Here is a 72,089-nt window from a genome sequence, read left to right as displayed (position 1 = left end):
TATTTAGATTTCAAACGATATCATCTCAATGAAGCCTATTTATATTAATTAAGAACTTATTAGCGTCTTCTAACATGCATAAGTACATATGTATTCACGAAAAACAACGATCCGCAAAAGTACTCTCGTAGTATGTGTACTACATTTGGGTTAGGCAATAATTTTATTCAGATTTTTCTTATTTTGGTTCAATTACGAGTTCAGGGACTGTCTGTGTTGGCCAAGTGAATACACCCCCGCCTATAGATTTTAGTCCCTTTACACAAATTGATGTAAAATAGGCGAACAAAATTTCGGTACTCTCGTAATGTGTGTACAAGGTTAGGGTTAGGCCATAATTTATTTCCGAATATACCCGCTGTCCTTAGGTTTCAGTCTCTTTACACAACTTGATGTAAAGGAGGCGAGCAAAATTAGTTAGTCTAGTAGTCTTAAATATAGTACATATTTAGCTACAATGTGATATATCATATCACCCATTTCATATCATCCAATTGTGGTTCATACTACAATGGCTTGAAACTAGACTGCCCTGGGTCATAATTTTAGTTTATGTTATAATGTAGTTGTGTACATTATGTTCTTCTGATTTTCCCTTAGTTTGCCATATATGTATAACTAATAACCCAAAATTGCTCATCTTAATTGCAATTTAGATACAAAGGATAGGAGGGCCTTGATCTAATATATATTGTATTATACTGTGTATTGAATTTAATGTGATCAATATTCTTTTAATTAATGTGCAATAGTGATATAGACAAATTTGCTAATTGTTCAGAATCTCTAATAGTTTAAACCTCGTGTATGCAATAAATTACTCAAAGACGAAAAATATTTTGGGCTATCGTGATTTAATTTGACCCAGCCTTGTCAAAATTTATTTAATATCACATATCTATTTCAACTCATAGTCATATTTGTCTATTTCTAAATTATTTGTGAAAGGTTGCAATACCAATCTGATTGTTTCCCATCTTAATACCTGTTTTGCGTAGTAATGTGTAAATCTCGCAGAAGTTCCATATGCATCCTGCTTTTTTTCTTCACCCTAATGAAATGAAAATATAAAATTGTACTACTGTTATGCCTATATTTCATATCTCAATCTATGGTTTTCTTCACACAACACATTATTGTCACTCATAGAACCTTCAATTTCCTTGTGATCATACCCTCATATTTTATCATGTGTAAGCACAAAAGATTCAGAACAGATTGAAAGTGTAAATTAATATAATAAATAATAATAAATTTGGTATGGAATTCTTATTTTTTGCTCCTCTCTATTTAAAATTTATTTAATAACTTCCTAATCCCGATTAGAAATTTTTCTCATCTCTAATTAGATATCATTTTTTTTTACATAGTGTATATAGTTTTTTTTTCCATATGTATATCCTGAGAGTGTAATATTACAGAACCTGTGTTATTAATTTATTTAATCATGTGCTTGCTTTGGGTGGTAACCGACTCAGATGACTGTAAATGGTCGTATCGTTACCACCCTGTCATCTACCGAAATCAAATTTTTCTCATTTTGCTATCATATATATATTGTATGTGTTTTCTGGTTTGACGAAACAATAAAAATTCTCTCTCTCAAAAAAAAGTTACCTCCATTTTGGTATATATACATACTTTTGGAGCGCCCTAAATTTTAGATAAACTCAAATACGATTTCTGTCATTACGTAAGGTAGTAAAGTCTTATAACTAGCTAGTTGACTTTTTTTGTGAAAATCTGTTGCGGGACAGCCTTTTTCCAGAATAAGATGTATCTTGGCGATATAGCGAACTGAGCGAAAGAAATTGCACGTCTAACGCAAAACTAATGCCTGGATAAATATTTGTGGTGATACATCCACAATCTTATCTTTTTCTTCCCCACTCTACTTTTGACTTGGACTTCGTGATTTTATCCCCGTTAACCACCTAGACTTACATTTTACGCAGTTAAACTATAAAATAACATGAATTTTAACTTTGCTCATGATCTTCGCCTGAGGGACTTCAATGAAATTGACAGTGGTCCAAAAAATATTCCTACCAGTACGACCTATGCCTCGGCTTATTCCAAAAACGGAATCAACTTCAATTGTATGATATTCAATTTTATCTACAATAAAAGTATCAAAAGAACAGTCAATGAGTTGGCACTTTTGCATGAAAATAAGACATATAAATAATACGTCTGTTTACAAAAAATTGCCAAAAGCAAAATGTCAAAATGATACAGAACATACTATAACTACAGAAGTAAAAATGGAAAGTAAAAATGGCAACTATCATTCTTCATGCTTGACCAAAAACATTTCAACATCTGTAATAAATTATTATGAACTGAGAAGAAGAAAGTTTATAGTTCAATAAGCTTCCCAAAAACGAAACTAACAGAGAAATTTCTGGAATGAGAGAAATGATGGATTATTATAATGTATTGTCACTTGTCAGCAAGTGCTGTTATGTAAGTCAGTGCTTGGTAAAAAATTATCTAAATGCAGGAAGAGAGCGTCCAATCTCCCGTTATACTTGAACAAATTGCATTACAATAGACAAAAAAATAGTTATATCAATTCAGAACAAAAATGATGGACAGAAAAAGGATCAATAAGAATGGTAAAGATAATTTTTTGTACTAAAATGAGAATGCTACTGGACTGGTATAACAAGATATAAAACAAAATGTAGCTTAGCACATGAGAAGAATAAGATGCCAATGAATCTATGTTGTACATGCTAGAACTGAGGAACAAATCTGAAATGTTCAGAAACATAAAGCGGAAAGATAGATCTCAAGGGATAATAGAAAAATACATTGGATCTGTGAAATCTTTACAGGATTACAGAGACAGCCAAAAGTTTATATTAGTCTGTGAGATATAAAATATAAGTCAAGAGTCAAGACACATGTTTATGGGGTAAAGTTGCAATGTTATGATTATGGCCCAGTAAGAGAAGCCACTCTGAAAACGAATACATTTTGAATTAGATTTACAAAATATTTATACCACCTACTGGTATAGATATAGAAATTAGTATACCGCACACCATCAGCTGTTATGTAAAAGACACAAATTTGGCAAGGAAGGCTTTTGTTAATACAATAACCATCTACATCCTAGGGCAATAAGGTAATTAATTCACAATAAAAGAAGGTTTTAACACCTTCAACCAACCCCAATTGCTGTATAATCTAGTACATGCTAATTTGTACAAGAAATTGTCATTTAGAAATGAATTACCGCATAAAAATTCTGTTTCTACAAAGATCATGTTGTCTACTTACGTACTTAGTGAATATGTGTTTGACATATCGACATACAACTGAATACAGTTAATCCAAGCCTTCCCACACAGTAAGGGAATCTGAGACTATCTAAGGAAAATATCTGGGAATATTTTCTGTATCATTTTCGAACAAATGGATCAACAGTCTTTGATTATAAAGGGGCAATAGAATAGAAACAATATATGAACAATTTTTTCATATCACAACATAATAATGCAAATAACAAAATAAATAAAAGATGATAAGTCGTCTTTTTGTATAAACAACAAAGATATATATTTTTAATTTTAAAAAATTTCGAAGTGCAGTAAATACATAAGTTTGGAACTTACTGCAAGTACATTTGAAAGTAAAATAAGATCACCTGTTCAAAAAAGCAAATAACATAATAAATAAAGAGCAAATAGATTGTCGGAGACGATACTTCATTCACTCCTGTACTGTATAATTCATCCTCATACCACTTCTCATACTGGAGGGAACCTGTTTTACATCTTTTCACGTTGACCAGACACAAATATGCCTTTGACAAAAGTGATTTGATACAGTGCATATTTAGTTTTGTATTTAATATCACCACACTGTAGTATTTATGGATGATGTGTCTGTCTGTTATATTTCTTGAGTAAATCATCCAATTCTTTTGCTTTCACCTACAATGAAGAAAAGCTACTAAGTACAGTCATAGCTAAGGAAACATACTTGCCCATACCCTGACATGGGTATTGGGCCCGTTGGATAATTCAATCTGGCCCGCCTGATGTTGCCACAATCAAACTAAAACCAAATTTTGATGTTTTGACTAAAAAATAGCTCAAGGAATTTGTAAAATTTAGTTTGGGCACGAAGCTTATTGTTTTCTACTTTTGTAATACTGAGTCTGTAAATATTGATCGTAAAATGTAACTTTGTACGCCACACTAAACCTTGCCCACCCCTGCTATATTCTATACATCCCTATATTGAACAACTCAGATGAACCGACTTCATTTTGCATCAGAGATTACAATTTTCCATTATAGTTAACTGTGTTTCACACAGAGAATATTACAAAGGGTACTATGGTTTTTACCTAAACCAAACACAACAGAACGAACAATATCACATTTCAGCTACCAAGGTGGCAGGCACGCCAAATTAGTTGATATAAATATGGCTTTTCAATCTAATTATTTTTCATATACATGTATATATAATGTTTGAATACTATCCTAATCAGAAGTGAGAATTAAGGGATAATAAAGATGGCTAACTAATAATCAGATGTGAAAAGTATATCACGATTCATTATATCAAACTATTTGAGCATTTTTAATTCATAGGTCACAAAAAATATTAAGTTTACCTTTCTGTGCTGTGAACGAAGTGATCTGTTGGATTTAGCTGATTTGCTACTATGAGCAGACTTGTTACTATTACGTGATGATGCTCTCTTCAATAAATTCTGTGATATGGACCTGTGGTATGCAAGAATACTACTTATCAGTATGCTACTTAGTACTTGATAACATATTGTTAACAAAATAAAAAAAAACTTTGAAGTGCAATGACAGTTTCTGTTTCAGTGCACAGTCATACACACTCACAAGCACATCATAGAAGTGAAAAAGGTTGATTGTCAAGTGACTATATGAAACAAAAATAAAGTTGAAAATCAACCGCCAAGATTGCTGTAGGCCAGCAGAGAGAAATGAAGTCCCTTGTATGACTTATTTTTCTTTGACATTCTTGCTATGTTATATTACAATTATTTTAGAAAGATCCCAAATTGCAAGTATGGCCTCACTCGATGTTTCCAAACAAAGAAAAAGTTTGTTTAATGACAACAAGGATTCACACCTTCGTATGTGTATGACAAAGTGGAACATACAAAACAATTAAAAAGGTTTGAAACACGATACCACATGACCTCAATGTAATGAATAGCAGAAAAGGACAATGGTATGAATTTATTCAGTAAAAGCTCCTTCTTTTCTCAAAAAAATAAGGATTCAGCTGGGCCCAAGCATGGCAGCTTTACCTATCTAGGAATCTCACTAAAATATACATGAGCAAAAGCTTCAGATTTTATAAAAGGCTAAAAATTATATTCGTAGGTTAAAATGAAAATAATCAATTTTGCAACATTGCCATATTATGAAATTTATTTTACCTTTGCAAGTTTCTGTTCGAAAGACTGGTGAAGTTAGTTATCCAAGGGTGTTCAAGTGCAGCAGAACAAGACATTCTTTCTCTAGGGTTCACCGTCAAAAACGATCTGACGAAGCCTTTGGCAGTTTCAGACACGTGGGGCCAAGGCTGTAAATATGACCCATATGATCAAAAAAGCACTTTATACTTTACTGATTAATAATAGGACATGAAACAAGAGTTCTAGATACAATAAAAATACTTCACATTACCTATGTAAATTATTGGGTTAGTTATACCCTTCATATGTACATGTCTATAGATTTCTATTAAATTGACTGATATTTTACTCAATTAGCAAAATTCAATTTCATGAAAATGCTGATTATGTATCAAGATCAGTTATAGAGAATTTCCAAAAAACAAATGAAATATATTTCCGATGTTTTTACCTCGCCATTAAAATTATAATCTCCTTGTAAAATCATTGTGTAAAGTCGTGTTTTATTTTCATCATCGAATGGCATAGTTCCACTCAAAAGAATATAAGTAATAACGCCAACAGACCAACAATCAACCATATTTGTGTAACTTTCTCTTTGTAAAACTTCAGGTGCAATATATTCTGGAGTGCCGCAAGTTGTCTTCATAGTAACATCACCACCAGATTTTCGAGAGGATGCAAGACCAAAATCAGTAATTAACAGTTTGGAGTCATTTCCAGGATGATAATACAATAAATTCTCTGGTTTCAAGTCCCTATGTGTAATTCCCAGACTATGAAGATAACGAAGTCCTTCTAGCACCATTTGTAAGGCTTTTGTAGCGTCTTTTTCAGTAAAGCTACCATGTCTTATAATTCGATCGAATAATTCACCGCCTGTGGCAAGCTCCATGACCATATAAATTTTATCAGGTGCTTCAAAAACCTCTATTAGTTGCACAATGTAAGGATGTCTTACTCGACGTAATACACGCAATTCTGAATCAGCTGCAGCTCGGCCCTCACGAGCTTTCACCTCAATCATTTTAATTGCATATGGTTGTTTTGTGCCTTTATGTTCAACTCTCACAACCCGGCTGAAACTGCCTTTGCCAATTAATGCTCTGACATCATATTTTACAACGACTCGAGGATCAAATTTTGCACGATACTTGACAATTTTATTATTGTTGTTTGTTGCATTTTTATTGAATTTCTTTTCGTCAATATCACTTTTGTTTGTTCCCCCAACATTATTTCCATTTACGAATGCAAGTTTGGCTGAGTGAATGCTGTTTCTTTTTGCATCATTTGTACTATAGGCGTCTATGGTCTTCTTCGATTTGGCATCTTTGCTCCCTGTGAAAACAATTTGTCAGAAATTGAACAATTTATATTTTATAAATAAAAAATGAATTTGCCATTCTTGTTCATGAACTTTGATATTTTATTTTTTTTTAATATTTCAAATATATTTAAAATAATATTATATCAAAAACTCTGAATATAGTGGTTAAGACACAATGTACAATCAGCCTCGGGCAAACCAATTTTTCAATTTAGTCATTCCACTAATTATCAGCTTGTTATAGAGCTACTGACAAAGACCTACTCTTGCCTCATTGCTTAAGCCAACAATTAAAACCTAAGTGAATTACAGGTATTCTTCCGAAACATGAATACTGCAGACATGGAAATGTTGATGACAGGTATTTAGGCACAGAAAATAATCACTCAATGTTTTGCATATAATCAACACAATTTGGCATGTTAAAGTTTCTTTTCAGGTTAGAAACTAATACATTTTATTGCAATCTTTTCATTATTGTTTTGGCCTGAACTGCTTGAGTTTCTTGCCATTCTGCATTTAATTCAATATAAATGCAACAGCTATTGGCATTTCAGTGGGCTGTGAAACTTAGCTCAGAAATGAGTTGCCTTCACTTCTGAGTGAGCAGACTCTGCTTTTTCTGATGAAAATTTTGAATATACTGCACCGAAGAAAAGTAATTCATATTGGAACGTTCAAATCTAATTTTAATACAACGAGCAAGGATTCAGTCAAGTTTATCAATACCTAATATTATAATTCAAAATAAATTCTATCTTGCTTTCTGTCGTCCAATGGATTTCAGAAGATTTTTCAATCAATTTGTAAAAAGGTTGGATTATTATACATCAAAGTTTTATCACAAAACAATGATCAAAAGCATCTAGAACTCCATTAATTATAAGAGTATATATTACTATTTAATATAGTCTGAAATTCAATTAATAAACAAAGCCCAGTCATTGATCATGTAAGTATATGTAAGTACTTATATAGGATCCAGTTATTCAGCTAACCACTAATCTAGATAAACATATTCATTTGTTAAGTGCTTGCCTTTGTTTATGCAAACCATAAAAAATGGCCTTGGGCAAAGTGATGACAGCAAAATGGTTTTGTGTTCACTTTATATCTATTGTCTCTTCAAATACTGCACAGCATTTTAACATTAAAATAGAAAATAACAAATTAATTAAAGCCCGGTGTTTCTTGACCTCATCCAGCATAAAAATAACAATATTGCAATTTAAAATATAATATTTGTTTACACAAAATTTAAAGTGACCACTGGATTTATATAGAGACAATATATACATATATACAATGACAAAGCTATGAATAGGTAACTCATAGAAACTGAACATAATACCTTCATTAGAATCAGGAATAACTTTGCTATTACCGCATCCCATATTTATCTGTTGTTTCAGTTTTACTTCTTCTGATACACATTGTTCGAAAAATTAGTTTAAATGAAAACAAGTTTATGTTAAGACATCAATCTGGAATAATAAAAGATTGGAGATCAAACTTTAAAAAGCAACAATTTTAGTTAGAATTAGTTTACGAAGAATTTATCACAATCAATGATAATTGAAATTGTTTCACACATTATTAGGACAATGTACATAACTCGTATAAATGAAAGTGTCACCTGTGCGATAAAATCCATATACATTTCATTATAGCTGATTACCAGATTTTTCTCATTCAGGTCAATTATTACAGTGACTAACAAAGGAAATAAAACAAATGTATTAGTCCCTGTCCCAACCCAACCCAAGGAATATGAAATTGAACAATTTAAAAAAGCTATATTAAACTGAAGAGATTACAGTTTTTTCTGAATCGGGTAGCTACTGTTCTCTTAGTTCAAATAAACCAAAAAAAAATTTCAATGAAAAAGGGAAGCTTCAGGAAACCATAAGTTATTAGCGTTAATAAAGATTATAATCTCACAAAGAGCTGTAAACTTTAAAAATACAGTATGTAGTACAGTAGACAATGGAATGTTATTTTTTCTTCAATTTTTCCAAAAATAAAATGAATCATTCTGCCACCATACATCAGTGTTATAAAATTTTAGTATGATAAGATGTAAGAATTTGAACATAAAATTTCACGGTGGTACAGTTGTGCTCACAATATTTAAATTTTTAATACATATTTAGTTACACTTTCTAAGGGGAACCAGCACTATAAAAATAAATACAGAACCTATTTCAATCTCTTTTATAATTCGGGATCCAAAAAAACTAATTTATGAAAAAGTTCAAAAACAGTATTAGAGAAATATTTAGACCTCATTTAAATGCAACAATGTCCAGATGTCTCATTGTACATCCAATCTGACAAAAAATATTATAGCTATATCAATATTACAATATAAATCCATTGTGGCATATAACAATAACTTACTGGCAATAAAACTACATTCTGCGTGCCAATTAGATTGCGTGTCATGATAGCTGTTTCAAGAAAGTAGAAATAGGCACGTTGCATGCCCCGAGGCTAACACTGTTCTTAAGATAATATCAAAGACAAAGCTGTGGTACTCATTAAGACACAAGGAAATCATGAATCAATAGAAACTTCTTTCTTAAAAATATCTTCTCTTTGTTGATGGGAGAAAAACAAGACAATAGGTGGTTGACACTTGCGATAAATATCGCCGCCTCGCAATTTCTTAGTATTATTTCTTTTCATGCCCATACAATAAAATCTTTGATAAATAAAAAAAAAATTTTGACCTAGTTGATAGGAAGAAATCTTTCCTAATCGTTTTGAATGATTAATAATCCATGTTTAGCAGTTATTTTAAATAAAAACGTGTTATAAGTACATGGATATCGGTTTTCATATTTTGTATATTTGAACATCTCGTAATTCTCTACTTCGTAATTTTGTTTTTGATGAATGAAAATAAAAGACATCCACCCAAAAAAGGCCAGAGTGTTATTTTTCGAAAGAAAATTGAAAAAAAACACAGTCTTATCTTCGGGGAAACACGGTAGTACATTTGTTTTAATGTTCAAATTTCTATGAGAATATTCCACCAATAATCTTGCCATTTTATTTTAAATAAAAGGGAACACTTTTTATTTGGTATTACTATACTGTGCAACCTGGATGTCCACGTAATCGAGCATTGCTTTCTTGTATTAATACAATATTACTAGTTCATCACAGGGTTATTTTTAAAATTAAAAAACAACAACACATAGTCACAAAGTTACCCCAGTGGAAAATTTAAAGACAATGACTTTACGTAGAAGATAACAGAGATTTACAACAACAAATAAAATCGTGCCCTACAGCCCTAGTGGTAGAAAATCAGATCTAAATATAGCAGGTTGAAACTCTAGTTATTGTTTGCAACATGTGTAGACCATATGCTTTTTAGGATATTTACTGATACAATTCCTAATTTCAAATACTGTTTGCTATGCGGGATTTAATTTCCCTACTGGGACCAAGCATTTTCGACACACTAACGTTTTGAAATCCATACAAAATTCAACCATTGGAACGAAACAAATTATAACAGGACAAAAATAATATTTAGCCTCATACCATTGATCGTTCGTTACCAAAAATTGCGATTATTTACATCATTGGTTACATTAATCAACTATAAAAAAAATTGAAGAAAATTGCCTTTCTAACTAAATAATATATAAAATTATATTTTTATCTACATACAATCCAGACCTCCTAACTCAAAAATACATCTTAATCTATTATATTATAGTTATCTAAGTAATTGTTTGGTGCTTTAGTACTGTAGTATGAATTAGCCTATGGCATTTGTATCGGGAATGTTGATACTGAATCAAAGCCAAGTTGCTTTATTTTATCGTTCAATAATTTAGTTTCAATTACATTACACAGTTAAAGCATGCTTTGAATGCAAAAAAAAGTGACAAAGACAACATAAAATATTCTTTCGGTGTTGTCATGTTTCTAAGGTTTAATGGGTGACTTCGTAATCGAAACTATGATAAATTAAATTGTGCAAATTAAGTGCTTTGTATGACATGGCTAATTTTGAGACCAAGCATGAATTAACTACAGTTTCCACATATGCAGTAACTTTACTAAACAATAGTGCAAAATCTGCAATTGACTGTTTTTGGAACATGTTATTACACAACAGCTTTTAATTTGTGATGTCATAGCGAGCATTTGGAAGTGGAAACAGGATCTTGGAATTCAGATACTCCATTGTTTCCAAATGCCCTGCACTAATTAAAAATCAATATCTAGTGTTTTTTACAAACTAGAATGATATTCAGATATTTGCTTCAATTTGTGATTGAAATTGTCAAAAGCATTAACTCTAATATTTTATACATTTTCATTTTATAGTCTACATTCTGACATTACACATTTTATCTTATTATTTATGGCGCGGCGGAGTGGCTCAACGGGCTAAGCGTTAGGAATACGCTCGCCACCGCACCTCTAATTACTCTGCATGGGTTCGCAGGTTCGAATCCCATGCAGAGATGGTTATGTGCGAGAGGATTGCTGGACTCCTCGCCGTCGTTGGGTGGTTCACGTAACCGCTGGTCGGTTACGGCTTCCTCCACCACCAAGTCCATGCTTCCGAAAACAAACAATACAGTCTAACTAATCCCATACCCGACTTGGAAAGGTAACCGGACGAGAGGCCGTGGTTCGCCATATGGATAAGCCGTCTTATCGGCTTTCCTCTCCCCCGGGATAAATATGTAAAATCCTATCCTATCCTATCCTATTTCAGTATTTGCTGTAATAGAAAGCTATCATTGACAGATTGATGAAATTGGATAATTTTCATCACTCATTACTGCAGTACTGTATTATCCAAATCCTGGTACCGGTACTGAGATCTGAATGTTCTGATTTTAGTTCAAGTACCCGTACAGAAGTATAAGTTTATTTCGACTCCATAATTTACTATTGCCAGAATGCTGTAATGAATATGCCTGATACTGTGATATGCCCACCAGCCACCACCATGCCTAACAACACAATGTTCACACCAAACATGTAAAAAAAATTCATGACATAATTTGGAAATAACAGTGAAAAACCGTAGTCTACCGGCAGACCGGTTACAGGTACTGGGTTAGCGGATGCGTACCGGTACGGTATGCCCAATTCTCAAGATCTCTCTGTATTTTTGGTCAAATTTGTATAAAGACAGAAAGAGGTGACCAATTTTCAAATAGCCTATATGGTAATGAAGCCCTCTCAAAATACTGAAATAGTTGGCTGCTGCAATTCTTTACATTTTGCCCTGATCGAGATTTACGCGAAGATTCCAAACAAAAAATCAAAAACGGACTACGCAAAACTTACGACAGTAGTCACGTAGTCGTAGCCGTAACCTTAATCATTAGTTTGAGGTATTAGTTTCACTTCGTCATTGCAAACACATCTAGTCGCAGTTTTCCATAGCAATCGCTTTATCAGTTAGAGGACACGCTTTTTATGAAAAAAGGTCGACCCGCTGCCGCTGACGCATTATGCCAAATCGTAAATACGGTATACATCACGGTAAAGAGCTACCAAAAATCTTATCAAAGTTGGAGAATTTTCGTGGGGTTAGGGGTCGGAAAAATAACAGTAGGCCTACTTCCATAATATTAGCTAATCAGTAAGACGCTAATCGTGACAAAACAATGGAATTTTAGCAGCCGCTCGGACGAATATATATATTTCACCCAGACAGATTTTCGAATACTGTATGGAGGTGAACATTAGCACATCTTCGTGGTTTTGTATGCTATTTGTCAGTTTTCATTTGTATTGGCGAAATTTAGATATAAATCAAATATATCAATAAGCTTTTTGTTTTCTGAAGAGTCTTTGTGTAGTTACAGTAAACGACTAAGTTCGCAAATAAATACTAATACGCTAGGTTGCAGTAATCAAAAATTAGTCCCAATATAGGTGTGGTAGATCATAAATACTGATAGTAGTACTAGATGTCCAACTTCGTTCGTCGTACTACAGGGTGTCCAAAAAGTTCCGCCCGACTCCATAGCATTACCAAATTGTAAATTCGAATAAATATGGTTGTATGATAAATGGGGACTACAACATTCAACAGCTATAACATCCAATTAGAAACAGGTTGACTATAAATCAATTTTAAAATTAAAAAAAAAATAACATTTGATTATAGAGACTTTATAATCGGGCGCAACTTTTGGACACTCTGTATAATATAGGCCGCGGGCCCAAATCTGTAATGAGCTTAAAAAACGAGTTCGTAGTGACTCCTGAAGGGGAACCTACATTTAGGTGGGTCAGAAAACCAAGTCCAATTCACAAAATATACAAAGTTGACATCTCCAATGTGGAGCATTATGTCCCAATTGATGGTGACGTCACACTCATTCACTACCCATATCTATCCAATAAATTGCTACTTAAAATACCGAAACCTTCGATGAATTTTCAAAAGAGAATTTTTGGGGGTAAGCATTTATATCATCGACGTCATAAATAGTTCTGTAGATGAATGTGACGTCATATTTGCTTTTCGAAAAAAATATTTTCTGTTGTGCAGGGACTAAGTAATTAACAATGCCAAATGCCTATACATTACATACTGCTTCTTGTCGATACACACAGAAGAGAATAATTCAAAACAAGTTATGGCGTATTATTATTCCGTAAAACTAACAAAAATTATCATGTGGAAATGTTAAAGGTACGTGGCAAAATTAAACATTTAAACATAATTGTAAAATAAAAAGAAAACAAAATGAGTACAAAGCGAGGGTGTGCCTAATCAAAAATAATAAAACAACAAATGTTAGAATATTTCTTATGTCAGCGTCACCTGTTCTATGATTTACAATACCAAAGGACGTTTCCCGACCCTTGAAAGATTCTACCTATACTTTAACATTGCAAACTTTCAACATATATTTTGAGAGTGTTTTGGAGAGTTGGCGCTTACAAACTGGCTCACATGTTCAAAACTATCAATTTTCAAAACTTTTCATTCAAAACTATAAACTACGTGCCTCTGGTACTGATAGCTAATTTTAGGCTAGTTTATCGCATCGTTTGCAGTATAATTTTTGGATAAATATAACAAACTAAAGGTCCTCAGAAGACATAATACCAATTAAGTTATTCAATTTAAAACTATTTTTTGGAAACACAACTAAAAACTGACGAATAAATGGCAAAAATACCAAAAAGAGGCAATGTTCACAACCACGCTTGAATATGTGTCTGAGCGAAAGAAGTGTCTGAGCAGCGGTATAAATTCCAATTTTCACGGCATTGTTAACTTATTGCTGATTTGTGATTGTTACGGAAATAAACAAGGAAATCGATGCTCGCGGCAACATCCATTGTAATTGAAATAATAATATTTAGAATATCAAATATGAACAAACACATGGCTTCAATGGTGTATACTGTATAATTGTATATAATACATTATATATACAGTGGTGGGATTCAATTTATTTGTCAGCCGGCTCCATCACAAAAGTCATATTTTTCACCCGGTTCTATTACAAAAAGTCATTGCGAGTAACCAGTAATGCTAACCGGTTCGCTGATCTCATGAAATTCCGTGAGACGGTTTTATGGAACCGGTGCGAACCGGCTGAATCCCACCACTGATATATAGTAAATACTAATATACAGGGCGTCCAAAAGGTTCCGCCCGATGTCATAGCATTACCAATTGCGAATTTAAATAAATATGGTTGTATGATAAATGGGGACTACAACATTCAACATCTATAACATCCAATTAGAAACAGGTTGACTATAAATCTTTTTTGAAATTAAAAAAAATGCCATTTGATTATAAAGACTTTATAATCGAGCGAAACTTTTTAAACACTCTGTAAATCCATAATGAAAATTTTTAATATACAACATAAAAACGGTTTGAAGTTTTACTTGAAATAATTCCAGCCATCACCAATAAAGGCTATTGGTGATTCATGAATGTTAAGACCGTATCTCAATATTATTATCATCTTCTTCCTCAAGCGTAACATCCGCATTGCTACTATCGTAGCAACTGCACAAACTGGAGAAGAAAAAAAACATACAATTATATATCTCCCGAGTATTCGAGATTCGATTCGAAAAAAATATTCTATTCGATTCTGAAATCATCAGGTATTCGAAAATGCCCAGCCCTAATCGTGACCGAGCAAATTGATAGTGGATATAGCCATTTAAGCAGCGACATAACAAACATAGCCAATCAATTAGGGACATATCGGACATAGCCATTTTACTAGGGGCATAGCGAACATAGCAGTTTTAGTAGGGATATAGCGGAGATAGCTATTTTGGTAGGGACGTAGCCGACATTTTTGTAGGGGCATAGCGGACATGGCAATTTTGGCTGGGTCATACCGTACATAGCTAATTAGTAGACACGTAGCGCACAAATGGGATATAGTCAGTGGTGGGATTCAAATTTTTTGTTGTTACATCACTAAAGTCATCATTTTTGAGCCGGTTCTGTTACAAAAAGTCATTGACGATAACCGGTAATGCTAACCGGTTTGCTGATCTCAAAAAATTCTGTGAGACGGTTCTATCATTGATGCCTTAACAATGGATCAAAATGACCCCAATGATTTAGCTAATGAGGTTCTTGACAAAAAATCGATTGATTCTTAGAAGATGGATTCTCCTATAATTTCCGTGTATGAAGGCTTGCGAAATACATATCTTAAGCATGATTAACCTAAATTTTCCATATTATCCCGGCACAAAATGTCATAAAAATGGGTCGATTAGGCTCACGTTACAATACAAACTTTCAGTGGCACAGCCAAGATTTTCGAAGGGGTGGGGAGATCAGAATTCACTGTAATGGGTCCTGAAACATTCGCCGAATTACGCCACTCGTAAAAATAGTCGGATCTTTTCAGATTTTCAACATACGCAAGGCCGAAATCTTGAATACCGCGTGTAGTGTTTTTTGAGATTAATTTAATGCAGTTCTTAAATCACGGATGTCCAATTCAAATATCGCGACATTCGAGTATCGTTTTTTCGAGTTTATAAGCACACATCCTAGCTTAAAAACATTTTACGATTACTTCATTTTTATCGTAATCGAAGGCAGCCGTGTACGCACGGCAATAAATTACAGCCACATGAAAAGATTTCAATTAGCGCTGACTTAAATTTCTTATAACACGTTGAAGATGTTTTTGATTGAAAATATATTACGAATAATATACGAAATCATTATCGCATATTTAAATTTAGTTGAGATAGTTTGTGGGGCCGAGACAATAATTCTAAAAGCAAATTGTGTAGCAATTAATCGTTTTCATCCTCAGTTTCGATAGCGATCGGACATTACGGGAATGTTTTCATTTATTGTAATTTAGAGCGTATAAAATAGCTCTCAAATATTATTTAGTATCTATTGCGAATTTTATCGTTTTCCTGACGTCGTTGATGACAATCAAAAATGAAATCATAACTCCCGGCATGAAATATTTATAACAGCACTGAATCGAAAATTAAAACACGATTTCCGGTCTTAATTCATCAATCATCATTGACGAATGGAAATTTAGGAATCGGGTTCACTCATTTGATGGCGCCCCAGAAGTATGTGCACCAAGGTGGCGGACACCGGAACGTAGTATGTGTACCAGGTTAGAGTTAGGCCACAATTTTATTTCAATTTTCCTTATTTTTGTCCTTTTATGAGTTCCGGGACTAGCCAAGTGACTCCCGAAGTATTTGCAACCTGAAATTATGGCCCAACCCTAACCTGGTACACATACTACGTTCCGGTGTCCGCCATCTTGGTTCACATACTTCGGGAGTACCCATTTGATTATGTCAATGATCGCGTAATAATATTTGCATTTTTCTGAATCAACGGATGGTTTAGTGAGCAGAATGAACTAATAATAAAAACTCGACCGCCGCCATCTCACTCTCCGCGGTCTACCGTTCGTACTTTTTATTTATTGTTTCTCTGTTCTTTCTATGTGTACATTTTCTATTTATTATGTGGTAATTTATTTCTAACATGTAATTATTACGGGTTTACCCAGTATTCTAATTTATATAAATGTTATGTCCGAGTTTTGTGTAGGCTTAGAACTAATTAGGTCATTTATATGTATGCTGCGTCCTTACTTACAGATTTTTCTACTTACGAAGGGGCTTCCGAAACGAATTAATATCGTAGATAGAGTTTGTACTGTATTGACAGCCAGTTGTGATTATTTTTATAAGATATTGTGGTTAAAAAAATCCCAAGATCTACGATAAAATCCCAAAGTCTACCCAAATTTATATTGGTACAAATAATAAATTGCTTCAACGTACTTTATCTTAATCAGGCCATAGTCAGTATTTCCAAAAGAGGTTCAAAATAAATATTAATCGCCTCGGAATCCTCGCGGAACGGATCCTGTAATTGTAGCGCTGAAAAAACCCGACTATTTACTGGCTAATAATTTTTCAGTTGCGCCAAGTATTTACGACTAATACTACTACCTAAAATGTCTTGCTTTGTTAAATCAATTGCGGTGCGCCGACTTACGTCAAAATAAGGGCATCGCTATAAAATCTCAAGGCAATACCAAAGAATGGAAAACTGTCTAATTATACAGTATTTATCGCCAGTTGTGATTCGTATTTTTGCGATGTTGCGAATTCTACAAATTCGATATGTTCTCACAACACTGACTCCGCTCTGCCACTTCTATTATTTTTTAACACTAGAAAAATTCCTAGGTCTGGTATAAAATATCAAAAAACTATGATTTATTTTAGTACATTAAAAATTGACTGAATATGCATTACATTAATTATCTTATATTTCATAATAACCCGAGTCAAAGTTGCATGTGGCCCCGACGATAGTTTCAGAATGCCTTAAAACAGGAGTGTACAAACTCGGCTCGATAAGAAAAATTGTACGGCTCGCGGAGAAGCGCCAATTTTGAACGGTGTATGAGCAAAACGAGTTTTTAGATCATTTAATTTGGTGCGTGCGAGCAATTTTAATCTTTCTCTCTTTCACAAAGCCTATACTATTACCTGAGTGCCACGGTCATCATACTAAAACAAGCTAGCAAAATCCTGTTACGAAATGCACAATGTTATAAAAACGCGTTTCCCACTGAATTCGATTAAAATTCAGAGCATATGAGCACACATAGAGAAACAAACATGCCAGATAATATTTTGCCGTGTCGCACAGGGCTGCAATGTTTTAAAACAAAACGTTTACGGTGTCGCTAGGATATATGCGCCATATTCGGTATCCACTTCTTCAAGAAATGCATTAAATTAACCTGAATTAAACAAAGTTCACTGCACGCGTTTTGAAGGCTTTCGATCTTTTGTATGTAGAAAATATTATGTTAGCCGAAGCAATATTACGAGAAAAATTTCGTAAGTTGATTTTTTTGTATCTAGAGCCTTTCATATATATAGAGTTTATAGGTGCGGTCCGCGGCTTCATCCAGTAACTTGTATCTGGCCTTCTGTCAATGAGGGCTGCACACCCCTACCTTAAAAGGTATCACAGGCATAGTGAACGGAATTCGGTGACTTTTCCTATGGTATAGTTCTCGAGGGCAATTTACCAACTGAAAAAGAGCTTTTAATCTGTCACCATCCTAAAGAAACTAAAAGTATTTTTCGTTTCATTTTATGTATTTTACAATGCGGAACAAAACAACCTATTGAAACAAGATGCTTGCAATGATATTCTGAAATGGCGTAAGTTTGCAGCGGGAAATTAAGCGAGAATAAAAAAAACGACGTGAAGGTGCTCAAAGCCCAACGTTACGGATCACACTGAATTAGATCGGCTAATATAACAAAATGCAATCGCACCCCATTCAGACATTTCCACAATCCTCACAAATTGATCAGAAACCACCCTCTGGTCGCATATCCTACTTTGGATTTAATATACGATGTCACGCACATGTGGCCAATCATAAATTTGTCCGAATACATCATAGAATTTCTATTTTAACAGTGAATATGAATACGGCCATATACAGTAAACATACATATTTAGAATTGAATTCCCCTGTATAATATTGGATTTAACGAGATTTGAGGCTTTAATTCCACGCTGCTCCGCATAAGAAAAGCATTGTTTAACCGTAGATATATACTGTTTAACCGTAAATACGGTTTAACCATATATTTACGGTTTAACCGCCCCAGAATATAACTTACAGAAGATCATTCAAGCGTGGAACGTCTGGGGCAAAGTGACTATAAACATACCGGTAAGTGACTATTATAGTCACTTTGGTCTGGGGCGACAACAATGAGTTTTCTATCCATTGTTAGGTCATCAATGGTTCTATCAAACCAGCTGAATCGACCACTGGATATAGTCATTTTATAGCTTTATTTAACGTAATGGAGGGATGGGTCTGTGGGTCGCGACCCCGCGTGAGTGAAGATTCTCCGGGATCGCCTAATTACTTTTAAACACACACACAACTGCACAAGTGACTAGTATTTGAAAGTTGTAGAGTGGAATTTGTGCTCGTCGGCGGCTATTAGTAAATGTAATTGAGGGACAGTGTTTCTTGGGCCATAAAGAATACCATAGCTGATAGGCTAGCTCTGTCTGTCTGTAGTTGGACAGTTATAATAGCAGATTTTTTATTTATTGTTACAGAGTCATGTAGTAAGCTCCAAATTAGCCTGTGTATGTTACTATCTTCTGATCTTTACAATTTATTTTATTGAAGATGATCAAGTATGGAATAGCATCTACCCTCCTTGTAATTGGACTCATTGTTGCTATAGCTACTGTTATAGGGTCAATTTTCACTACAGGAATTCAAGCTACAGTCCAGGAATGTATATTTGGCGGTAGTCTATGCTACTACTTGCTTCTTATACCATTGACAGTTCCTGTTAGTGGGTTTTGCTGGCTGTTAAGGTGGTGGGGACTTATGTTCTTCAAGCACAATTGAATTACAACGGTGTATAATTTTCAACTCACAATGAAAGTTGGAAACTCTTTGCGCGCTCGAGTGTCGACTACTAAACTATTTGGAGCTATGTTTCTGACATGCACTTTTGTGTGCTGCATTTTTTTACTTATTGATGTAGTTCCGGAACAAATCTTGCACGACGTCAAAGCTTTTTTATATTATATTATCGGTTTTCCCACTGATATGACAGTATATCGTAGTAAACGTTATCACGTGCTACAATATTCTCAGATAGATTGGAAGTATCTTATCAACAATCCACAAAGATGTGAAAATGATTCTCCTTTTGTTATTATTTTTGTAAAAACTCATCCAAATCATTTTGAAGAACGAGATATTATAAGACGGACATGGGGAAATACAAGTGTTTGGACTAAATCTAATGATATCAATAAAGCTTCAATTATGTTTGTATTGGGTCTTAGTAAAACACATACTCCTGCCCTACAAGCTTCACTAGAGAAAGAAAATATGAAATATAATGATTTAATTCAAGAAAATTTTGTAGAGGATTTTCACAACCTAACGATCAAACTTATTAGCCATCTAAAATGGCCGATCAAATATTGTCCGAATGCCAGATACTGGATGACAACGGATGATGATGTTTTTGTTCATGTCAAAAATTTATTATTATTTTTGCAATATTCTAAAAGAACACTCTTATATACTGGAAAAGTTCATGCTGGATCACCACGAAATACACAACAGCAAAGTAAATATTTTGTCCCTTATTCTGTTTATCGAGGCACTTATTATCCAAGCTATTGCCCTGGTGCAGGGTATGTATTATCAATGGATATTGTTAAAAAATTACACGCTGAGGCTGAACTCACACCAATGCTGTATATAGATGATGCATACACGGGAATATTGGCAAGATCTGTCGGTGTATCTCCCGAACATTATAATATGTTTCTGGGTGAAAATATGCTTTCAACTGATCTATGTACAATGTCAATGTTTCTTACTTCCCATGGCCACAAAGGGCATGAAATGGTTTCCTTATTTCAAAAAGTCATCTCATTACTGAACTTAGATCCGAATGTTTTGTGCTGGGATAAGATTTTTTCTTGGATTCATCCTCAAGACTTGGTCTATTTTTAACATATTTTTTGACCAAATTAAAAGTTCAAAAATGTTGTGTTCATGATGCCACACCACTTGGTTGGCAGAATAAATTAGATCAAGTATAATATTGCCATTTCTTGCCCACAAAATATTGTAATCAAACTTTGACATTTTCTGTTTTTATTTAATGAATATTTATCTAATGAACAATGGCATCGTTGCTCAGCTTGCCCATGCTTATGCACTTCATGTTCATTTAGTTGTGTGAAGTTCAGTATAGCTCATACCAGATTGTGAATTTGTCAGAGTTTGGTATTATTTCTGGTAAAATTTGAATTGAATTCAGGTGTCTAGCTAGTTTTTAATAGATATTGATTTTCTTTTGTGTATGAGAATTGGGAATTAATTCATTCATGTGCTCTTTTATTTATGTTCCATTTTGTTAAATGTTGAAGTTCAATTTTTGATTCTCAATTAATCATATTATGTACTGTGTCTGCAATTAAAACTGTGTTTTGATTAAGTTTTCTAATATCTTGACACCTATATAGTATGTTTGATATCACAACTGTTCAACCTTTTTGTTCCGGTTAGTAATTAAAATAAACATAATGAACCTCTGCTTTGTATAACATAATATCAGATTCTACTGTAACACTTGATATTATTGAAACTAGCTTTTATTGACATTCTTATTCAATTTTCTAAGGATTTATTTTGTGATCATTTTTATAAAAGGTTTGTTTGCTGACCACAGGTTGTGAAATGAAGCTCTTCCAATCTCTTTATTGATTATTCCATTCTTTGATAATTTTCAAACTGAACGTGGAAAATATAATCTCCTGAAAAAATTCCTTCTATTTATATTGCAGTACAATATAAATAATATACAATGGTTGTTTTGTGTGAAATCAGACAGATTAATAATTGCAAAAGAAACTTATTATTTTTTAATTTCATCAATTCAGTAATGTTATATCATGAATGAGGACTATAATTGTTTCAAATCTTTTTGTGGAATAGTAGTTTTTACAAATATGTGAATTCTGTTTACCTTGTAATTCAGGGATGTCCCAAGTGAATCGAATATTCAGAATGATCCAGTTTAAGTTGAAATAGTAATTATTTGAACAAGTGAAGTTTTACAATATCCATAAAAAATACTCTATTTGATTTTGAAACCTAAAAAAGAGAACCTAGCAATTTATTGTTTGTCTTAACTTACCTGCATTTTCCAATTCAAATTATGTTTGAACGCTATCTGCAGTCCAAATGCAGTCTGAATTTCACAAAATTGTGGAATTCAATCTTTTTTACAATTTATCGACTTGAACAAAGTTCAGTCCCGAACAAATATATTCGGAACATTAATTCATTTGACTTTGGACATCCCTACATACGAGTTAGTTGTTGAAATGCAGAGGAATCTTGAACTTCTTTAATTGTCAATGTGCTTGTTGTTTTTTCATCAAGTTTACAGTTTGGTCCTTTCAAAACTGATGTCTCAGAAAATTTTGTTACTCTTTCCCAAAATTTGAGGATTTGCGTCAAATCAAAATATTATTTGATTTTGCTTGTGTATAAACAACTAACTATTTGTCCACAATTTGTGCTATTGGTTGTTGTTTATTTCTTGAAACTAGTGTATGCCACGAAAGAGATTGGAATTTTTTCTAATATTCAATATTGCTGTATGAAAAATTACCATGACTTGTTCTTTTTGTTTACCAACTGATTTTTTGCGACTAGTTTATGAATATAGCTCTGAAAAATGAATTTCAAAAAGCTTTGTAAATTATATACTAAAAGAATGCTTTATTTGTTAATTTAATTTGTTAATCTCTATCTAGAGCAGGCCTGCCCAACCTTTTTCGTCCCGCGGGCCACTTTCACATGACGAAATTCGTTGCCGGCCAAACGTTTGTACCAAACTTCCAAGCAAGACATTCAAACAAGTTTTAATATTAATAGACCCAGAGTGCAAAGCCAATTCAATTTCTCTTTTCTAATTATTCACTGAAATCCATGAAATATTACCTCTTTTCTTTTTAAGCAGGCGTACTACAGGCTCTGCATTGCAATGCGATTCTTTTGCTTAGAAAGACTAGATTCAAATGTTTTGAATATGAACGCAATTTCGAGTATTTCGCAATCCTGTGATAGTCAATAATTGATGTCCAATTCAATACAATAACAGATGCAAAATTATGTTTAAAGTTTAGAAGTGAAACTAATAGAATCACATACACACATGAATGATTCACATGATTCATTTTCCGATTACTTTTGTTAGTTAACCCTAAACCCTATTACACAACACTAGCATTATTTTAAGAGTTGATGAGCCGTGTAATCAATTAATGAAACTTGTGTAATCCAAAATTCTTTAGTCAATCATGAGACATAGTGACAAATTGTCATTAGGTTTTGTTATCTATTTACACGTGCTTGCTCTTTGATATTTACTGTGTAATGTACTTGATGTTTTTTCATGTTGTAGATCGAATTTCAATAGTCAATTCAATGGAATAGTATCTCTTCTTTTTCTCCCAATGTTGGAGCCACGTTCTGTATTCTCATGGATTGCAAATCGAGAAAAAGGTGAATTTAGAAACCGCTGTCGATTACCGCAAAACTTGAATTATGGTTTGTGGAAATTTTCACTTCAAAGTCATCTTTCCAATGTTCACAATGGAAATATGCAGAAAGGCGGAGTGTTTGGACTAAAATACTGTCCAAATGGGTAAGTTTATTTTCGTGCACATATTACAGTCTTTTGATTATTTCTACTTTGACATGATGTTTTATTTCCTAACAATGAAATGCGATTTAAGCACTGATAAATGGAGTTTTTAACATATTATCAAATTAACTAGGTACTCCCGTAGTATGTGTACCAGGTTCAGGGTTAGGCCATAATTTTATTCCAATTTTCCTCATTTCAGTTCTATTACGAGTTCGGGACTGTTTGTGTTAACCAAGTGAATATACCCCCTGCCCGTGGGCTTCCGTCACTTTACACAACTTGATGTAAAGTAGGCGAACAAAATTAGTTACCCTCACTTGTTTTGGGAAGCATTTATTGAAATTTCATGTGATTTTAAATGAATGAATAATGGAGAATAATAAAATAAGGATTAACACACTATCTACAAAACAGAAGTACATCAGTAAGCTTCATATACCGTAGATCTTAGTCTAACTTCTTCTAACAAAACAAGATATAACTGCAAAGATAAAAGATCATAATAATTGTGAAGACAAGTTATTATAATATTCTTCGATAAATATAGAGGTGGAAAAATTCCGTTTAGTTCAATGCACAATACCCTGGTACACCCTGCTTTGAAGTACTAATCTTGGATGAACAGTTTCTAATTTGTTTTGAATTGGAATGGTTAGGGTTACGCCATAATTTTATTTCGATTTCCTTTATTTTAGTTCTATTACGAGTTCGGGGACTGTATGTGTTAGCCAAGTGAATATCTCCTTTTCCTGCCCGTAGGTTGCAGTCCCTTCACACAACTTGATGTAAAATAGGAGAACAAAATTAGTTACCTCCATATTATACACATACTTCTGGAGCGCCCAAATTTGCGTGTGGAACCAAAATATTGATTTACAAAGGATTCAGACGTTCCACAATAACAACTAAGGAAAATTTGTATAAATTCATACAAAATTTGAAATATTTTTCAGGCAGTTGCTGGTTGCAGCATGTGAGCACAATAGTGTTGTTTTGATAGATCCGATGACTAATAAGGTTCTGCAACACAAACAGGATGCTCATCGGTAATTACATTTCCTAAAGTTTGTTTATTTAATCCTTGTGGGTTGAGCATGTGATTGGAATCGTAATGGTTCAGGTTTGAATTATATACTAGAGCAGGGGTCGGGAACCTTTTTGGTCAAGAAAGCCATAAAAGGTACATATTTTTGAATACGTTTCCATGCGAGCCATATAGCATTTCTTCACTTAACAGGTCTGCAATTTTCACTCAAGAGTTAACACATGCCAATAAACATTTACCTAATGTGATTTCTGATGCTGCATGTTGTGGCTGCAGGCCTTGAACGGTTGCTCACATGCAGCACAAGTTGAAATCTATGATACTCATCACCCTTCTTTCGTTTAGGCATCTTCGTACTATTTTAAAATCTAGCTTTGCTAGTCCCGATTTAAATATGACAAATACTATAACTAGTACGTACAAATGAACGAGAAGCTTTATTCTATTGCTCCGCTACTCTATCGCTTTGTGATGTAACAAAATATGTTCCATGATCCTCTAGTTTTGTTACAATGCCTGTCTGGTGATTCTTTTAGATAACTTAGACATCAAATGTATTGGCAAATTTTCTGCTAAATTTGGCTTTAAAAGAGTTTGAAACAACAATGAGCTTAGCCTTAGAATCCTGGATTTTTCTGGGAGCCATATGCTGTCACCAAAAGAGCCATATATGGCTCGCGAGGCAGAGGTTCCCGACCTCTGTACTAGAGCATTACTGGATTCTTTAATTCCGTGTATTCATAATAATATTTCTATACCTGGACTAAATTCAAAACCAAAGCTGTATGTGGCCCAGTAATTTGGTTTGTAATGGCATTTTATAGTTTCTCCTCTTAGGAATAAATATGAAAAGACCAATGCTAAAATTATTATATACAATTCTTACTCGCCACAGATGTTTTTCCAGTTTTTTTTACAAATCCTGCTGATATACATATACTGTTAATTAATTTTTAGTGATTGCGTCAACAATATTTTATTCATGGACGAGAAAATGTTTGCTTCTTGCTCTGATGATCACACCATTGCAGTTTGGGATCTTCGCAATTTCAAAAAGGTTTTCCATTTGTAAGGTTACCTACTTCCACAAAAATTTCAATCTTTGAATTCAGTTTAGAGCAGACCTCGAAAGGAGCTAAAAAAATAAGTTTTGTTCCGCATATTTTGTACAGCTTTTTTTGGTTTTATATACGACTGGACATACTGAACACATTTTAACCTGTCGCAACTCAAGTAATTTGCACTTTTTGAGAAATATGGCACTGCTTGGTGCAATGGAAAAAAATCCCTATTTCTTTCAAAAAGAATATTTGTTTAAAGTAGCTGAAACAGTTTTAGATAATGATTTAGGGTATGTGCCTAACATTATGTACCAGGATGTTGACTCAACATTTACAACACCTGTTCCAACGAAAATGGGCATGGTAGTCATTTCTTTACCATGAAATTGGTACCTTGTAAAGTATAAATTAGCACAGAGAAGACTATTGTATATATATCCATAAGGATAAATAATTAATTGTTTTGTAGGAAGTTTTTCGGTTAAGAGGTCATACTTCATGGGTTAAAAATATTGAATTCCATCAACCATCTAAACAACTTGTTTCCTCAGGATTCGATGACACAATACGAGTATGGGACATTAATAAGTGAGCGTTCATTTTCAATATTTATATCTGTAGTTTGAACTTTGAGAATTTGAAAAACTTTTTTGTAGCATATCTTCTCGATTATTAATATGATATATTACAGTTTAACATGATATTAATTAGGTTTTTTAAAAAAGGTTTTTTATCTCATTTTTGCTAATTTTATCCTGTCAAATTTTTGACTAAAGTCAAGACTTACTTACTGATCACATCCTAGACAGGAATCCATTTAAACATACAGGATTGTCACAATTAGAGCAAGCTTAAACTAACCACTTTTATGCCAAGTGTTATAGCGAATGCTTGACTCGAGAACTAAAATCTGGAATGCTAAGATGGTTAGACTTTTAATTTGCCCTTTTTAATGAATTATATGCATTTCTCTGTCATCCATGTAAGTGAAGTATAGGTTGAACTCTCATGGGCTTGCATAGCCTTTCATTCTACTGTCACCTCACATGCTCAATTCCAGTCATCATTCAATATAATTAAATATTTTAGTATGTGTTATTCCAGCTAGAAACATTTTTTAGATTTCGGACCTTTTTCAATATTTCGAATCAAAATGTTAGAAGTAGGTTTTTTACTGGTAAAATTAAGTCACAGAACTAATAAATGTCATCACAATTTTATTAGTAAATAATCGAATGAACTTGGTATTTTTATCAGTGTGAAGGATGATGAAAATGTTGAAACTAGAGTATTGTTAACTGTTGGAGGTTTATTGAGAATAAGATTATCTCCTGCTGGTGACAACCTTTACTTGTCAAGTTCAACATTTCGTGAAGTTATCGGAATTAATAATTTAGATGTAAGTTTAGATTGCTCAGTTGTTCTGTAGTCTATTGCTTCATTTGCTTTTTTATTTTCATTTTTATGAATCTAGGTGTTTTTATTTAAACTCTAAACAAGTCTCTGTATGGACAGACACCAATACGCAAGGAACAGAATCTATTTCAGTCTTGCAATGCCCACCGAATTTTTACATTCTGGTACGGTAGCATGATTGGTATTTGAATCTGAGATCGTTATTAACAAAGGATGTCCAAATCAAAAATTGTAGTACAATAATGCATTCTTATATCCGGACCATTGAATATGGCTGTTCGTGTTTTCAAAAATAATATAGAAGTTTCTATCTCACTCGCACACATTCTTTGGTACTCCTGTATTGTGTGTACCAGGTTAGGTTTGGCCATAATTTTATTCCGATTTTCCCTCTATTTTAGTTCTATTGAGTTCGGTGACTGTCTGTGTTAGCCAAATGAATATACCCCCTTCCCATAGGTTTCAGTCCATTTACAAAACTTGATGTAAAGTGGGAGAACAAAATTAGTTACCTCCATAATATTGGTATACACACTTCTGGAGCGCCCATCATTCTTCAATGCAGCCGTCTGGGAAATTCTGATTGAACGCATGCACACTATGATTATCTTATATTCCATCATAGTCCTGCAGTCGTGTACATGCTTTGGTTAGAAGTCTTATTGTAACTCATCAACTTTATGTTCATATGCAGTTATCGTCTATAGAAGATGATATCGGTTTCATAAGAGCTGAAAATGATTTTCTGGGTTTAATCACAAAGAAGAGAACAATTCCTTCATTCAATCATTTGACACAGACGAAGCCTGTCACAAGGTGTTTTGTCATACTTCATTAAACATGCAGTTTGTCATTGTCTCCAGAGATACCAGATAAATTGCTGGTTATATTAGAAAATTATCAAATCCAATATGATTATTGTCAATATGGTACGGATTATTAATTTAAATTAAGAGCCCGTATGCGTAGAAACTTCTTACAGCAATCTCAGCATTGACCAGAGTTTACCTGATTTCAGAGTGTTTGAATTTAGGCATGTGTGGACTGGTGGGAATGTTCAAATATGTTTTGTCATGAAATATTCAAACGGTTGCTATTAAATAGTTTTAGCTATAGTTTTGATGAATGCCCAAATTAGAATAAGTGGTGCAATACATGTTTGTAGTACATGCTCTGGTAATGTTTTATAATTATTTTTCACTTTATTGAATCAGTCATAAATATGAACTCATCAATCAACATTAATAATTAATATTAGTATAAGGAAATAAGGCACTGTTCCAGTCAAACATAACTAATGTGAGATTCCGGAAACAGCAGACTTAATATGAATAAAAACATTTTTTTTGCGATTGTAGGTATACAACATCTTGTCATATTTTTTCTTTCAGACGCAATCAAATTGATCGCTATAGAGGGTGTGGATCTCCTGTTTTAGATATGTACGGTGATGATATTGTTGGTCACTCCATCGATGTTCATCCGAATAACTCAGCAATACTTTTACATTGCATTGGTGCCTTCGACAAGGTTGTCTATGGCTTTATTTCCGTTACTTATTAAGTAATGCAATGTTTGAATTTTGTTTAGTCAAAAATTATTCCCATCTTGGTATTGGATATAAACAGATGCTTGGGTTTATTTTTTGAAATAAAATATTTTTGCATCTTTAATATGAGGTTATTACATTAAGTACTCATAGTCAGGGTTGTCCAAAACGAATCGAATATCAAAGTATTCGAATACCTTTTCGGCTGATTTTTGAATAATTCCGAATAGTAGCCACTTTTCGTCGTAAACGTGGTGTTTCGTTTTACGATAATCTTCAAACGACTTTTTACGTCTTTTAAATAGATTCGAATATTTTGCGCAGCACAAAATCATCCTAGTAAAAAGTCCATACTTTTAAATACAAACCAATGGCAACCATTATCCAAATTAGTTCCCAAAATGCGGGATAAAGTATAAATTATTTTTTCAACTTGTGACGATTTTTTCGTGAGTACGAAAATAAGAACCAAGAACTAATTATATTCGGCACAATATCACGGCAATCTGTGGACATAAATTGTGTGGCAAACTCGCGAATAATAATAATTTTTGATTTCTTTTTTCGTATTTACAAAATACAATGGCGATCTATGGACTTAGAATGTGTGGTAAACTACCCGATTATAAATAGTTTTTGATTCCTATTTTCATATTTATAAAATAATAAAAGTATTATTACTCAAACATACAACGGCGATCTGCGGACTTAAAATGTGTGGTAAAGTTCACGAATATAATTAATTTTTGATTCTCATTTTTGTACTCACGAAAAAATTGTCACAAGTCGAAAAAATAACTCATACTTTATCCCGCTTATCGGCAAATAATTTAGACAATGGTTGGTATTTAAAAGTATGGGCGTTTTACTAGGATGATTTTGTGTTGCGCAAATATTGAAATCCATCACCGATACCACTCTTGTCGTATTAATTTATTTCTGTTAACATGACTCCTGGTATATAAAATATATATCACAATAATCTGCAAATATGAAATGCCTGGTAATATAGCTAGGTTGTAACTTGTAGATAGCAGTTATTCCTTTGCTTATTGTATGGAAATTCCTACATACATTTAGATAAGCTTCAATTGGTGTATTTTATTTTCGAAGTATTCGAAATTTCATATTCGAAAAAAATAATTTCGAATGTATTCGAAATAGTGAACTATTCGGTATTGGCCATCCCTGAATTAGTACAGATGGCAAAAGTGGGTATACCCGTAGTATACTGTATGTGAACCAAGATGGCGAACACCGGAACTTAGTATGTGTACCAGGTTAGGGTTAGGCCATAATTTCAGGTACAAATACTATGGGAGTCACTTGGCTAGTCCCCGAACTAGTAATAAAACTAAAATAAGGACAATTGGAATAAAATTGTGGCCTCATCCTAACCTGGTACTGTGGTACACATACTTCGTTCCGGTTTCCGCCATCTTGGTTTGCATACTACAGGAGTACCCAACAGTGAACTATCAATTTACTTGAGTTTTCTAGTCACGGAATATCGGTCACAAATCTTAGTACTAGTAGAATTTGGAACTGTGAGTCAGTTACTATACTCACTTCCACAATCCATGTTGCTATATAAAAGAAAGTAGACACACTAATGTGCCTTCACTTGATATGTCTTCATGTATGAAAAATTCAATTCTCAGATCTTTCACATTACATGTTTCATATTTATAAGCTTATGGAAAAGAAATTGACCTCATGTCATTTTGTACTAATTAAAGAGTGCTTCATTGGCATCAAACCACTGAATACAACATATGCTTGATATAACTAAACATAACAGCAAAATTAATTATTGAAATATTTTAATTGTTTCAATTCATTATTTTTATTAGGTGACGGTTGTCCACAACACGAAAAGGTTTTATGATTTCAATATAGATGAGAACACAACTGATGCAACTCCCAATTTGCCTTTAATAAGAGGTTCTCCAACTCACCTGCTGCCTTTTGAATTCAACAGTGAATGTAGGAATATCTTTTTCATTCGTTGAATTTGGTAAAAATAATGAGTCATTGAATTCTAAAAAATATTTCAAACAGAAATAAAAGCTATCTAGCTCTTGCTACTTGCAAATCAATTTTTTTTTATGAAACTACATTTTTTCTGTGTGTGATTTCTTGTTCATGATAATTGTTATCTAAATTTTGCATTTAGGATAATTTTATCACATTAGGGGATAAACCTGATTTTTTGATATCTGAAACCTAAAGGGAACTTATTTGTATTTCTTCTGTCAATACATCATTTCATTTTTATGAATCTGTGCTTCTGAAAGACATGTTAGTTTTTACACATTTATCATTTTGCAGGTGAATATTTGGAGGAAGTTAGTTTTTCATCATGTGGCCGACTTATAGCATCACCCATAGGATTTGGTGTGACAATCGCAACTTTCGATGAACATTTTAATGATTATGAAACTCACATGGCACAAGAAATACAAAGGGCTAATATGAAATTGAATGAAAAATCAAAAACTGTTGGAGGGTCGAAAGACAGAAAAAGACAAATAACAGACTCTGATTTGGGTTACTTGAAGATTGAACCTCGTCTTTTTCATGAAGTTAAAACTTGTTTTGGTCACAAAAGTCCTGTTCTTTCTACATCTTTCTCACCTGTCCACATGCAGCTCGCGTCTGGCTCAGAAGATGGTACTGTTTTATTTCATAATCCTGTCTTATGAAATACATGAAATAACAGATTTCGGAAATTCCATATAATTCTAATTTTACATTATATTTCTCTTGTTACTGCCTTGGCTTTTGTTCCTTGTAATCATTATCCTCATCAATCACAGTGATATTTTAAAAAACTTTTCTCATGATTTGTCACAAATTCGCCAGTGTTTTTTATTTGACCAATTCACAATTGTAATTGCAAGTTTCACAATGATTAATACTGGATAGTTTGGTGATAATGTATGTTCCAGAATCCTGATGTGTGTTTTTCAGAAATTGTTTTGCAAGTTTTGCAGTTTTATTTTTGTGTTGAAAATTGGATACTCCCGTAGTATGTGTACCAGGTTAGGGTTAGGCCATAATTTTATTCCTTTTTCCCTTATTTTAGTTCTATTACGAGTTCGGAAACTGTCTGTGTTAGCCAAGTGAATATAGCCCCTGCTCATAGGTTTCAGTCCCTTTATACAACTTGATGTAAAGTAGGCGAACAAAATTAGCTACCTCCATATTGGTACACATACTTCTGGAGCTCCGAAATTGTTGGTCAATCACATACGCTGGTATACAACATACAGACACGGTCTTGGAAATCATTGTATGGAAATAAGTTTTCATTTAGAGTATTTTCTTTTCATATTCTAGATATATAAGTTTACAAAGTAAAACACAAAGTTATTTGCTTCGTAACATGCTTCAAAGTAGATGGTAAAAATGTCTTGGAATATTTTAAACTCTGGTGAAGTCTGTTGTAATCTTGATAGTTTCTTTAATTCTGTGCAAATCTGGATTAATCGACCAAATGTTTGCTGCAAGATGATAAGTTGTGCTTCCGTGTATGATTTGGAAATATCTTCAGTTGGAAAAAGTAAGAAGATAATCAAGTTGATTCTGTATATGATTTAATCGCAGAAAAAGGTTTATTGAAATAATGTCTCAGCATAAATTTGTACCTTGTGCATTCAAAAATATATTTCTGTATTAAATTTTTAACAACAAGGTAGTCTCAGTCTCTTGATAATTTTTTGGTTAGTGACTTAAAATTATACTAATCAAGCTAGAAGCTGCAAACCGGTATGCTCACAGCTCTATGTCGAAAGTCATCTGTGGGTCGAGTCTGCCACGAAGATTTTCAGTTCTGTACCAATTTATTGGTGTGTACATTCAGGCCTCGGAAAATAAGCCCATATAAAGTTAGAAATAAGGGGTCACTTTTATACAAGCACCTATACAGGCTTACTCTCGGGGCAAATGATCAACCATGCTTTTATGTCAAATCATCAAATGATAACATCTGTCTTCCATATATGGATTGGGCAACAAATTTCGAAATCAATTTTGATGAGCTTTGCTACTCATAGACATCGTTCTGGACTGCATTTGCATGTTTTCAAACGTTTCTCTATTAAAACTGTCGAATACCAGCATACTTTATATCCTACTTTATATTCCAGATGTTTGTTTTTTTTGAGCTATTTTTGTTACCTCTTTGTGACATGGCTTGGGGGAAATTAAAGCGAAAAAAAACGAACATAGAACTGGAAATATATGGTTCATTATATAATTTTGACTTAACGACATTTTACTCTTTTATTTATCTGCCCTGAGAAGAACATTCCAACACTCTGATACCAGACTATTTAGACATATGTCAACTTAGAAAAGAAATATACAATGCGCTTGTACCTGGAAGCAATACAGAAAACGATGCTGAAGTAAGTAATATTCGTTTAAATTAGGGCGTGGGGTGTGAGTGAAAAAACTAAAGAAAGAGAACTGTCATTCTTAAAAATAACTAATAATATTTTGAGCTGTGGGTGGAAATAATCAAAAAAGTTATCAAGTATTATCCTAGTCATTGGACAGAAGCCCGAGTTTCTTGTACAGTTCATGGAGAATCCAAGAAACATTTACGATAATAATAACATGGTATAAGGCTGTTTTAACTATGATGTTTTTGTTTATCAGGATCCATTCGACAAGTTTATGCTTCAGTTGAAGGTACATTTACGAAAACTCGTTCCAAAGAATCCAGACGTTCATTCTCCATGTTATGAAGTTATGGTCTTTCGAAATAACTCTGTGATGTTCATTCCTCTCACATCTGATCTTAAGCTGAGTTTTGTGAGTTATTGGTATGAGATTGAGCATTGTACAATTGAAACACAAACAGATTCATGTGCTACCCAATGCCCAGTCACTGGATCTGAGGAACAGAAATGCCAGAAAATAATCGGATCCATACAAATCAAGTCTGTTAATTTTGATTCAACAAAATATTTGTTTGATAATCATCCGAAAAAAAGAAGTTGTCGTCCTAATGAACAGTGGGTGAAGGATAAACTGCTGACATCCATAGTAAAATGGACTGATGAGAAATTTTCTGCTACCTACCCTTTGAATGGAAAGCAAAAAATGCTGTTACCAACATCTTTATCACTAATTCCTCAGGTGAGCATTTATTATATGTTATCTGGATTTACTACCATTGCAGAACTTACTTAGATGCATGGAGTTACCTATGCAATGCTAGTTGTGTTTTAATGCTTCTGTTCTGCACAAGGCTTCAGATGGAAAGCCTAACAGAAAGAAAGATATATTTTTTTGAATAACTGAAATCTTTCTGGTTCGGCATTGACTGCCAAGTTCCCTTCTTGCAAGTCGCATTAAAAACGAAACTGAGAATTAAAATTTTAAAAAACCCTCATTTACACCGACAGCACAAAGAAGTTTGTAGGAATTTGAATGCTATTGTTGCTGTGCGTTCTTAAACTCTGTAAGAGGATTTACATGCTATTGTTGATGTCTTAACTGGAACAAACTCTGTGGGACCCTCATAATGATCAAACTAAGTCGTAATTGTGTATCTTAACATCTATAGGAGGAATATGCTGAAAAGTATCAACAATTGAAGCGGAAGTATGGGCATGATATAATGAAGGTTAATATTTACTTTCTACCCAACTATTAAACTAGAAATGTATTTCAATTTGTAATCACTGCCAATTTAAATATTTATGGTGTATGGTCCCTGTCATGAATTATTAATATATTTTTAGACACCTTGGTTATTGAAAAGAATCCTTTTCAAAAAATGTTCAAATGTAGATGGTTTAAATTACATCTGTGCTAATACTTAGGCATTACTATTGTCAGTATATCAGTGATGATCGTTGAAGGAAATGGATGCATTCTATTAAGCCCAAGCTTTCATCTTTTGCCAAGGAATAGCTTAAATAATATCCAGAAGTATTGAGAATTGATAAGGGTTAAATTACAGAGAATTAAAATTATATTGAAATTATATAAAAAAATTAAAAATTATATTGAGAGTTGAGACCTCACTGTATTTTTTCTGCTGAATTTAAAAGCATGACATACACCTTTTATTACGTGAAAAAAATTAGTATATTTCAAATTAAAATGCTCAACATATATTTTTTCATCAATTTCAATGGAATCAATATAGTGGTTTAGGAGATCCTGTATAAGTGTTTATGTAAAATTCAAATTGTTGACGATTTAGTATAATATATCAAGTTCAGTATTCAAGATGATATTTAGTTTTAAAAATTGTTTACTATTCGACTGTTTTTAAGTCTATCATTTGAGAAAAACTCTACTAAACTCTTTATTTCTAGATATGGTCAGAAGTTACTGATCCTCAGAAATACATCTACGAAGATGTGGCTATTGCATCTTATCTCATACTGCTGTGGAAGAAAGAACGAGATATAACTAATTGTGATAAATTACAATCATTTGTTGACCTTGGATGTGGCAATGGACTCCTTGTTCATATATTAAACTCTGAAGGGGTATGTGCATTTCTACTTGACTGATCAAATGTTTAGGAATTCTTGTTTTAATTCCTGCGCTTTTGTTTGGATGTAATCTTTGAATCTATTTCAGCCATATTTATGTATGTATAGGCCATCACAGCATGATGCCAATTTGGCAGAGAGTAAGGATTCAGTCTGAACAACATCATTATTACCGGTAATGTCAGCCTTCAGAAAATATAATCGGTATGTTTTAAAGGAACAAATCTTTCCAGTCATTGCATCCTTGACGAGGTGGAAACTACCTCTCTATCCTTTGACGCAATGCCACACAATGGTGGCCACAAAAAATCAATATATTTTTCTACTTGCTTTCACATCTTAGATTCATTGTTCACTTAAATTTCTAATTCAGCATAAGTTTTATCTTGTAGATATCACTTTTGTATCTTGCAATTCATGTTTCAGAAAAATATTTTACTTGTAGCATCCAGGAAGGGGCATAGACTTGAGACAAAGAAACATATGGAAGGTTTTTCCATCATCAACCCATCTTGTTGAAGGAGTCGTGGATCCAACAAATGATACATTGTATTCTGATTATGACTGGTTACTGGGAAATCATTCTGACGAGCTGACACCTTGGATACCTGTATTGGCCGCAAGGCAAGGAAGATATTTTTCCCTTTTTTAAAATTTAAAAGAAAATTTCTATCAAATATATTTGTTTTATACTATCGCTCCAAACAAGGGCAAGAAGCCACCTTTTCTTATGCTTTTGGAAGAACCAAATGGTTTCATATAACCTGAGCATGGTGATGAACACAGATTTTTTGCCTTGAAGCAAAGATAGTTAGGTTAATCTGGCGTATTTTTTTGTTGATAGTTTCGTTGTTATTCAGTTTTTATGTTTTCTATCCTTTAATTAAATAAGAGAGATTTGTTCTTGTTCATAACAAGACTTTTCCTAAAATATGTGGAAGAAAATAAAATTTTCCTATTTCCAGATCTGGCTACAATGTGAGATATTGGGTTCTCCCATGTTGTTTCTTTGACTTTTTTACAAAATATAAACGTTCACAATCAACATCCGGGCAATATGATGACTATTTGAAATTTGTTGAAAATATTGGACAAATTTGTGGCTTCCATGTAGACACAGATGTTATGAGAATTCCATCAACAAAAAGGGTAAATATAGAAATTGTAATGTAATTACTTGGAAAGTTCGGGGGATTGCATTTTATGGAAGATTTATTTCAGTGCCCTGTGAAACCATTTTGACACACAAAACACTTGATCGTACCCAGTTGATAATAATGTACTGTAATTTGCAACATGCTTGTTGCAATTTTGTTCAATTTAATTCAATTTCAACAAAAGTTTAAAATAAATATTCTGTCATTAGGAATATGCTTCTACTAGAATGCACTTGTAAATTGTAAAATAGAAAGTTTATAGATCTTTAGAGTGATGCACAGACAATCATGTTCTACTACCATTGAATCTGATGCACGGGTTTGCAGATTTATCACATGAGAGTTGTAATAGAATTTTAGGGCTTAAAGACGTTTCGATCAATTCAGGCTCAAGGGTGGAGATGCGTTTATCAACAATGCGCGTTGCGATAGTAGACGAAAATCCATTTCGCTAACAAATGTGGAATATTTCGTTATTTCATTATTATTATCATTACATTGAAGTATTTCATTGTTGTTATTACAATCAACAAAAGTGGAGGCGAACTTAAAATAAAACATGCTTTTATGGTGCTATCGGTATAGAACTTAACCTTAATATGCATTGGATGCTGAATAATTCCATCAAACAGTCACAAATCACTTTTTATGTCGATAAAATCTATGATTTAATTCTGTTCAACCCAAGTAATATTGTATTAACTATTAATATTTCAATACTTCATAATTGAGCCTTGTCTTTTATTGCATTGCGCAACATTGATAAGCATATCTCTCTCTCTCTGCACTCGAGCCTGCTTGGTCAGAAACAGCTGGTCTGCTACCTCTGTAGTCCAGAAAATCTGTATACCAAATCGTTATGTTCAAATTTGACAGATGTAGGATCAAGCCTTATTTATGGACATTATATTTGTGCAAATCGCGTTCTGAATGGAATCAGTGCAAATAATACGCATTTACCTTATGGCTTCCTCAATTCCTATTACTCTGTTTTTTTATAGCCCTAATGTCAATAACATCAAAGAGAAATTAGTGCAACCTACAAGCTCATTCAGCTGTCATAACACTGTATACAATATTTCATGTTGTTGTAGTGGGCCAGTATCTCAATGCCCTCCCTCAATGATATAATATTTTCTTTTCGAATTATATGCTCATTCTTAATTATTATAATTTCTTAATAGCATAATACAAAAAGAAAACAAACCAATGCCTTATTATTTGCAGGTCTGTCAAGTTGGAATGAGAAAATCACACACTGCGGACAAACATGGCGAATTTTTGAAAAATATATCAGATTTTATTGATACCAGGCATTCTTCACATCCAATAAATTGTAATATACTACGCATTTATTTAATAGTTATGATAAAACTGCTAGTTGAAATCTTATTAATACAACCTATTCAGCGGCCCTTTCTCAAAATAAATTTTTACAAAAAAATTGTTTTAAATTGTGTTGTTTTGTGGTTGCTTTCAACTCTTAGAGCAGTACTCTATTTTCCTCTCTTAGTTAAGTACTCAGCACCTTGCTTTAAGTATTTAAAAATGGACTTAGTTTCCTTCTTTTTCGTGCAAATTAAATAATTTTGAAACAATACAAGTTAATCCTAGATTGAAAACTTCATTTTTTTGATGCTTCAAGTTTAACTGTAAACTGTCATTTATGAGTTTTGATAAAATACAATGTGTTTATATTTATTCACTTCATTAACTATTTTTTATTTAGTTACCACATCGTCAGAATTTGTGCCCAGAGACAAGATCGAGAGGGTACGGAATTGTACAAAATTGGAAAGATGCATTCAAGAATCTATTGTTTCCATCATTACAAATAACATACTCAGTATTTCGAACATCTTGAAAATTAATATTGACGGAATAGTGAAAGGTCAGATGAATATCGGAGCATTTGGCTTGTCACAAAATATTCTTCAGTCTTCATGTCATTCTTAATTTGGCACATTATATTGTTATCAATTATCCTCAAACTTGACTAGTTATTTTATGTGATATGTCACAAATACAAATCACTGAACTGATTGACTACACGATCACAGACTAATTATGAAAACTTGCAAAGCAAATATCCTTCTTCTAGTGTTGTGGTATGTTCGTGTCATAGATGAAATCATCTATATATGGGATCTCTATCCGATTCCTTTTTGAAGACATCTCATTATTCAAACTTGGCAGAATATATTGGGGTTGCCATTACCTTCACTAAATGGGTACTTCCGTAGTGTGTGTACCAGATTAGAGTTGGGTCATAATTCTATTCCGATTTTCCTTATTTTAGTTCTATTATGATTTCGGGGACTATCTGTGTTAGCTAAGTGAATATACCCCCTCAGTCCCTTTACACAACTTGATGTGAAGTAGACGAACAAAATTTGTTACCTCCATATTGGTACTCACACTTCTGGAGCGCCCCCAAATGTCCTTTAAGCTGCCAATATCTAGTTTTGCTCACATTGAAGATTAGGGAGATTGAGTCTATATTTGTGTTCATTATTACAACAGATTGGAATCGTGGAGGAAGCATTTTGCTTGAAGATGCAATATTACTGCTTCCTACTCATATCAAAGATTTAATGAAAAATGAATGCGGAGGTTTAAAGACTTTGCTGAAAAATCATCATCAGGTTTGTGGTTTTGAGTGAAATCCAACTCATTTATTCAGGATATTTTTGGGCTTTTGATGTCTGAATTGCTAATATCAGACTATGCTTTTTGGTAAGTTTTTACTATATGCATAACAATTATCGAGTTGTTAAATATGTGTCTGTATTTTCGAGCAAACTGAATTGTCTAACATGGTATTGAAGTCGATTTTTACACATTACATAACTACATTATTTTTTGATGTGTTTGAAAACTGTATTTTTGGAAGTGTTCTGATATATATGTCGAACTCGCTGTGTAGTGGTAGATTTCCAGAAGTTTTTTGCCGATGAACTTTTTTGTACCAAAGTTTTTTTCTGATCATTTTTCAGATTTTTGAAGTTTACCAAGGAAAGGTGCAGATAAGAGATTGGAGTAATTTGCAAAATACCTGTGCTAATAAGAAGAAATCTAAAATTCAAATGCATTCAAGAAAGACTAAACCATGCTGGTTTTATTTTTCTCACCCAGATGGTTGCCCAAGAAGTGAACACATTTGCCCTTTTCTACATGTTTCTTGAAAAAAAAAGTTGTGAAATACTGTTTTCAAGCGAAAGTATTTTTTATATGAAACTACTCTGATTTATCGTTCCTGGAAATTAATGTAAAATTTTAAGTAAACTGATATTATTTATTTCTTGCTGTAGTTAACCTTTTAATTGCTCTTCTTATCAGATGTAGGAGTTTAATTTGTTTTGTCTGAACCAACTGCCTCCGTTCACGACATTGACAGAATTCTTGCTCGGAAACCATTCCACTAGTACCGTAAAAATACTATCAGAATATCTTGTCATAATTACATTCAATAAATTTTACAAATTCTGCTCATGAATATCAGATTTGCAATACTGCTTTCTTGGTATCGATGATAATATATTTGCAGAGGATACAACTCAGCGCAGGAAACAGGAAGTGGTGACATCACATATAGAGTTAGTCGACATTGAAGAGAGATGAATGTTTACCTACGTATTTCATGGTATATTTTTCAGCATACATCTTTATTTTGAGCGCTATCAATAATTTATCATACAGGTTTAAGAAGAGAAAATATGGTAGTATTGAGCAGGTACTTAGTATTGAACTAGTACTTAGTAAATTTCTCTTTGCCTGAGATGGGCCGTGAATGATTTAAGATCTCTACGAGTATGTAGAGTGAAGGGGAATTCGTCTCTTTCTTGTTTTAATTATATGCAGGCTTGTTCTTTAACCATTTTTTGAATAATTGCCTTCGTGTATAGTGTTTGTAAATTTTGTGATAAATTGGCTAGAAACAGTTTACAGATTTGGTGGAGAATTAGTTGTTGCAAGCGATTGGATTTGCGGTGTTCTGTATTGCGTTCGTATTATTTCAGTACTAATAGAAATGATTTGATATCATTCTCGTGTTTAGAAGTTCACTTGCATGCATGACTATCGATGATTTAATCAATCTATTAGATGACTGATAATGTTATTCGACAACAAAATGTTTAAAAAAATAAGACTTTAATCATTGGAGTAGCCCAATTTTTGTTCATTGGGTCGAAGCTGACCTGCTTTGGCAGTTAGCTTGTGCCTTAATGAGCGTTTAATTTTATTATTTTGAGAAAAACGAATCATTGTGCTTCAAGTTTTATTGAATTTCTTGCCGAAATACCTTGTTATCCCTGAACTTGTTCTACTGAGTAACTTAGGTCGAGTAAGGAGGTGATTTCCGCTGTTTGAAATAAACACAATGTCATGTACCGTTATCAGGAAATATGTATGATTTCAAGCAGGCAGTGTGATGTTATTAAGCTCTATCTCTAGCTTCCGATTTACTCTTTCGAATTTTTCGTACTGTTAACCTATTACCCTACACATGGGGGAGGTATTTCTGGTTTAAAATATATACGTTGATAAAATGAAATGTTTCCTATTTTTATCAGCACTCGGAATTACCGCATTTATATTTGTTTTTTATTATTTAAATTAAATTATGATTTAGTTACCGAACGGATCTTGTCCAATTCTCCAACTATGGCAAATCAGGATTTAAGGTGAGCACAACGCCTTACTGAGGGCAGTAATAGTATGTTCCGTAAGTTTTAGTAAATATTGGCAATGTCTAAGACTAAGTCAATTAGGTGTCCATTAGATGAGTGGTTTGCAAACGTTTTGTACCGTCGCCTCCCTACAGTCCTTTTTATGTTATGGTGCATGACGTTTTTATAAAATGGATGGGTTTCAACAAGATTTCTTAATATATATATATTTGAAAATCCCAAATCATCATTCTTCCATTTGATGACCCCGTTTCTACCAAATAAGATGTTAGAAACGTAAGAACCAACAGTTATTATATATATATACTTCGTCAAAATGCCAGATAACTCCCTCTAAACTATATATTCAGTAAATTTTATTTTGTATTTAAAATCGGTAACGGAAAATCCGATCGAAACATTCCTTGCTCGCGATTATGCCATAGGTTAAAATTGCCGATTTTTTTCAGCGATGAATAGCCAGTCCATGGCCGATAGGAGTATTAACAAGGATTTGGTAATGTAACTCGCCGTTGTGCCTACTTACAATAAAACAAAAGCGTTATTGCTTTGTAACACTGCAATCTGCAGTAGGCTACATAAAAAAATACGGTATATATAGTTTCCAATTAGAATTGATTCGCCTATTTGCGATCTTGTAATTTGTTAAATTTGAGCCGCTCATGATTATTTTCAAGATATCGCCGTTAGCAAAACTTCAAGGTCGACGATAAAATTTTACATTACTACATTGATTAGTTTTATATCTACCATACGTCCCGCTTTAGGCGGGACAGTCCCGCTTTCCAGCGTTTTGTCCCGCCGTCCCGATAAGTCAGACAAAAGTACCGCTTTTCCAGCACAATACACAAACACGTTCTCGATACTATTGTTTCTGTGTAGCGCAGCGCTAGCCTACTTACTGAAGGTGAATGCGTTCGTTTCCCGCTGATTCGCATTGATGACAGACGTATCGCATGTAAAACCAATACTAATTAGTCGAATTATTTGTACCGGTATCGTTAACGTAAATTCCTTCCTATTTTTCGAACTGAACCCTATATATATTTTGACAGTGAATATGCGCATGAAATTCCGATAGCAATATGGTCAATAAAAACAGTCGAGACAGCATTAAATGTAGGAATGTAGGCCTATGTAGTAAAATCGGAAAATGTGAAGTTGTAAAATCACAGCTAAGGGGTCGTTGTCGAGGCGTCCCGATTTGAAGTCACAAAAATATGGTAACCCTATTCATATCGTCATCACAATCACCAAGGAAAGAAGTCGTATGCGACACGGCGGCAATTTAATAATGGGATGGAACAACTTCAGGTGACTACGGTATAGTTTCCGATCAAAAATTCCAAAATTCTGCGATTTAACCACATCTAAAATAGAGTTTTTAATCAGTCGCGGCACTCCTGAAACAAAATTTATGGTTTTTCCGTTTTATATATATTTTACATATACCAATATATAATATGACACCGCTTCTTATTCATAATATATATTCACTTCCTTGTTTTCCATTTAAAATTGAATGTGCGTATTCAATCCCTAGGTTGTATTTATGGCCTCATCCCAGATGATCGCATAATAATAATGAATTTTTCACACTTACGCCAAAGGAAGAGGAAACCTCTCTATCGACGCCCTCTGGCACATGTCCGAGAGAATACTTGTTAGATAGGGAGAATTCGCGAAAATGCGAAAATATAGTTTACCGATATAATACTGGCCCAAATACTCACGTCAAGCTTAAGAAAATATTCGGCGATTTTAACCATATTTGACTTTTCGAGAATGCACAATCGCCCCCTCCAAATTGTTCACCCCATGTTTTATCATTTTCGCCCCCATGGGCGATATTGCCCACTCTAAGAACCACTGCATTAGATGACACAGATTCCAGATCAGATCGTATTCTAATTACAATAATATGAGTTTATCCAAGATGATACTCAAGTCTTCATGACACCATACCAGATTAAAGTCTCAATGATTCGGTGTCCGCTGTGTTGCAAAATCTTTTACTTGTTTTTGTACATAGGAAAAGATCCCCTACTCATTCTGTAAGACCCCACTATACATTCGTCGATTACGATTATCTGGTTAAAATTGTTATCGTTGGAGATTCTGGTGTTGGCAAGAGTCAGTTGGTCGCCAGGTTTACAAGAAGTGAATTTAGTGCGAACAGTCGTCAGACGATCGGTGTAGAATTTGCAACTAAGACTATCAATGTCGAAGGTAAGTTTCACATTATTTATTCATTCAATAACGGGCAAATGCAATTTTAAATATTATTCACAACAAGAACATGTTATGTCAAGTTCACTATCTCGCTGAGTCTCCCGTCTTCAATTTAAGATTTTCTTTGGATCCGCACAAGATAAACAGTCTACAATATCCAATTATATATATATATATCAATTTGACACGCGTTGACGATGTTAATTGACATACAATCGAAAGATACGGGACGTTTATTTTATACCAGAAATACATTTACCGTGTTTCCCCGAAAATAAGACCTACCCTGAAAATAAGACCTAGTCAGAATTTTGAAAATGATTTGAATATGAGCCCTATTCTTAAAATAAGGTACTCCCGAAGGATGTGAACCAAGATGGCGGACACCGGAACGTAGTATGTGTACCAGGTTAGGTTAGGCCATAATTTTATTCCAATTTTACTTATTTTAGTTCTATTACGAGTTCGGGGGCTAGCCAAGTGACTCCTATTTGTACCTGGGATTATGGCCTAAGCCTAATCTGGTACACATACTACTTTCCGATGTCCGCCATCTTGGTTCACATACTTCGGAAGTACCAAATGTCTCCTACACGTTTTAAATGATTGAAAATCTATGTTTTGCAGTTATATTTTGAATAAAAACATGTTATTTATAAGTAAATGGATATCGGTTTTCATATTTTGTATAGATATATATTTGAAAATTCTCTATTTCATAATTCTCTACTTCGTAATTTTGTTTTTGAAATTTTGATAAATGAAAATATAAGACATCCCCCGAAAATAAGCCATAGTGTTGTTTTTCGGAATTGAAATGAGACCCAGTCTTATTTTCGGGGAAACACGGTAGCCTATAATAAGGGTTGAGATTCTAACGGAGTTGCATTGCATTTACTAAAAATGTAATACATTCGCTGTATATTCAAATTATCTAATGTACTGATTTTACCTCATTTTGCACGTTTTACCTCTTTTTAGATAAATATTGCCAAATGCATGTGCAGCCATTCAAGTACATACTCATTTATTCAATTTTACTTGCATGTCTAATCGTGTGTTCAATATCAAATCAATGCCTTTAGTTTCAATAGTGAACCACCGTGGGAGTGTTACCAATACTTTAGGTTTAGATCATATCATTAGTAATGTATTAGTTACAACAATGATATTGTCCACATTCCTAAGCCAACATTCACGGATATGCTCATATGAAATTAATTTAAACCAATAGCTATTATTACAGACAATTTCCAGCAAAAATTGAAGTTTTTGAAAATGCAAATATATACTATGAAAGTAATTTATATTCTTTGTTTTTGCTACATCCAGTAACTTTCGCCATATTTACTGATCGGAAAATTGTTTCAGGATTACACTGGAGTTCTGAAACCTTGAAAACTATATATATATATATATATAGAATATATCAGTGGTTCGGTGGTGCGCGCCCCACATGGCGGGCGTAGACAATTTTTTGAGGGGCGTGAAGCTAATTAAAAAAAAATCGTTAGATTTCATCTCGCCGCCTTATATTGGATATTTGTATTTCAAAACTTTCCATTTATTTCATTATTTACATTCTATCCACGTATTTTTATCGCGTTTTTTAAACAAAACATCCTTTCGCCTTACTATAAATATATGTTATTTGTAGCTTATTGTTAGCTAGTTATTTTTGAGGTGGGGCGGGAGTCTTGACAAATTCTAAAATGGGGTGCGGCCAAAAAAATTTGAGAACCACTGGATTAGATATATAATTGTTAAATCAGTATAGGATAGGATGGGATAGAATTTACATATTTATCCCGGGGGAAAGGAAAGCCGATAAAGCGGCTTAACCATATGGCGAACCACGGCCTCTTGTCCTGTTACAATTCTATGTCGGGTATGGGATTAGTTAGTTATTTTTTCCGGAAGCATGGACTTGGCGGAGGAAGAAACCGTAACCGATCAGCGGTTACGTCGACCAACCTACGTATATGCCAGTTACACGGGACTCGAAACAATTTTTGTCCTCACGTAAAGGAAAGCATCCTTTTATATATATATTCTTTACCGATAAACTGAACTTTTGATTCATTTACATATAGCATACTCCCCTATTTGCTATTTTTATCTCACAGGTCGGTGGATTTGTTCACAGATATGGGATACGGCCGGCGAAGAAAGATATAGGGCGTTGGCGTCGGCATATTATAGAGGGGCAATAGGAGTTTTACTTGTTTATGATGTCACAAATCCTCGCTCACATGACAATTTAGCTCACTGGTTGTCTGAAATCAAAGCATATACATTACCCTCATGTCAGGTGAGAAATTGAAACTAAAACTAGCAAAACTTTGCATAAAAGTTTGCTTTATATGTTTGATTATGACATATTATTAAACATATAAAATAAAAATATAAATATAGTATAAAACTGTTCTTATCACACTGTGTTTTAGTTTTTGAGGGAAGGCTCATAAAACCAATTAGTGTCGAAAACTTTATCAAAACTTTATCAGTGTCGCATGCTCGTGATATAAATGTGTATTAATTTTTTTTAATTATTTTTTATTAATTAACTTTTTGCAGGTAGTTCTTATCGCCAATAAAATCGACTTAAAACGGGCAAGAAAAGTTACAATAGAAAGCGGAAAAGCATTTGCAGAAAAAAATGATTTGAGGTATATTGAAGTTTCTGCCTTAGAATGCACAAATGTCGAGGCCGCTTTCACATCACTTATTGAAGATATTTACATAAAGACAATATTAGCAAAAAGTGGAGCAAATTTATTTCCCAAAAATGGAATTACTGGTACAGGAACAAATAGCCGAAAATTTCACTTAGAAGAACAATCTAATAAAGAAGTATGGACATCCGGTTGTTGTAAATAACTAGGGGTCATATTGTTGAATTTTTTCAAAGCTGACGGTATTTCGCCCTTTCATCCAAGTATCGGTATTTTTATGTTTAAAAATTTAAAACAGTTGATAGTGCATTTTACTGAGATTGTTATAATTATAGTTACCATCGTCCATTATATTTTATTTATTATATCTGTGTGCAAATCTTTACGCTTCTTGATTTAATTGCGTAGTTCCGAGGTTGTGATGGATTCGACATACCACAGCTGCGAAATTTTGCTAAAATCACGAACTTGCCAAAATTGTTTGCTCTTATGTAGAATAAGAGAATATATTATATATGTGCATGCGATATAGTCTAACACTAACTAAATGACGTAAATTCATCGTGGTGTTATGTGCCAGAAAGAAAATGAGGCTACAAAAAAGTTTAGGATTATCAAATAACGGATTGAATGCGAGTTCAAATACTTTTGGCATTAGTAAGAATAATCAATGAGTGTGCTCGTACAAAATCAAAGTATATCGATAATGTGCAAAGCTCCATAAAGGCGTATAGGTGTCGTAGACTCGTAGGGCACCCAAATTGGTGACCTTGGGAACATGGACATTCCATGTTTATTATAGAAGCAGTAGGCCTACTTTCGTCCTATGATGAAACACCTGAGATAAATTTTATCCCTAAATTCGCGGATCGCATATAACAAAAATTTAAATGTGCTTTTTTGATTTATTTGAGGAATCGTTGTGAACTCATAGGAACGGTTCTCATTATATTTCGCACACCAGAAGCATCCGTAGACCAATTGACAAAAACATTGCATTTTACAAATCGAAACCAGCCATACATACCGCCTAAAATCAGTAACAAAGTATTTGGATTGATTATTGTTTATATTCCAAGTTCAAAAAAAAAAGTAACGGTCTGTACAACAAATGGAAAAACATGCAAAATCAAAATGGATCATTAATTGGGTAACGAAAATGTAGTTAGAGCTGGACGACACTCGTATTTATCTTTTCGTTTTTCATAAAAGTTGCTATTTTTGTTAAAGGGGTTATCCATCCTTTATCGTAAAGGAAATATCAAAAAAGAATTTGGAAAACTAATTCCTTGCATCACACGATTTTTCCCCGTGGTAAGTGGCTGTAGCTTGATTCCGCTTATCTCATAGAGGACGTGGAAATAAATGTAAAGCAAAGGTTCTACGGAGAATGGTTCTACCAAAGGACAGTTGAAACTAATAGGAATCGACATGGCTTGGGCTGAGAAAAAATGGTATTTGGATTACATAGAATATATTTTCATCGCTTTAACTATTAGCAATTACCTTGCAAGGGTTCGAATCTCCTGGGCATGGGGGATAATTCTATGTGAAAAGATTGCTGAACTCCTCAAGGTCGTAGGGTGGTTCGCGTATCGCCGGTCGGTTACGGATTCCTCTACCATCAAGTTCATATATATATTTCGTATATATATATCCAAATACCCGGCTAAGTAATCCAATACCCGACATGGACTGATAACCGAACGAGAACAATCGACGTGGTACGACATGTTAACCTTCTCGGCGCTATTGACCTAATTCAGTTGACATGGTCTTTTTAAACTTTTTTTAAAAATTTTTATGCAAAAAAATCTCAAAAATTTCTAAAAAAAAAATTGGACCTTGAGAAATTCTGTGTACAGTAGAGGGTTAATAATTAATTCCTAATTAATTAATTTTTTCTTCAACTTTTTCCTAACAAAACAATAACGAAACGACTATTATAGCATAAATGGTTATTGCTCTGAAATTCACAATTGTATTTACAGGTGTATCAAGTTCAACGCTAAAATAACGGATTTTGATGACGTCACAGCTCTTATTATTACTGCACAGACCACCCCCAATGCAAAAAAATTAAATTTTTTCGACGAAAATGAGCGTAGAACGACGTAAACAATCCCATACGCGCATTTACGCGTTAAAATTACCATCAATTTTACGTTTTTTTTACATACAAAAAATCTCCATACTTCTGCCAACTATGGAGCAGTCGAAATCATATTTATCAAAACAACACAGCGCCAGGGATGGTCAGGGATAGTATATATGACTGAAAATACATGCTAAACCAACAATAAGTCATTATAAAGGAGTATTTCCTGTCTGAGCTGAGTCGACATTTTCAGACGTCTGACAGGCGATTTTGAAATCCACGCTATTTATACGATTTGCACTTTACGTCACGGCTGGAAGGTTTTATCGCTTCTCTCATATTAGGGCATAACGTCATCAAAGAGCTAAGAGCGATATTAACAGTAGTTTACCGATCACAAAATTAAGTATAAATATTCTCTCATATGAGCTTACCCGCTGTAATAAGTCGTATTATCGACTTTCCTTGGGATAAAACTAATATCTTATCCTTTCTTTGTAATTTTGTAATAAAAATTTTTTGGTTGTATTAAGTGTAAACATGAAATGGGCATGGAAACGAAAATGTTAACAACGACCATTCTACATGGTACGGGCACATAGTATTTGAAATGAACACAGGTAGAGACCTGATTCCATGTAGGCTATTTCATGGGAAAAGAATGGGACTCATATTGGAGCGACGACTAAAGACCGTTATCTACTTATCTTTGATCCGAGATCTGGATCTTCAAGAGAAGCTCATGATAATCATAAAAGAGAGTTATATTGTCTGAAAAATCATATAAGTTTTTACAGTTGGATATTAAAGCGTTCGGCAAGAAGAGTTATTAGTTTGGGATATCAGTTTAGAGAAGCCGAGATGACTGCATGCTGAAGATTTTGAGTCGGTAACTGGTGTCAGAACTAAGATACGTTTATGACTGACCATCACTGGCAAATGCTCAAGATTACAAATTTAATCGCTCATCAAATTGTTTACAACTTTACAAATAAGCTTCGCCTGTGAATTTTATTTTCTCGTGTTTATGTATGCTGTTTATGAATTTATTTTTTTCAGTATGATTGTCGTGATGTGTTTTCCCACTTATGTGAGAGCGCGGCGGTGTGGCTCATCGTGCTAAGCGTTAGGAATACGCTCGCCACCGCACCTCTGATTACTCTGCATGGGTTCGCAGGTTCGATTCGATTCCCACGCAGGATGATTATGTGCGAGAGGATTGCTGAACTCCTCGCCGCCGTAGGGGGGTTCACGTAACCGCTGGTCCGTTACGGCTTCCTCCACAACCAAGTCCATGCTTCCGAAAAACAAATAACTAACTAATCCCATACCCGACATGAAATGGTGACCGGACGAGAGGCCGTGGTTCGCCATTTGGATAAGCCGTCTTATCGGCTTTCCTCTCCACCGGTATAAATATGTAAATCCTATATGGTGGGAGCTGACTTCGATGACCGTATGGTCGTATCGCTTCCTCCTGTCCATACCAAACAAAAATTTTTTTTTGCTAGTGCTATTTTACTGATGACTATTTTTTACGTTTTTTGGTTGACGAAATAATAAAATCTCTCTCTCTCTATCCTAATGGATCTTTCCCCAAGCATCGACTTCCTTGTTTACTTTGTGACATTGGCCAATCAGCAAGATGCAAAATGTGACGTAACAATGCCCCCTTTTCGCATTCGCTCAGACACTTTTCTCACTCAGACAGATTTTCAAGCGTGGTTGTAAACATGACCTCGTTTTCGAACTCTATTTGTTAGTTTTCAGTTGTGTTTCGGAAACTTAAATATAAATCAGATAATTCAATGATCACTCTGTCTTCCTAGGAGTTTTAATTAAATTGCAGTAATAAAAATTAGTTTAGAAATAGCTGTGATAGACTAGCCTGAAATTCTTTACCGGTACCTTTAAAAATCAAGTCGTTGTATGCGATGAATCATGATGATGGTCCGAAACACATACTCCATTTTACAAGCGCCAACTCGCAAATACACTCCTAAAATAGCCTCGAAAATTTTGCAATGGTAAAGTATAAGGAGAATTTTCCGGGGGTTAAAGGTCGGGGAAATCTATACGCACAAACGCTAGTTACAGCCCTTGTTATTTATAAACTTTTTCGTATTCTGTGTTGTAGACAAAAGATCGAAATGAAATTGTATTGGTGTATTCTATTTTTTGTTTTGTGTGTCAAATAAGCTTATACTACTAAGGCTACCTCTCCGGAGTTACATATCGGAGTTGAATCATTTCCCCCATTATTCGCTGTTTTATTATGGCGCAACGGTGGCGAGCGTATTCCTAACGCTTGGCACTGAGACAATGCTGCAATGAGCGACACCGCCTCGCAAATCAAGAAATTTATCAAGTAGGCTACATTGTTCTACCTTGTTATTACTGTATTAGCATTTGCACTTTTATAGATATTTGTTCCAATAGCACAGCAAGTATTCCAAATAGAATTCAGCATTCTTCAGGGCTAGCTTCAGACTTCAGTGGTGTTTATGTGTCTATCATTGAGAGCGAGTGTGGGCTGGGGTACCGTACCGGTAACTTAGGTATTGCATGAGTTCACGCTTCTGAAAACAAAATACTGAAATAAATAGCTAACTAATCTCATACTTGCATATCCAAATGGACTGAGGCTGTTGTTTCGCCATATGATTATCGAATTTTCTCTCCTCAGGATAAGTACGGTAATATAATCCTATTCTATTTTACTGATTTTAACTTGTTTGATTTTGCTGTTTTCAGTTAGGATAGGATTTACATATTTATCCCGGGGAGAGGAAAGCCGATAAGACGGCTTAATCATATGGCGAACCACGGCCTCTCGTCCGGTTACCAGTCCAGGTCGGGTATGGGATCAGTTAGCCAGATATTTGTTTTCGGAAGCATGGACTTGATGGTGGAGGAAGCCGTAACCGACCAGCGGTTACGTGAACCACCCTACGGCGGCGAGGAGTCAAGCAATCCTCTCGCACATGATCATCCTTGCATGGGATTCTAACCTGCGATCCCACGAAGGGTAATCAGAGATGCGGTGGCGAGCGTATTCCTAACGCTTAGCACGATGCGCCACACCGCCGAGCCGAGTTTAGGATAATATATTTTAGTTTGGTTTTGATTACCATGTTAGACCCAGGATAATGTGTGCATGCATTTACCACTTTATTGCCTGTCACAGGCATTTATTATCATAATGGTCATTGACTCATGGTGTTTATGAATTAGCCTACTAGTATTATTGGCACTTGGCCACCTTATGTTGTCCCTGGTTTAAGTTTAAAATTATAATGTGTATATATTATCTATTACAGTATTGTTAAATTGTTTACAGACATACCCTGTGCCAATGCAGGAACTTGCTGATCATACTTGTTACTAATGGCCACAATTAGGGCAATCGGACGAGAGACTGTTCATCAAATATGTTCTGGACAAGTTATTCTCGACTTGGCAACAGCTGTGAAAGAATTGCTTGAAAACAGTGTTGATGCTGGTGCTGACTCTATTGAAATAAAATTGAAGGATTATGGTCGAACTTGTATTGAAGTGACGGATAATGGCAAGGGAGTTGAAGAGAACGATTACGAAAGTCTTACATTGAAACATCACACTTCAAAATTGCAAAATTTTTCAGACCTGTTATCTGTAGAAACTTTTGGTTTTCGTGGTGAAGCATTGAGCTCATTATGTTCTTTGTGCTCATTATCTATCACAACACGATGCAAGAGTGCCAAAATTGCTCATAAACTTGTGTATAACAATAATGGTGGAATAATGAAAAAATCATGTGTAGCCCGCCAACTGGGAACTACAGTTGTTCTGAAAGACTTGTTTTGTACTTTGCCTGTGCGGCATAAAGAATTTGTAAAGAATATTAAAAGGGAATTTTCGAAGCTTATAAATTTGCTTAATGCATATTGTTTAATCTACACCAATGTACGAATATCATGCATCAACGAAACATCAAAGGGTAACCGAAGTGTAATTTTAATTACAAGTGGCAAAGGGTCAATATTGGACAATATTTCGGCACTGTTTGGAAGTAAGCAACACTCTACATTGTTAGAATTCAAGCAAATACCTCCCTCTCCGGAAGTGTGTGGAAAATATTTTGTAAACCATGACAAAGCCATTGAGTTCTTTAATCAATGTAAAGTCAGTGGCTATATTTCATCATGTGCTATGAGTTTGGGTCGGAATGCGAGTGATAGACAATATTATTCAATAAACAAAAGGCCATGTGTAATACCAAAAATTATGAAAGTTGTAAATGAAGTATTTCACATGTTCAATCGATATCAGTATCCTTTTGTACAACTTGACATAAGTACTAAAAGTGATGAAGTTGATGTTAATGTTACACCTGACAAGAGAAAAATTTTTATACAACAGGAAAAATATATTCTAGCAATAATTAGGACGTCCTTACTTGAATTGTTCAATGGAAAGGATCATGCTATAGGAGTGACAAAAGCAATATCAAATAATGCAAACATACTGGCTCATACTGTTGAGAAAAATATTAGCATTGATGAAGCTATTGATGATATCAAATCGAAGCCTTATGATTTCCAATTAGTCAAGAGTGAACCTTATGAGAAAATACAAAATTGCAGGAAAATCAATGTCAAACGGCCATTCTTACATACATCAACAAATTATGAAACTGATCTCATACCATTGTTATCAAGTAATAAACGCTTAAAACAAGACCAGAACAGCAATAAAAATTATGAAGAGTCTCATAAACATTTTCAAGCTGATTCTATACCAACTTATGCTGAAAATCGTGAAGTTAAAGATAAAATTCCACCGAAAGAGCCATCTTTCAAAAAATTTCACACTGCCATAGATGATCCGGCAGATAAAAGTACAAAAATACAGTGTCATTTGAGATATTCTTTCGCGGTAATGTGCAATAACATGAAAGCCAAATTCATCCATTTGTCCAGGAGTTCAGATGAATCTCGGAAAAAGTTGCATCCTGTATTTAAAGCAAAAATTTCTTCAGATCAAAACAAAAAAGCAGAAGCTGAATTGGTAAAATACTTCAACAAATCATCTTTTGAAAATATGGAAATCATTGGTCAATTCAATATGGGATTTATCATAGGTAAACACAGAAATGATTTGTTTATCATAGATCAGCATGCGGCCGATGAAAAATATAATTTTGAAGAGTTACAAAGTTCAACAATTCTTCTGGGACAACCTCTCATCATACCTCAGTTATTAGAATTAACTGCTGGGGAACAGCTAATTGTGATAGAAAATGCAGAAATATTTCAAAAGAATGGATTTGTATTTAATATTGCATCAAACAACGATACTCAAGATACAATGTATTTAACAAAAGTTCCAATGAGTCGCAATTGGACATTCGGTGCATCTGATGTATCAGAATTGATTTTTATGTTAACTGACACTCCGCACACTAACTGTAGACCATCACGTGTGCGGCAAATGTTTGCTTCGAGAGCTTGCAGAAAATCAATCATGGTTGGCACCGCACTCACAGAAAATCAAATGAAAGATGTGGTCAGTCATATGGCGAAAATGAATCAGCCTTGGAACTGCCCACATGGAAGGCCAACGATGAGGCATTTGACTGATTTATCAATGCTTGTTAAGCCTGGTAACTCTTGATGGTTCTTCATTTGTCGATACACGACTGTCAAATGTTGATGATTGATAACGATAGGTAAATTTGCATTGTTGACTTTATTATTTCAATACAATGTTATTTCGGTCTTGATCTATGACACACAAATTGAACAACACAGAAAAGGGTTACAGGAAAGTTCGAAAAAATAGTATAAACCTAGAAAAACCAAGTGCTGTAATCAGCGCTGCTACCCACGTCCACACTCTGAAAAGCAACAATCTTATTGAGGTGAAAATAATGAAGTCATAAACATGAGAAGAAAAAAGGCCGCCAGACTTGTAGTTTCCAACAATTTCATATAACATGCCGTTCCGCTGTTTCACGTCCAATATCTTTGAAGTGTTGCTAGTTTTGAATTTATTACAGTTTAGTAAAGCAGACTATTTTTGTGAGTTTTCTATTTCTTCCTAACGCCGCGTTGTTGTTTTCCAACCAGTACAAACGAATGTCGATGCTTGGTTGCAGCTTCACACTTACGTGAAAAAATGCTGCTTTTGAATAAAACTCAATTTTGTGGTCATGATTATATGTATTTTAACGTTCGTAAACATGTAGGCCCAAGTAATAAAGGCAAAAAGTCGCAGTTCTTCCGAATATCCTTTGAAATGCTGAAAAAGATCACTCATGTTCCCTAAACCTTGTACAGCAGATAAATGACCTGCAACATAAACTGCTGGCAAAATTGCAGCAGGTAGTTTCCCAAACTGCTATATATATTCGATAACAATGTGTGACTATTAAACTGTTTCATGTATCAATAACAACTCCTTAACTAGAATTCGGTTGGAAACCGAAGACTTATCGATCGGAGGTTAGGGGATCCCCCAAACCAGTGGTCTTACTCCATAGTGACACCGTGTGTCCTATCACTAATTAATTAATAACTCGCTAATTATACGATATAATCCATCCAAAATCGATAGGCTCCTGTTCCAAACTTTTATATATGGGTATAGTTTGAAGTGACTATGTTTTCTCGGTAAGTCATGTCGAGAAATCGAAAAGTTAGGAATGGGATAAGAATCGAATACTTGTAAGTAGTCATACTTAACATCCTTTTCATGGTGCAATTCGTGTTTTCTGCCCTTTTCTTTTGGTGGTGAATTTAGAATACTTTGTCAATTCTGATGGTGATTTACTAGTGATTTGAAAGAGATTATACACATTACAGCCGTTTCATAGATGGTACAGCACTTATACCGCATAAGGGCTTGTCCATTATGGCCGTGGAGGGTTGTATTATTTATGCAATGTTCAAATTTACTAAAGAATATAGGTTGGACGAAACGGAAAGAAATGAGAACTTTTTTAATAATAGTTCTATTATGTAGCACGAGTCAGTTCCTTAGAGAGGCTTTGATCAAAACTACGACTGTGACTACGTCTACAACAAAGATCGGGTAACATATTGATAGTCGAACATTGGTTACCAAGTGTACCACATTATAATTGGACTTCCGCTTTTAGTGACCTATATACCAGTGGCGGCGCGCCAATAGGGCCATTTTGGTATAATAAAAAATATTCGAAAAATACCTCGATATCAGTTGCACAGACTGTCTACACTAGCCATATTCTCCCGACATGGTTCATTTTCCGCTCGCAAAGCCTTCGCCGAACGTCGATGGGGCGACGCCGATTTTGCTCCGGTTGCTCATTGTATATCGTATTCTCTCTTTTATCTTCCACTCGCCGCGTTTGTCTCGTTTATTTTCTGTTTCTTTTACTAAATCATCGGGGCTAGCCCCGAAATTATGACGACACAATGCCGACGTTTCTTACAACAACGTGTTGACATATTCACGCATTCCTTCTCGTTCGTTGGTTGCTTGAAGAGTTGATAGTTTCCTCGCCTTCGTTTTTGTCACTTGTTTCGCTATTTGAATCACTTAGAGACCTTTAGTCCATTTGCTTTCGATTTTCCACATTCCTTTTGAGCTCCTCACTTCTTTCCGGCTTCGCATTTCTTAGCCTTAGACCTCATAATGAATAAGGTTGATGCACTATTTCGCACTCCGTTTTCGCAGCTGCCACTGGAACAAAAATTAGAGGTACAACGTCTTGGGCCTTATCAACCAAAAAAATGTTCACTGGAACAATCCCATGACGGAGGAAAGCGTCGGCCTACATTCTGCGCAGAAAGAAGTGTTACAGCCTTACAACGCGAAGTCAAAATTGATAGCTCAAACTTATGACGGCGCGGCAGTCATGAGTGGGTCGAAACATGGTGTTCAAGTTTATACAAAAGAAGATTTTCCTCATGCGCATTTTTTACATTGTTATGCACACAAAGTTAAAATCGTTAATAAAAATATGTGTCTTGATACCCCTCTCGTCCGTATATTTTTTGCAAATGTTTCGGGGTTTTCATTTTTTTCCGTTTCGCCGAAGCGCTCTGACCTCCTTCGCCAGATATGTAGCCGCCGTCTCCCAGCTTGTGCACCAACACGTTGGAACTTCCAATCACGCGTGGTGCAGGGCGTGTCCGAAATTAGGTCTGAGCTCATTGAGTGTTTCAATGGCATTCAGAGCTCTCCGGTTTGGGACGAACGCTCTGTGAGGGGGGCGGCAGGTCTAAAGCGTCTGCTAGAAGATGGTGAGTTTTCATTTTTTCTCGCTTTTTTCTCCACAATATTCTATCACGTGGATGTATTATACGGCGCATTGCAGTCAAGGCTAATGGATGGAGCGTCTGTGCAGTCGTGTATTTCAGACTTCTGCGATGCTGTATCTCGTATCCGGGAAACAATAAAATACGACGACACATGGAGTGCTTCTTTACGCCGCGGGCAAACAACGCAGCGTTTGATTTTGTCTGCAAAGGAATGCTGTGACATTCTGGTGAATCAAATAGGCGATCGTCTGCGCACTGAACACCTTGCCGCGTTCTCTTTGATGAACCTATAGGATATTGGGTAATTTTGCTGCTTTTGGTTAAGTTACGTGTTTAGACTTAAAGTCATACTAATCTTAAAATTAGAAGCAATCTCTCAGTCATAAAATACGTAACAATTAGACGTCCTGTAAGGTACGATGACGATAACGCGTCATGCCCCAAGGATACCAAAACCAGCATAAAAGCGACCATTCGTTGGGAGAGAAAAAAAAGGATAACGATGGACAAGTAATTAATGGACTCGGGCTTGCAGTGAAGCTTTGATTTTTATGTGACTTATCAGTCATGACTTGGAACTGTTCTTTGTATTTGTAAATATACAATTGCAATATATGTATTCGGTACCAGGAGTATGTCTTCTTCATAAGATCAGATCAGAAACAACAGCAATACAGAAATAATAGCAAAACTACAAATGTTCCCTAAAAATGGTGACCCGACAGACGAACCAGCGCCTTTCTGAGATGGAGTCTGAAAAGCAACCGTTAGAACTAAAGGTGACCCCAAAGACATCAACTCCACAAGCGAGCCGAGGATAAAAAGATCAAGGAAAATGAAAAACAACCAAACCAAGATTCAGACAGTATGAAAAATCAAGGAATTACAAGCGAAATACCAAAGACTCTGACAAAAAGAAAAAGACTGTTAGATTTAAAATGTGTATGAGATTCACATTATATGGACTGTTATAAAAATATGTGTGTAAAACATTCACACTATATGAACTGTTTTACACCAGAAAAAATCGTAAAATCAAAAACTAGTCGGAACTCTTGACTACAAAAAACAAATGAGAAAGATATGAAACGAAAGAACTTCATAAAGAAACGCCCGCGAACCAACTTCAAGAAACCGCGCGATTGAAGCATTTTATATTGTACTATAAATATTTCAATTTCGTTTACAAAATGGACAGACATTCTTCTTCTTCTTCACAGGTATTTCACGTTTCCTTCTTTCTAATCTTTAAGGCGTTCTATATTTGGTATTAAACCCAACGAGGTTTACTCAAAAATATTTAATTTATTCGATTTTGGCAGATATTAGCATTCGTTTTCTTTAAATATACTTTACGTTGACTTTAACATTTTTTTCAAAATATGATTTCATATACGATCGTATTTCGAATCAGCGCTTCAGGATGTATTTGCATAAACGCAAGTGAAATCCTCATTTTTTTTATTTTTAAACGCCCAAAGAGGCTCATCACAATTATAGCCGGAAAGGCTCATCAACGCAACACGCGTATTTTTTTATTTTTTTCAGCGCTTCAAAATTTATTAATGTGAAACGAAGTGTATTAAAGCTAAGCATTGGTAGTAATCTGTCACCTAAATTATAAAATAAACCAACGCCAAATCTTTTTCTTTCCATACACTGTATAACACACACACATTCTGTCTCATAATCATAATTTCAACTTTCTTATGTTTTTATGAATTTTGTTGCATTTTGTGTATTGTTTTTCACTGCACGCCCAAGCTTGGCCACTGCTCCGCAGCTAAAGTAGGTGCATAGTATAGGATATTGGGTAATTTTGCTGCTTTTGGTTAAGTTACGTGTTTAGACTTAAAGTCATACTAATCTTAAAATTAGAAGCAATCTCTCAGTCATAAAATACGTAACAATTAGACGTCCTGTAAGGTACGATGACGATAACGCGTCATGCCCTAAGGATACCAAAACCAGCATAAAAGCGACCATTCGTTGGGAGAGAAAAAAAAGGATAACGATGGACAAGTAATTAATGGACTCGGGCTTGCAGTGAAGCTTTGATTTTTATGTGACTTATCAGTCATGACTTGGAACTGTTCTTTGTATTTGTAAATATACAATTGCAATATATGTATTCGGTACCAGGAGTATGTCTTCTTCATAAGATCAGATCAGAAACAACAGCAATACAGAAATAATAGCAAAACTACAAATGTTCCCTAAAAACCCCAAAATTTTTTCAAAATTTGCACGTCAATTTCCCATCCATTTGTTGGCTACTGTCTCCAAATTTTACCCCATGATAAACGTGGGTAAATTGGAAGATGAATTGCGATGTATATATACCAATCAAACTTTTTTGAACATCACATCAACTTGCGCGCTCTATGGGTTCCTCATAGATAACACTCTAGTAACTACCTTTGCGGCGTCTGCAAAATTTCTGGACATCATTTTGACGACGCCTATTTCTTCCGCCGACGCAGAGCGAACATTCAGCACGCTGAAGCGTATTAAAACGTATCTCAGAAACACAATGAAGCAAGATAGATTAAATTCCTTGGCTGTTTTATCCATTCACAGAGACGTTATTTCTGGGATGCATGACTTTCATCAGCGCGTTATTAAGCATTTTGCTTCCAAAAAACCGCGGCGTGTTGCATATATGTTCAAGCAGTAGAAGTCTAGCAGCATATATATCTATGAGTGAGCGACGCATGTCCTTATCTTTGCATTAACTTTCCTTTCTTCTAAGTAACGTTTTAAACCTTATTTTAGGTTTTGTCTGCTTTCCCGAAGTTTCTGTTAATATGTCATTGTATTATCTGGGTAAATATAGCCTTTCCTTTTGAAAGAGGTTTCAAAATAAACTATGTCTATATTTATTAATCCCTTGACTTGGACCGGTTTTAAAGACACTTTCTTATCGTTAAAAATTGTCGCTTTTGCCGATTGGTTGTTACCGATGGAATGGTTTTTATACTCATAAAATGATGGGAAAACTTACAGCGCTCATCCTGTCCCCGTAGGTGGGGAAGACTTGGTCCCGCAGTAGCTTGCCCCGGTTGTCAAAATGACCACGCGCCGCCACTGCCATATACCGTCTGATAAGATTCCTGCCAAGTATTTTGCTAGATTTCCGCTTTTTCGTGACACCTACAACACACGGCCCGGTGATAGCTTTTTATGCGGGAGGTGATTCAAGAATATATATAGGTCTGGGAAGTCATTTCAAAATTTTGTGCCTTTTTTAAAATGTTGATGACATTCCTGATCATATATGATTCACTTGTACTTGGAGCACTAAGCAAAAAAAAAAATTATATCCAACTAGTGTATTGAATATTTTATAATGCCTTGAATTTCCTTAATATTCATTCCCTGTGGTTCATGCATCCCAAGTAGGTGGATCAAATAGCTTACGATTAGGGCTGGGAAGGGTTAACCGTTTAACCGATTTTAGATGGTTAACGGTTACGATTAGTTCTAACCGATATGTTAGTCGTTGATTCTAACCGATAACTGACATCTCAGGCACAAATCTTCTTTATACTGTACCATTTCTTCAAAACTGATCACGTCATCGCAAATTTATCTCCTGTGGCGTTTAATTCAAGAGAATTAAAGAACTGTATTGGTAAGGATCCAATAAATGTGGAAAATAATTGAAGTACCAAGATTGCTGATTTTGAAAATTTACAAAGATAAATCCAGAATCAGATTTTGGTCCAAATATATTGTTCACGATTTTGTTGCAAAATTCCAATTTTAGTCTTATTACGAGTTCGGGGACTAGCCAAGTGACTCCCGTAGTATTTGCACATGAAAGTATGCCTAACCCTAACCTAGTACACAATCACATACTACGTTCCGGTGTTTGCCAACTTGGTTCACATTCTTTGAGTACCAAAATTGTTAATTGCCAAGTTAGACCGTGTCAGCTAGCGGGTCCGGGGTTTCAAGAATCTTGGTGGTCGAAAAAGCGTTTCAATTTATACAATGGTCATATCAACATAGCAATGAGAGTCACGCATGTCATAAGATCAACAAAATCGATTGTATAATTATTTAACAGCGGGGGACTGCGATAGTGATTTGATAAAAGATAAAGTATTGTTCTGCTTTCACGGTGTCATTAGTTTCTTTAAAATTGAAATCTTTTAATTCGCCAGTTTGCAAAAATACACTAAGGCCGCAATTTTAAGACTATTCGCTGCCTATTGGATGATTTGGATTGCACACTGCTCTGAATATTACCCATGTTCCTAAATAGTTTCGTTAACTTGCTACAATTTCGAGGCATATCCCCCCCAACAAACCTAAGCCATTTTCAGTATTTTTACCTCCTTTAACAAATAAGAGCACACAAAAAACAAGGACACTGAAATTTATTCCTTGATAATTTATTTCATCGACCAATTTCAGGCAACAAATTCATAAGGAACAGGTGACACCAGTTCTGGATCTATTCCGTTTGACCTTACGAAATGCCCTGGTCTGGGTTGTGCAGGCTGAAAAATATTTTATATATATATTAAATAAAATCGGATTTGAAAACTGGATAAACATATTAAACCTAGGGTTACTTTGTTCTTGTTAGCTACATAAATATACTATCAATGTCAAGCTTGGCCTTTATTGACATAACCATATGGTCCAGTAATTACCCTACATACCCCCCCTAAAATTTCAACCCCCTCCCCCCTAATTTTGAGGTGCGATTCCATACTGTAATTGCCAACTCAAGTATACTTGTATTTAAATATACAGAATATGGCATAGTTAACAATGTACATCAGCGGTTCCCAAACCGTGGGTCAATTATGGCCTGCGAACGACCTAAAATGGTCCACCGAACTTGAGTGAAATGATTAAACGGTTGAACTTTAACTGTAAATAATACTTTTTGTGTTTACCTATTTGCGTTTTAGATACCGCCAATTGTTACACCATTATCACAGTTTAAGCACTAAGGTATCATTTGTATACGCACCAGCATTAGGATTACATACGACAGTATTTTATACAGCCGTATATTAAGAAAGCTTAAAGATGTCACAAAACGAAAACTTGACACTGAAAAAAGACGTTTTTTAGATGAATGGCAACGTTCTTATTTCTTTATTAAAGGGAATCAAACTACAGCGATTTGTCCTGATGGCCAACAAAATATTCCGGTTCTGAAGGAATACAACATTAGCCGTCATTATGAGACGAAGCATTCTTCAGATTATGATCAGTTGACTCGCATATTCATAATTTAATTCATTGCTAAATTCATACAGACGGAAAACAAACATGTTCAAAGTTATATTAAACGAAAGTGAATCTACGTTATTGGCCAGTTATATTGTAGCCCGCAACATCGCTAAAAAGAATCCCCCGTTTGTTGAAGCGGAATTTTTCTGCGAATATATGCTGCAAGTTTTGGAAGTCATTTCTCCTGATATAAAAAGTAACTTTTCCAGCATCAGTCTTCCTAACAACACAACTATGAACTTAACAAATTAAAACTTCGGTTCAGACTGACAGATATTCTTTTGAATGCATTATTCCTTTTTTATATATGTAAACTTGGAATGTTTTTTGTTTAACAAAACAAGCCAAAAGTAGCTATTTATACAGGGCCGCATGCTAGTTCAGAAAATAACTTCATTAGTCACTATCAGTTGCAAATTTATTGTTGAAAGTCGTGCTTGTTATTTATTCCTTGGGTATTCTATCACCTAACTATTATAATTATTAATTTTATTATATAACAAACTGCGATGCTAGATGTATCTAAAATCAATCTTGGAGCCTATTTTAGTTGTTAAGAATAGCAAAAAAATTAGAATATTCATGATAACACCGGTTTTGCCACTAGTATACTTGAATATGTAAACATTAACCTGTCTTTTCAAATTAATCTTTTGGCCAGTAGCTTTAGCTTCTTTTCTTTTTTTCTCGTTTTCTTTCACTCTTTGGACAAAAGATATCCTGGATTTCGAATGTTTGATATGCTCAATTCGAACATTAATCCTTTTTGCAATAATTCTGCCCCTGATAAATAAAATTTAACAATTTAAAACCGATATCATGATAAATTAGTCTTCATCTCTCATCCTCAAGTCGGAGACAAAAAACAATATTTGTTAGGCAATGCCCGGAACACAATCATTTTTGGGCGAGATAAAAATTCTTCTACATGGGCAATTTAATTTCAAATTAATCAAAACAATAATTTAATAAAAGTAATTCAACAATATAATTTACATTGTTCAGAGAAATTTGCATAAATCATGATAAATTCCTAGATATGTATTTAATAATGCAGAATAGTGATCGACAGGATGAAGAGGTATGATGTCTATTTTGAAATATTTTCAACCAATAATATTCTAAATTATTCATAAAGAACTCAGAATTTTGAATACAAAAAGTTTAAGGTATTCAAATCGAACATCCCTATAAAAATGTGAAACACTCAATAATTTTGTTAAACGTGATAAGGAAAATAGAAAAATTAATGTTAAAATGAGCAATAATTGTCAAATTAGTCAACAATAAAAAACAAATGGCAGGTATAAATGAAGCTTTCCAAAATATTTAAAAAAATCATTCCAGTCTTCATAACTGATCATGGAAAATGAAAGTAGTAACTCTTTTAAAATACTTTGGTAGTTCTCTTATTCTAGCTCACAATATCACCTACTTGACTTGTTTGTTCACAATTATGCCAACAGCATGTTGAGTTACATTGAATATGCGACCGGTTTTACCATGGTAAACTTTGTGTGGCATACCCTGAACGATTGAGAATAAAGAAATATTTAAATATAAGCATACATTATTCCAGCCCTAGTCCTAGCTTCATCATACAATATAAGTATGTTGTTATATAACTACATTGTCACAGAACAGTAGGGCACAGTTCTCAGATTTCAAGAATAGTCCAAACATTAAAAGATAATCGAAAAAAATCACCATTGTATTCCTCTGAAACAAATAATCTAATATAAAAAGGAAAATTTTTTTACTATAGCATTTGGGAATTTTTAGCAAAAAAATAAAATTTTAGTCATATTGCAGCCGACGCACGTCATGATTGATTTTTAATATTGCTGAAACAAACTTGACGCATCTGCCTTCTTGCCAGAGGCTCTTGTTTCAGAGACAAATAAAGTGTTTGTTTATTGAAACAGTTGTCGAAACATCTTGGAATCGTAGAACTGTGCCCTACTGCAGATGTTCATCTTAATAATTAGGTAGATTATTCCCTAAAATGACATTATAGGATAAGCTTATCCTCAACAAACGTTTGCAAAACTACATTTGTATACCAATGGGCGTCTGGCCTATTTGCTATAAATGAAAAATTCACAGTGAAGCAGATGCAGGGATGCTCCGAAACAAATAGAATACTTTGAAAATGCAATAACAAGCAGAATACCTTCTGTACGGCACCATCACCTTTAATGTCGACAATATCTCCTTTTTTATAAACAGTAAGAAATTTCGTCAGTGGCATTCTACCTCTTTGACGAAATTGTTTTGAGAACATATACCGCGTTCCGCGGCGATATCCTTTTGTGTTAGTCATCGTGCCGTTTCTCTACCTTGTAATTGAAAAAGAATATACACGTTTAGCTGCAAATAATATATTATGTCACTACAGCAATATGACACAATTTAACTGTAAGTTTTAGTAATAGCTGAGATAGGTCTTACAGTCCTATGAAAACAATCTCGAAACCGAGGTTTGAGAGACCCCCCCCCCCCCTTGAGGAACAAACATTTAATCTAAATACTAACTAATCAATCTATCCTAACATGAAAATGCCACACTCGCTTTCTTCTGTTCTATTTTTCTAGTTGGGAAAGTTAGATGTTACCGGTACTGTATATATAAAACGAAAATCCGAAAGAAAGTACGGTACTGGTCTGGAACCGTACCGTATCTTTCCCCCGCATGGAAACCCTGTTTTACTACAACAATTTAATATCAAAATTGAAAAGTTATGAAACCTATATATAAATGAAACAATATAGCAACAAATAAAAGCTACTTGAGTCGATAAAACCAAGAAAAACATATGCAAACAAGAGCTACTTAAAAGTCAGAAACCCACCTGCCCGGTGTCACTAGAAAAGACCGAAAATCACGTGACCAATATGTATGTACAGGTCTTGCCAGATTGTAATGGGTATTTTTCAGAATTTTATTTTTGTAAAAAACATTAAAAGAGCGAGGTTTGAATTCAGATAATTAGGTTTGTCGCATCGCAACATGTTTCATTTAAAATAATATATGAATATTGAGACTTGTTTTTATGTATGTATATATATGTGATAAACTAAACTGAAAAACATTTCCAATTGATAGAACTGTCAACTAATTTTGAGCAAAATATGATCCTGCAGCTTCAGCTGGTTGAGAATATGATTTCCATATTTATCTGGAAAAAGATGGTAGTCGTTTAAATCAGGCGGCTTATTATATCAGAAACTACGGACTACTATTTGATTATTAGTTCGGGACGGATATGGCGGGGGAACCTGTCACTGGCTCACTTTGAATTTTTCTTTTTCAGAGGCTTGGCGGTGTGACCAGAGCCGTTATATAATGGCTCTGGTGTGACGCATCGTGCTAGGTGTTAGGAATACGCTCGCCATCGCACCTCCCCTGCGCGGTTTCGAGGAGATTGGAGGATTTTCAATTTTTTCCTGTTTTCATTACAAAAATCCGTTTCATACTTTTTGAATTACCCCGACTATATGGTCCGTTCGGTTGCAAGGTTGTGGCGAAGTTTTACCGAGTCCAAGAGGCGACGCAAGCTCCGCTGACCCAGATGGACGTCGCATAGTTCCGTATGGTAATCTGTGGGGTCAAATGATTCCTCGGAGGCGAATTTTACGATCACCTCTAATAATCTCCTGATCGTGAGCGACAAGAAGATACTTTGGAAAGACAGTTTCGTGTCATTCCTGGATCGGTTGCTCAATTTTTGTCCCTCTCGATCAGTTTCAGATTTCTTCGATTATGAAAGCTCGATTGAATCTTACGCCACTGCGATCCGTTCGCAGGTGGTTTCGTCATATGTGGAACCACCGGTAACGTGTGGTTACGCAAACGAGACTCGTTCACAGGTTCTGTATCACTGTCGCCCAGTGATTTGGTGCAAAAGGAAATATTGGTTCACCTACCGCCAATACAATAACAGTATTTCTATAATTGAATTACCTGATCTTTTTAATCTTGGGTTTCGCTGCTCGATAACCAGATTTGGTTCTCCGCGACTTCCCTTCCAAAGTAAAATTGTTTGATTACTTTTTTTTTTTTTATATTGTTTGTGTTTGTTTTTTACTAAACGGTACTCCTGAAGTATGCGCACCAAGATGTCGCACAACCTGAACCTGGTACCCAACTCGAGTTCAGGTTGTGCGCCATCTTGGTGTGCATACTTCAGGAGGTCCATATAAACTTGACCTGACTACCTCCAGCAGATTGGTTACCTTGGCGCGATGCCGACGTAGTAAATATGTCCACTGATCCTGTGGATCCAAATTAGTTCGGTTGTATTTTATCCCCTTCTCCACCACTTACCTCCACAAATTCACGCTCGGCGATAAACTTATACTTAACTTATATTAGTTTGTATCGCCTGCCCACATTATCTCAATTTTATTTTGTAGTTATTGTGCAACACTTTTCACGTTTCTTATTAATTTGATAATTTCCATCCGTTATTTTATCAGAATTTTCCACCGTTGTTGTTTAAGAATTTCACCCGGGTTGATATGAAAAGGCGAGCGGTAATTATAATTCAGTTATATACCCTTCAGATTTAGAAAGCTCCTCGCAACAACTTATTATTAATTTTGTATATGATTTGCTCGGCGAGCTGTCAGTGTATGGCGTCTTCTTATTTATTCTAATATGTATATCCGCTACTTGCCGAGTATTTATCATCAATTCTATTCATTTCTTATATTTTTCTGAGTCGTACTTTCTCTTTATATTAACATGTTATATTTTTGCATGTTTCACTCTATTCTTTATTTAGGTTAAAATACCATTTTTGCCCCTCCATTTTTCGGTAAAAAGATGTCTCTCCTAAAGCAATTCAGTATCGGCAGAAAAAGCTAGTTTTATAAATAGAATCGATTTGAAGCTGTTGAGTTGGTGATCATAGGAACATGATATAGGTAACTCAGAGCTGAAACATCTATTGTGGGGGTTTATGAGGTAAATATCTTCTTTCAATGGAATGTGTAGTTTCTTATGATGGCAATACCTTGTATTATCAGTCCATTGCAAGGACAAATAATTGCACTCTTGCATTTTGATGGCTGTTGTGTCATCAAAGTAGCTCCGAATTCGTGACCCCCTAAATGCAATCTCAAATTTCTTGGGCAACAATTTTATCTATATTGATGGTTGTTTATCCTTTTGCTGAAAATTACGCAAAAAACCTAAAGAGTTAGAACTAATGATAATAGGATTAAAATAGCACCTACAGGCTTTGCATGCCCTATTAAAACTGAATCCATTAGAATTGAGTAAATAAGGTACTGAAAAACTGTGCAATTTTCAACACTCGACAGTTTACGAAAACCTAATTTTGGAGACCTCTAAATGTTTTGACGGGTTCATAGAGGCATGTGATCTCCTTTTATAAGTCTTGAAACATAGTTATGCAAAATATCAGCAGTAATTTAGTTTATCATATATTTCAATTTAGTCGAGATGTTTTGTTCGGCCACGGCAATAAATCTAAAAGCAAGTTGTGTCGGAAATAAATGTTTCATCCTCAGTTTCGATAGTGACCGAACATGACGGGAAATTTTTGCATTCCTTGCAATTTACAGCGTAAAACAAATAAATAAAATACCTCTTGAGTTCTTGAATATTATTTAGAATATCCCGGCGTCGTTGATGTTAATATAGTTAAGTTCAGTTCAAGTCTTAATTTGCCCATACTTCTTTCAACTAAGAAACAGTATTTTAGATCGAATCATTTTCACTTCATATATTGCAGATACTAGCCATATAGACAGTGCATTTAAAATTAAAATACTAACTACAACAAATGGCTATCAAAAAACAGGAACCCCATATTACTATCACTGGCTGCCTTCAGCAAGATCAAAAAGATATCATGAAAATAAATGAACCACTGCACAACAGGAGCACACATAAGAATTTGAACCAGGGGGCCCAATCTAAAATGCAGATAAAATACAAAAAAAATCCAGATAGTATTTAGATCCTAGTAATAGAAACTAGTAATAATCTTGTGGACAAATTGAAATACGCCAACGCAATACTATTTTGTGCAGCAGAAGTACTTGAATTTTTATTATTTTTGATTGACACCCGCGAAAACAGTTACAAACTAAATAGGTCTGAGTAAATGCTTTATCGCTATTATTGCGAGTCTTAAGAAAACGCGGCTATGTGAAGGTTGAAGCCTGAAGGTAAGTATTTAATCAGGTAACATTCATATAAGATGTCGACAGGCACAAGTTATTTTCCAGAAAGGGCCACTGTCAAATTATGAAACATATATTACAAATTAAATTATCAGGAAATTAAAATTTGATAATGCATGATCGATAATAAACAATACAGACAATTATTACACGTCAACCTGTTTTTTCTTGCACCAAACCTCTAGCTGCAAGTGGGGGATACAGGAAGATATCATTTTCAGAATCTAGCTACACTCTGCTCTTATATACTCTGTAGTCTGTATATCAATGGTACTAATAAGGATGCAGCCAAAAAGATAAACTTCTATGCCCAAGGTCACATGATCACAAACTAAATACATTTTTTATGGTGACTGTGTGAAGTTACCAATTTATCGTTTGGAAGAAAAGTGAAACCATTACACTTTTTTAACATAAAATATTAAGAGTCGAGGAAAATATTTTTGGTTCAATTGATTGCCAAAGACTGCCGATGTGTAGTGATAGCAATCCTATTTATTTTTAAGATTTTTTTTGACCTATTCTGGGCTGGCACTGGAGATGCAGAAAATTGTCAAGTAGCTAGTTAGATATCCTATGCAAAACATATTTATAAAATTTCATTTATATAATTTACTCCTTTAATACAAAACTGAAACATGCATGCATAGATCCTGGTCTGATTAAGATTAAGCAGGGTCATCAATGACAACAACTTTCAAACTGTATCAGTTTTGATAAAACTGCTTAAATTTATGTGCAGTGACCATGAGTTGACTATCAATTTTGTGCTCACAAACAAGAACTCTTGCAACACTTCTCTCTAAGTACTGTGTGCTTGAAAAAAGCTCACAAACGTTTCAACATAATCAGATTAGCACAAACCCATTTTTAATTTCTATCATTCTTTGCATTGATAAAACAAGATATAACCAGATTCAGAGTTTTTTTGAATGTCTGCTGATAATCCGTAAAAATCTTCGATTGTATTTGGTTCTATTTTTTCAACAATATCATCATCAAACAAGAGCCACAGTCCATGGCTTTTAACTATAGTGATGTAATGTCCACGACTTGGCCCACTGAAAGTAAATTAATATGATAATGATGAGAGTTTATCAATATTTTGAATGGATTAGGTTTCAGAAAGAATAGTTGCTCACAGTACCAGTAAATAGCGGCGATGTGGTTCATCGTGCTAGGAATACATCAGTGTTAAGAATGCACTCGCCATCGCACCTCTGATTACTCTGCGTGGGTTCGCAAGTTCGAATACCATGCGGGGATAGTTATGTGCAAGATATTCCATATACTAGGTGTTTTATGCAAAAGGTATTGACTTATTTTGAGACCAACTTCTAATTTGCTTCGAAGGTTTTATGAATTTTAAGAATATTTCACACTTAAAGACAGTCATTCATATAATAATGGGACATTACTTAGACCATTTTCATTATGTACAAATGAAGCATACCTTCCACAATGAACAACAACAGCAATTAGGTCATAAAGTCGTTCTGCATTAGTTGCATCATCTGATGTATTGAACAATCTTAATTCAAATGGAAACACAACCCGGTATGAAAGCTTAGTATATCGTTGAAGGCTGTCCATTTTGAATCTTTTCAAGTGTAAAGCGAGTATAACAGGAAGCTTTTTGACTCTCATTCTGAAAAAAAAACGAGTTTGTAAGCATTGAATTATTATCTGTATTAGTCAGAACAATGAGTATAATTATATCAGTCATAAACTATTTATTCTAAATTATTCCATCAGCTTCCACAGGACCTCATACCCGCAAAATAGTTCTAGAAAGTCACTACCTCCTACAAACATGTAGGACAAATTTAATTAATTAATTCTCCTCGAATCATGGCTGTGATCACTCAACTTAATGACAGTGATGCACACACACATAAGTGTGAACAGATGGGTCTTTTCCATCAATCGTTAGGTTACCAGTGACCTTACTCATCATATCTAAGTATTTGACTTGAATTGATATCTGTTTCCTAAAATATATCGATGAAATTGGATCTCTCATATCTATCTATCCACCAGTGCATATTTCAATTGAGCTATCACATTTAGGGCGATGATCGGTTGTCTACTCTAAATCGACTCAATCAAATTACCAAAGAATATTGAATACAATTGACTGATAATCAATTAATAACTCAAACTGTATATGCTTTCTCATCCATGAAGTGTCACCTCAATGTGCTTAATATATTTTTACAGCTGTCGTAACCATTTAGCTGTGAGCCCTTATCTTCTCGCTAAACTCTTTTAATACATAACTTTTCCTACCAAAAAATTTTTTCACAAGAATTTTCATTATATCCATCTTGAATTAAACGGCTTCATGAATCATGTCTACCACTAACAGCTATTTATAGTGAACAATGCACACTCAATTCTGTACAAATTCAGTAACTCTTGACATTCCAGTAATTGCCAGAGACCTCGGTTAGAGGTACTCACTCTTGAGCGGATGAGTATCACTTTATTTTGAGCAAATTATCGTAAAAATGAAAGACTAAAATTGAAAATATTTGTTTGCAAAAAAATTACCTAATACAGGTTGAGGTGATATCTATCTATGAAACAAGTCCAGTGGAGCAACATTCCTCTTATGAAAAGGTTCTTATTATTTGAACACTATATTCGTCATTACAAACTATAAAAAGTATTGAAATACCTTTTTTCTGCCTCCTGTTTACTGCAACAAACTTCACAGTCATATTTATGTTCACCAGACAAAGTTTCCGTGTTACTGAAGCCTCTGAAAAAATATATATACATATCACAAATTACATTTTGAAAGTAAAATACCCATAATTTATTTTTTCTGATTCAAACAAGAAAATAATCATTCATTGGAAAAGTTCATTATTCATTCTGAAGGGTAAAGACTTAGAAACAAGAACAACTACTTGTTTCTCGTACCTAGTATCCATAGACCGCAATGTAAATACCTATATAATCAGTATGGAAATTATGAAGTCTTAGCCCAAATCCCATTCAGAACATCAAATAAATTGTAGTACAAAAACTTAGAAATTTTCAAACTATATAATAAATATTTTAAAATGTTTCACAGCATATTTTTGGTATTACATAGAATAGATAGATTACATAAATATATCAGATCGGCTTCTTTAAAATACCTGTGGTATAAGTGATACATTGGTACCATTGCTAGGCTTCCAAAAGATATGAATAAACTGTAAGTCATCGCATAGAAAGCAAAATATTAGGTGTGCTATTCATACAGAACAAAGTTAGTCAAGAACCTCTTGTAAGTTTAATGATTGCAAAAGAATACAACTATGTTGCAACACTAATACCATAAACTGGACGTTACATACCTGAGACAGTGTGATATTGATGTATTCTGTTCGACATCAACTGAAAGATCCAAAAAATCTTCATCTTTACTGCTGACCTGAAGCATTGTAAAATAAATACAATTGCTTTTATAGTTAATGACTGCTATATTGTCTTTACTTCAGTTGACTCATTAATCACATTTCTATCATTTCGAGCTGGGATTAGTCAGTCAGAAATCCAAAACCAAACTATCTCCTCTTCTGACTATGCCAAAAGACAATATTTCCAAATATAGAATAATATATCCTAAAATTGTGTCATGTTATGCAAAGAAGGCATGGAAGTAAACGTAAATTCAATGTCATTGAATTAAAATACATATTAAGTTACAGATATATTTTTGATGTTTGATTGAGTGTCAATTTTTTTCTAGTTTTCAAGAGATGAATTGAGTGTTTTTTGTATGAAACATTGAACATAATTAAATCTGAACCAATTCTGATACTCGATTCTTTTTGGATTTCTCTGTTATGATCCAAGAGTTTTAAAAAATGATGGGTAGTGGGTTGAATGAGAGAAAAATTCAATTTCGTTATTATTAAAGGTTGCTTTCTATCTAGGTTTTGCTTCAACACCATTGGCAAAGTTTTCAAAAAGATATTTAAACAGATGGACAGATATGGCTATTTCATAGTTCTAATATTTGCAATAAACTGAGAGCGCCTTGAAATTCGAAATCGAATTAGCTACAACAAAAACATTGTGAATTCTCATGTGCATTGCAACAATTAGACTGCAAAAAACACTCACGTATTTTAAATAATATTGAGCTATTCAATATACCATCCACGGTGCTCCAGAAGCGTGTGTACCAATATGGAGGTTAACTAATATTGTTCGCCTACTTTACATCAAGTTGTGTAAAGGGAGTAAAACCTATGGGCAGGGGGTATATTCACTTGGCTAACACAGACCATCCCCGAACTCGTAATAGAACTAAAATAAGGGAAATCAAAATTAAAGTATGGC

At 34.3% G+C, this 72,089-nt stretch overlaps 8 protein-coding genes across 9 annotated transcripts in view; 5 read left to right on the top strand and 3 right to left on the bottom strand.

Annotated features, from left to right (window-relative positions):
* Positions 1-2,087: 2,087 nt before the first annotated feature.
* Positions 2,088-8,483, bottom strand: LOC120340504 (serine/threonine-protein kinase H1-like). Its single transcript, XM_039408780.2, has 6 exons — positions 8,389-8,483; positions 8,104-8,236; positions 5,874-6,763; positions 5,444-5,589; positions 4,637-4,748; positions 2,088-3,944 (listed from the first exon to the last, which is right to left on the bottom strand). Exons 2-6 carry the CDS (start codon positions 8,144-8,146, stop codon positions 3,882-3,884), a joined length of 1,254 nt encoding a protein of 417 aa, XP_039264714.1. The 5' UTR covers positions 8,147-8,236; positions 8,389-8,483; the 3' UTR covers positions 2,088-3,881.
* A 10,889-nt stretch (positions 8,484-19,372) lies between these two features.
* On the top strand, positions 19,373-23,298 carry LOC120341604 (lactosylceramide 1,3-N-acetyl-beta-D-glucosaminyltransferase-like). The gene has a single exon (XM_039410142.2). The coding sequence runs from the start codon at positions 19,736-19,738 to the stop codon at positions 20,831-20,833; it is 1,098 nt and encodes a 365-aa protein (XP_039266076.2). The 5' UTR covers positions 19,373-19,735; the 3' UTR covers positions 20,834-23,298.
* Positions 23,299-23,349: 51 nt separating this feature from the next.
* Positions 23,350-31,957, top strand: LOC120341603 (DDB1- and CUL4-associated factor 10-like). Of its 2 annotated transcripts, none has more exons than XM_039410140.2 (9): positions 23,350-23,540; positions 24,497-24,589; positions 25,546-25,645; positions 26,119-26,237; positions 26,907-27,048; positions 27,760-27,881; positions 28,457-28,595; positions 30,468-30,600; positions 30,946-31,957. In XM_039410140.2, exons 1-9 carry the CDS (start codon positions 23,350-23,352, stop codon positions 31,317-31,319), a joined length of 1,413 nt encoding a protein of 470 aa, XP_039266074.2. In that variant the 3' UTR covers positions 31,320-31,957. The 2 variants fall into 2 exon arrangements, with proteins under 2 accessions (XP_039266074.2, XP_039266075.1); XM_039410141.2 differs by having other exon boundaries at positions 23,399-23,540; positions 25,546-25,661.
* Positions 31,958-32,016: 59 nt separating this feature from the next.
* On the top strand, positions 32,017-39,788 carry LOC120341601 (putative tRNA (uracil-O(2)-)-methyltransferase). Its single transcript, XM_039410139.2, has 11 exons — positions 32,017-32,179; positions 32,923-33,026; positions 33,280-33,762; positions 34,193-34,252; positions 34,953-35,129; positions 35,581-35,759; positions 36,101-36,284; positions 37,520-37,628; positions 38,022-38,183; positions 38,816-38,937; positions 39,289-39,788. Exons 1-11 carry the CDS (start codon positions 32,017-32,019, stop codon positions 39,475-39,477), a joined length of 1,932 nt encoding a protein of 643 aa, XP_039266073.2. The 3' UTR covers positions 39,478-39,788.
* A 172-nt stretch (positions 39,789-39,960) lies between these two features.
* Positions 39,961-46,238, top strand: LOC120341605 (uncharacterized). The gene is made up of 4 exons (XM_039410144.2): positions 39,961-40,977; positions 43,016-43,212; positions 45,342-45,526; positions 45,793-46,238. Exons 1-4 carry the CDS (start codon positions 40,847-40,849, stop codon positions 46,093-46,095), a joined length of 816 nt encoding a protein of 271 aa, XP_039266078.2. The 5' UTR covers positions 39,961-40,846; the 3' UTR covers positions 46,096-46,238.
* A 5,052-nt stretch (positions 46,239-51,290) lies between these two features.
* Positions 51,291-54,188, top strand: LOC120340950 (mismatch repair endonuclease PMS2-like). The gene has a single exon (XM_039409353.2). It carries the CDS (start codon positions 51,376-51,378, stop codon positions 53,641-53,643), a length of 2,268 nt encoding a protein of 755 aa, XP_039265287.2. The 5' UTR covers positions 51,291-51,375; the 3' UTR covers positions 53,644-54,188.
* Positions 54,189-60,646: 6,458 nt separating this feature from the next.
* Positions 60,647-64,490, bottom strand: LOC120341516 (large ribosomal subunit protein eL21-like). Its single transcript, XM_039410042.2, has 5 exons — positions 64,385-64,490; positions 63,706-63,871; positions 62,968-63,059; positions 62,165-62,315; positions 60,647-60,784 (listed from the first exon to the last, which is right to left on the bottom strand). Exons 2-5 carry the CDS (start codon positions 63,853-63,855, stop codon positions 60,695-60,697), a joined length of 483 nt encoding a protein of 160 aa, XP_039265976.1. The 5' UTR covers positions 63,856-63,871; positions 64,385-64,490; the 3' UTR covers positions 60,647-60,694.
* Positions 64,491-67,258: 2,768 nt separating this feature from the next.
* Positions 67,259-72,089, bottom strand: part of LOC120340695 (ubiquitin carboxyl-terminal hydrolase 46-like) — a 9,031-nt gene continuing 4,200 nt past the window's right edge. Inside the window, exons 5-8 of the mRNA XM_039409032.2 lie at positions 71,099-71,175; positions 70,429-70,512; positions 69,202-69,396; positions 67,259-68,809 (exon numbers count right to left, since the gene is read on the bottom strand). Of these exons, the coding sequence (XP_039264966.2) occupies positions 68,629-68,809; positions 69,202-69,396; positions 70,429-70,512; positions 71,099-71,175 (537 nt within the window). The 3' untranslated portion in view covers positions 67,259-68,628. The remainder of the gene's footprint in view (positions 68,810-69,201; positions 69,397-70,428; positions 70,513-71,098; positions 71,176-72,089) is intronic.

Source organism: Styela clava, chromosome 14 (genome assembly GCF_964204865.1).
Source record: "Styela clava chromosome 14, kaStyClav1.hap1.2, whole genome shotgun sequence".
NCBI classification, from domain to species: Eukaryota; Metazoa; Chordata; class Ascidiacea; order Stolidobranchia; family Styelidae; genus Styela; species Styela clava.
The sequence above is the reverse complement of the archived record's forward strand: the minus strand, read 5'-3'. Positions and strand labels throughout refer to the sequence as shown.

Bases quoted from the DNA above. Each gene is read 5' to 3' on its own strand.
- LOC120340504 (XM_039408780.2), bottom strand. From the start codon at position 8,146: ATGGGATGCGGTAATAGCAAAGTTATTCCTGATTCTAATGAAG. The intron at 5,590-5,873 runs GTAAAAACATCG...TCATATTTACAG, and splicing joins ATTATAATTTTAATGGCGAG to CCTTGGCCCCACGTGTCTGA. The intron at 3,945-4,636 runs GTAAACTTAATA...TCTTCATTGTAG, and splicing joins TTCGTTCACAGCACAGAAAG to GTGAAAGCAAAAGAATTGGA.
- LOC120341604 (XM_039410142.2), top strand. From the start codon at position 19,736: ATGAAAGTTGGAAACTCTTTGCGCGCTCGAGTGTCGACTACTAAACTA.
- LOC120341603 (XM_039410140.2), top strand. From the start codon at position 23,350: ATGTTGGAGCCACGTTCTGTATTCTCATGGATTGCAAATCGAGAAAAA. The intron at 26,238-26,906 runs GTGAGCGTTCAT...TATTTTTATCAG, and splicing joins CGAGTATGGGACATTAATAA to TGTGAAGGATGATGAAAATG. The intron at 28,596-30,467 runs GTTGTCTATGGC...TATTTTTATTAG, and splicing joins GCATTGGTGCCTTCGACAAG to GTGACGGTTGTCCACAACAC.
- LOC120341601 (XM_039410139.2), top strand. From the start codon at position 32,017: ATGGTAAAAATGTCTTGGAATATTTTAAACTCTGGTGAAGTCTGTTGT. The intron at 33,763-34,192 runs GTGAGCATTTAT...TAACATCTATAG, and splicing joins CTTTATCACTAATTCCTCAG to GAGGAATATGCTGAAAAGTA. The intron at 36,285-37,519 runs GTAAATATAGAA...TATTATTTGCAG, and splicing joins GAATTCCATCAACAAAAAGG to GTCTGTCAAGTTGGAATGAG.
- LOC120341605 (XM_039410144.2), top strand. From the start codon at position 40,847: ATGTTTCCTATTTTTATCAGCACTCGGAATTACCGCATTTATATTTGT. The intron at 40,978-43,015 runs GTGAGCACAACG...TTTTGTACATAG, and splicing joins ATGGCAAATCAGGATTTAAG to GAAAAGATCCCCTACTCATT. The intron at 45,527-45,792 runs GTGAGAAATTGA...AACTTTTTGCAG, and splicing joins ATACATTACCCTCATGTCAG to GTAGTTCTTATCGCCAATAA.
- LOC120340950 (XM_039409353.2), top strand. From the start codon at position 51,376: ATGGCCACAATTAGGGCAATCGGACGAGAGACTGTTCATCAAATATGT.
- LOC120341516 (XM_039410042.2), bottom strand. From the start codon at position 63,855: ATGACTAACACAAAAGGATATCGCCGCGGAACGCGGTATATGTTCTCA. The intron at 63,060-63,705 runs GTATTCTGCTTG...TCAATCGTTCAG, and splicing joins GTGATGGTGCCGTACAGAAG to GGTATGCCACACAAAGTTTA. The intron at 60,785-62,164 runs GTTAATGTTTAC...AATATTTTTCAG, and splicing joins AGATTAATTTGAAAAGACAG to CCTGCACAACCCAGACCAGG.